Source organism: Pleurodeles waltl, chromosome 1_2 (genome assembly GCF_031143425.1).
Source record: "Pleurodeles waltl isolate 20211129_DDA chromosome 1_2, aPleWal1.hap1.20221129, whole genome shotgun sequence".
Lineage (NCBI taxonomy): Eukaryota > Metazoa > Chordata > Amphibia > Caudata > Salamandridae > Pleurodeles > Pleurodeles waltl.
This window is the reverse complement of record NC_090437.1, coordinates 713,343,976-713,416,064: the sequence shown is the minus strand read 5'-3', so window position 1 is coordinate 713,416,064 and position 72,089 is coordinate 713,343,976. Positions and strand designations below refer to the sequence as shown.

The following is a 72,089-nucleotide window of genomic DNA, read 5'->3' as shown; positions in this document are numbered from 1 at the left end:
ATTGTTACCTGCAAATGATGAAGTGTATTCAAATTGTGGTATGCAAATTATTCATACCCTGGAAGAGCAGAAGGCTCTACAAGACAATGTTTCTAAAGAAGAACACAGGGACTGGATAAAACTTAAATGTGTCCAAAGGGAAGATGATGTATAGGTGACAGCAAAAGGGAAGGTAGTTTTGCAAAACAGTCTACTGACTCAAATGGCAAGATACTATCATGGTCAAGCACATATAGGCTGAGATGCAATGGTTCAGAGTTTTAGGTTACAGTTAGAGGTTTAATCTGAAATTTAGACAGGTTGCCGAAGCAGTTTGTCATAGATGTGTTGTGTGCCAGCAGATGAATGTTGGCAAAGGGACAGTGGTCAATATGGGACACACTGGCATGGCAGGAGTACCATTTAGCAGGATGCAAATGGATTTCATTGAGATGCCTGCATGTACTGGTTTGAAGAATGGGTTGGTGATTGTCTGTATTTTCAGTCACCGGATTGAGGCTTACCCTACAAGGAGAAATGATAGTCTCACAGTAGGTAAATTGTTGCAGAGAGAGTTAATTCCATGTTTCGGTTTCCCTGTCTCTTTGGAATCAGATAGAGGAAGCCCCTTCAACAATGAAGTGATAAAGTTGATAAGGAGCAGCTGCCTCAAACTCAATTCCGACAAGACGCAAGTCCTCACCTTCGGCTCCCCCCCTCCGCATGGGATGACTCCTGGTGGCTTGCCACTCTCTGAGCCACCCCGACTCCCACCAACCATGCACGCAATCTAGGATTCATCTTGGACTCCCCATTATCCATGACCCAGCAAATCAACGCCATCTCCTCCTTCTGCTTCAACACCCTCTGCATGCTCTGAAAGATCTACAAATGGATACCCACCGAAACCAGAAGAACAGTCATCCAAGCCTACATAAGCAGCAAACTGGACTACGGCAATGCCCTCTATGCAGGAACCACTGCCAAACTCCAGAAGAGGCTGCAACACATCCAGAACGCCTCTGCACGCCTCATCCTGGACATCCCCCACCACTGCCACATCACAGACCACCTGAGAAACCTGCACTGGCTCCCAGTCACCAAGAGAATCACCTTCAAACTCCTCACCCACACTCACAAAGCACTGCACAACACCGGACCAGAATACCTCAACAGACGGCTCTCCTTCTACACCCCGACCTGGCATCTCCACTCCACCGACCTCGCGCTCGCAACTGTCTACGTGTCCGCAGAACTACAACCGGTGGTAGATCATTCTCGCACCTTGCCACCAAAACGTGGAACACTCTTCCCACTCACCTGCACCAGACCAAAGACCTCCTTACCTTTAGGAAACTTCTCAAGACCTGGCTGTTCAAGCAGTAGCAGCACCTCCGCCCTTGCCCCCCCCCTCCTCAGTGCATTGAGACCCTCACCAGTGAGTAGTGCGCTTTACAAATTCCTGATTGATTGAAGTTGCTATGTTCAGCTTTAAACATTGGGCAGAAAATCCATTGTAGTTACCACTCAGAAGCTTCAGGATTTGTAGAGCAGATGAATGGAACTCTAAAGTCCAGACTGTCAAAGATGTGTATGTCCACTCATTTGAAATGGCCAAATGCTTTACCATTGGTTCTAATATCAATGAGAAGTACTCTTGAAAAGAAAACAGGATTGTCGTCCCATGAAATCATCATGGGTAGAGCCATGAGACTAACAACAGTACCTGCAAATGCTCTTATAAATATTACAGATGACTATTGCAAAGGCCTGGCTGATGTAGTTTGAACTTTTTCTCATTAGGTAGAAGCAACCACACTTCAACAATCTCAAGGCCAAGGACACTACCTGACAGCTGGTGATTGGGTCATCATTCGTAAGCATGGGAGGAAGTCATGTCTGGAGCCAAGGTGGAAAGGACCCTACCAGGTGATATTCATAACATAACAGCAACAGTTGTGAAGTGTGCAGGTCTTCCGGACTGGGTGCATGCAAGCCACACTCGGAAAGTGAACAATCCAACAGAGCAAGAAGAAGAGCTGTTGAGATTACCTGCAGGTAAGCGTATTTCAGAGCAACAGAGAGAAAGAGAGTTACATGTAGGTTGTACCTTGAAGCGTTCCGATTGACTTACCTAGTCCTGTATCAGACGAAGTGGAGAATATCCAGGAAGAGGAGAGTGAATCATCCTCAAAAAGAGTGGTAAAAGAACCAGTCCAAGGAGAACAAGCAAGAGTACTGGTCGAGAGAAACAATGCTCAGAGGAGGGTGTCCTCAGAAGCAGATGGTCTGACGAACCAGACTGAACAAGTGACTGATCCCAATTGAAAGGGAGTTGAGACAGATCCAAGCCAAGAGTTTTTGACTCTTCCTGAACCAGTTTCGGGAACATCAAAAGAGGAGTTTGAGTTTGATTCTGAAAAGAGTATTAACAAGAAGGCCTTTAAAGAGTGACAACTGGCCAGAGAAGGGCTCAGAAGCAGGGAAGATAAACGTGGTTCTGCCAATTCAAGAAGAAAACTAGGTGAACGAAGGAGAAGATGTCAGTGAACAAGAAGCTGGTACTAGTCAAAGAGTGAAAAGAAAGAGAGTTGCAAATCAGAAATATTCTGGTCCAGAATGGGCATATGTAACTACAAATGAATAGCAAGAAGAATTTTTGAATTTTTGTTTTGATAGAAACATACCGAGTTTATATTTTGGTACATGGAGAGAAAATCGAAAAACTAATGCTGAGTTTTTGAGAAAGTAAATGAAAAGATATTGATGGAGTCGTACCTAGAGAGACTTTGATAACCTGACTTGACAAACTGCTAAACTGATTTGACAGATTTTTTTCCTGAGTTTTGACAAGGAAAATCCTGACAGTTTGAATTAACTTTTAAAAAAAAATAAAACCAAAAAAAAGAGCCAAAAATTAAGAGGGGTTGAATATTGAAGTTGAAAGTTAAAGATTTTTTTGAAGGTTTTTGAAATTTTTGTCTTTTGTTTTTTGTTTTGTTTTGATTTTTGCTGCATAGCCATATATTTTGTTACCTCTACTTTTTGTTTCTTTACAGACCATGAGAAACTCTAGCAACCAACACACTAAAAATAGTTGCTGTAAATGTATAGGTATTGGTTTGGCAATTGTTTGTGTAATAGTATATTTGTTATTGATTGTGAGTGTGATTGTTTTTGAGACGAATGGACCCAACCATACTGTAGAGATACTCACAACAGTTAGTTCTTCAGAGTCAACTACTACTCTTTCAGCAATAGATAGGTTTGAAATAGATGATCAACACTTACACGAAGAAAAGGAACTTTCTTCTAATGTCTTCCATCGTTCGTTGCATGAGTATGTTGATGTGATGGATGCGAAAGATTGTTATGTTTGTACACAAATTTCAGCGTCTGTTGAGGAGGGAATTGCTTTTCATAGCCTACCGCTTACTTATCCTATAAGTTGTAGTCTTTTACGAACACGATTCCATGACCAAGAATATATTTAATATTTCTTTTCAAATTATAATGTAGTGTTTTCCTATGTACCTATAAATAGATATTTATGTAGAATAGCTAAGGAAAATGATATAGTTCTAGTAAGTGGTTTGTTTGAACCTACATTAACCTTTGGCACAGCCTTGGCTCACAGAAACAATCTAACTTGTTTGCTTTCACCAGTAGAAAATAAGTTTTTAGGTAACATACAAGACAGGAGAAGAGCAATCAAAGCTAAAATAGATAAGGGAGGAATTCACCGTAGACCTGAAATTGGTCATGCTTACAAAGGCATCACTAAACAAGGAACGTTAGCATTATATGCACAACATGTAGGGAAGCTTTGTAAATATAGGCTGCAGAGTTACTTTGATAGAACATATGTGGGTACGAGTGAATGTAGACATCTGTTTTTGTTTCAGAGTAGATGGAATTTTATGTTGAATGGTCATGATCCTCCAGTGCCCGAGGTGTACTAAATTTGTGGAAAGAATGCTTATTATCGTCTTCCTAGAGGATGGTATGGCACATATTATTTGGGAATAGTCTTTCTGAAAATGTATCAGCTGGAAGGCTTAAGTAAGTTTCCCAAATTTGATGAAATTCAAACGAGACACAAGTGAGAATACATTTCCGGCACTGTGGGAGACATGTTTGGAGCAATAATTCCTTCAGTGGGAGTTGTTCTGAATTCAATAAAGATACAGAAGTTGTCATAGTTGTGAATAACATGTTAAGGGATTATTCAGGAGCTATTCTCCTCTTAGATATTGAAATGGCTGCTACAAGAGCTATGGTTCTTGAGAACTGCCTTACGTTAGACATTCTTTTAGCAAAAGAGGGCGGAGTTTGCAAGTTACTTGGTCTGCGTCACTGTTGCTCATACATATCGGACAATACTAAATCAGTTAAAGGTTTTGTAGAAATGGGGTCTTTGGTTGCCAGTCAGGTTACCCCCTGTCCAAGCAAGGACCCTCACTCTAGTCAGGGTAAAAGAGAATCACCCTCAGCTAACTCCCGCTCACCCCCTTGGTAGTTTGGCACGAGCAGGCAGGCTTAGCTTCAGAGTGCTAGGTGTAAAGTATTTGTACCAACACACACATTAATTCAATGAAAACACTACAAAATGACACAACAGAGGTTTAGAACAATAGAAAATATATATCTAAACAAAACAAGACCTAAATGACAAAAATCCACCATACACAAGTCAAGTTATTCATTAAAATGAAAGAAATGTTCTTTTAAACACAACGCTAACGCGGATAGCGTGAAAATGTACCTGGGTCATGTCAAAATAACCTGCACGGGCGAGTGTGTGTCGAAAAAAGTAAGTGGTGCGTCGATTTCTCACCCGCAAGCAAGGTTGTGCATTGTTTCTTCTTCTCCGGTCCGATCGGCGTGCATCATTTCTTTCCCCGCTGGAGAGAGATGCGTTGATCCGGACAAAAGATCTCGGGTCCGGGCAGGCTTGCGTTGTTTTTCCGTGCCCAGCGATGTTGCGTCATTGCAGCCTCCGTCAACCATGCCGAGCGTCGTTTCTCTAGCCGCGTGAGGCAATTTCCCAGCCGCCCTGCATCGATTTCAGCCATGGAGCCAGCGGCACGCCGTTTCTTTAGCCACTCTCAGAGGTTGCATCAGAAATTTCCCCGCACTGCCTCTGTGCGTGGATTTCCAAACTTGGTCCACCAGCTTCACCTGTCAAGGCCCCAGGAACTGGATAGGGCACCACTTGGCAGGGCAGCAGTCTCAGAAGAGGGTCCAGGTGCTGGCAGAGAGAAGTCTTTGCTGTCCCTGAAACTTCAACAACAGGAGGCAAGCTCAGTTTCAAGCCCTTGGAGAGTTCTTCACAAGCAGAAAGGCACACAAAGTCCAGTCTTTGTCCTCTTACACAGGCAGAGGCAGCAACTGCAGGATAGCTCCACAAAGCACAGTCACAGGCAGGGCAGCTCTTCTTCCTCAGCTCTTCAGCTCTTCTCCAGGAAGAGGTTCCTATTGGTTCCCAGAAGTTATCTAAAGTCTGTGGTTTTGGGTGCCCTTCTTATACCCATTTTGCCCTTTGAAGTAGGCTTACTTCAAAGAAAAGTCTCTCTTGTTTGTAAAATCCTGCCTTGCCCAGGCCAGGCCCCAGACACACACCAGGGGTTTGGAGACTGCATTGTGTGAGGGCACTCTCCCCGCCCTCCTAGCACAGATGGCTCATCAGGATATGCAGGCTACACCCCAGCTCCCTTTGTATCACTGTCTAGAGAGAGGTGCATACAGCCCAACTGTCAAACTGATCCAGACAGGGTATCCACAAACAGGCAGAGTCACAGAATGGTTTAAGCAAGAAAATGTTCACTTTCTAAAAGTGGCATTTTCAAACACACAATCTAAAAATCTACTTTACTAAAAGATGTATTTTTAAATTGTGAGCTCAGAGACCCCAAACTCCACATGTCTATCCACTCCCAAAGGGAAGCTACACGTTAATCATATTTAAAGGCAGCCACCATGTTAACCTATGAGAGGGATAGTCCTTGCAACAGTGAAAAATGAATTTCAGCAGTATTTTACTGTTAGGACATATAAAACACATTCAAATATGTCCTACCTCAAACATACACTGCACCCTGCCCATCAGGCTACCTAGGACCTACCTTTGGGGTGTCTTATATGTAAAAAAAAAAGGGAAGGTTTAGGCCTGGCAAGTGGGTACACTTGCCAAGTCGAATTGGCAGTTTAAAACTGCACACACAGACACTGCAGTGGCAGGTCTAAGTCATGTTTACAGAGCTACTATTGTGGGTGGCACAACCAGTGCTGCAAGCCCACTAGTAGCATTTGATTTACAGGCCCTGGGTACCACAAGTGCATTGTACTAGGGACTTACCAGTAAATAAGATATCCCAATCATGATTGAACCAATTACATGCACATTTTGTATAGGAGCACTTGCACTTTACCACTGGTTAGCATTGGTAAAGTGCCCAGAGTACCAAAAACAGCAAAAACAGAGCCCAGCACACATCAACAACCAGGAAACAGAGGCAAAAAGTTAAGGGAGGCCACGCCAAGGATGAAAAGTCTAACAGGTTTGATTAACAATTTAACAAAAGATAAAACAGAACTAAAAGAATGAACTGAGACTACTATCTGGGCAAAAACTGGCAAAGGAATTGCTTCAGTGGGAAATTGGCTTGGCAACTTGGGAGAAGGTATTATATTAAAATTAGTTAAATGGATTTTGATTGTTGTGTTTTGTCTAATTGGAATTTGGGGAATATATAAAGTATTTCGAATGATTAGAAGACGAAAATTTTAAAAGAATCAGAGGAGGGCAGATGTTCCAATGGAAAGATTTTATGGGGGAAATTCAAGGAGAAACTTTTTTATAAAAGGGTGAAAGAATCAAGATTCTACATTTTGGAATGAAAATAGTCATCAGAGGAGGGATTGTGGAAGCAGAGAAATTACTGATAAAATGTTGAGTTTTTACGTAATTAGACTTACCAATTAATGTGTGAATTAATTAGATAATAATATTAAGTTTCTGAAAATGTGACTAACTGAATGGCCACCATCTTATGTAAGGCCTATATTTTGTCCATGCTAACTTAAGCTGATGAAATTATTCTGTCTTTACAAGAGAGTGTGTTTCTTAACTAAAACAAATAGTAGGAATAAATGTGTATTTAGTGGCCTCTGCTGGACTGAAGTAAAAGCAGATGCAAGGTGATTGTGTAATGCAAGCTGTATAAAAGGTTTCTAATATGTTCCGTAGCCTGACTGACTTCATTGTTTAGAGATATGTTTCTAACTTGACTGTCTTTCTTCGAGGGTGAAGAGGCAATGAAATAACAATTTTGTAATTGTTCTTCCTGTGACTTCGTATTTTGGTGGAGTGAAAACAAAGAATGAGGCGGAAGAAGAGGAAGTCTAGAATATAAAATGTATTAGTTTAGATTTTGTCAACTTGAATAACAGCAAATAGAAGAGCGTGGAGTAAACTAATTGTATAATTTTTATATCTGTTAATGTTCTGATTGGTCATAACTTTCTCACCTTATGCTTTATTCAATCATTTTCATTTGACAAGTTTAATTTAAGGTTCAGTCACCATTGTTCAGTGTTCATTTCATTTGTTCATTTCCCTGAGTCATTCTTTGGGTGATTCCTCTTTGGGATTCTCATGTATCCTGAGACCTAGAGATTCTATTGCTTATGAAGAAGCTTAATGCTTAGATGGTTTAGTGTATCTTATAGTCCAAAATTCTAAACCATCCCCTGTCCTTATTCCTGTTCCTATCTTGATGTTGGTGCCTGATATTGCTGTCCCTCTGATGAAGTAGACATTGTTGCTGATTACTGTAACATTTTGGCAATGTATAAATGTAAATTGTTATTTGTCTTTTGTTTTTCAGGTACCAGCTGTAATTGCTTATTTACTGCTGCATATTTTTGATAGAACCCTATCTAGATGTTTTCTAAATTTGTGTTACTACATTTTTTACATGAAGCCCAACTTGTTGATGCTAATTAGTGGTTAGTGAGGAGTTACTCACATACTCATGAATTGCCTTTGGTATTTCTTGTCTTATCATCAGTCAGATATATTCAGTTTCTCTTGCTCAGATTCTATTGCTATGGTTTTGTGTTATTACCATTGAGATAATTTGTCTTTTTGCCTTGATTAAATTCAGATATATCCGAATCAGCCTTTGTTGTTTCTCTATATGTATCATTTGTGTTTGAGAACTATTTTCGTGAGCTCAGCGTTGTTAATATAGGGAAATAAATTGTTAACTTCTTAATGAACTGGTGTGGTTATTGAGGTTTGAATTGATTTTCATATGTTATTTGTGATGTTTATGATGTATTCTGAATGACATCCACTCAAAACAAATTTGGTTCGGCTCATCGACCTAGTGTGTGAAATCCACTATTCAGTCTAAAATATAGCTAGGATTTCTCTGCGTTAACAAAAGTAAGACCTCGCAACCATTTGCCACCTCTTGCTAGCAGCTCATTCCCTGAAAAGGGAAAAAACTCATCGAGTTGACCTAGTATTTCCAGATCCACATTTTATTTCCTTTTTTCATGAAACACATTGTAATCACAGGGTTTGTGTGTGTGTGTGTTTTATCATTATTATGTTTGATATGATTGTTGAATGGGAAAAACTCCTATATGTTACCGCACATTTCTTGCTAATTGGCGCTTATGGAAACTAGGCACCGAAAAAGAGAGGAAAGCACTGTCTTAAATTATTTAATAATATCTCTTGAACAATTCTGTATTTTTAACTCCAGACTGTAACATTTAGCAATAAAAACAGGTATTTTATTATAACTCTTTTTTTTCTACCGTTCTTAACAAGTCTATGAATAATAAGGCGATGGGCAGTGGTGGTAGTGAGCTCCAGTGGACTGAAAGAAAGATCTCTGGTAGTAAACAAGCATTTGCAATGCAATAGGTCTAGCGTTTACTCAAGTTAAAGCTATTAGCGTTGTAAACTCCTAACCGGACTTTTTTTGCCACATAAAATGAAAGGTAAAACTGTTTCACATAAGTGAGCCGACGGCCACCATGAGCGCAAAGGAAACACACAAAAGGAAAATCCGATTGCAGTGAAAATTGTCGGCAAAAGTGCAATTATCCATGTAACCGCATGTGGCAGGACACATGAGTCTCGGCTGCTGGAGATGGCCTTAGAGTGCCTTGGGGCAACTCACAGGAGTATCCACCTGCAATGCAGTGACGTCAGGAAGGATCTCGGCTTCCGTACATTAGAGGAAAGGAGTTAGAAACGAGAGAGATGGAAGGAAGAGGAGGAGAGACAGGAAGACTACAGAGAGCGAGAAAGAATCAGATCAGTGGAAGAAGACGGCCAGGAGGAAAGCGAGAGTGACGAGGGAACATAGATGGACGACGAGAAGGAGGACGACAGAATGGGGTAATGGAAGACAACGCAGGAACCCGATTGCCGCAACGAAGGAAGGCGCCACAACCGAAGAGGAGAGAAGGAGGTGGGCGGAGAAGCCAGCCACGTCCCTGGAGGGACGTGGCTTCCACAGGTACAGAATCACGTATGTGGTTTAATGTCAGATTGAAGAGGGAGGCTGGGGAGGAGCATGTTGTGAACCGGGAGTAGGAAGTAATAACATATGGCTTAGTGTAGTGGCACAAATGGCACAGAGAGTGCGTAGGAATATCGGCAACTGAGCTGATGTCCTGTTATGGGTTGTGTGGGTTTTTTCTAGTATCTTAGTGTTTGTCTTTGTTGGTTGCTTTGTTTGGCACTTCACACGACCATAAAGCTGCATGTAATAGAGAAGCACTTCTGGGGACCACTACAGAAAAAGAAAAAAAAACACCTGAAAGAAAAATAAAGAGAGAAAACTAACACCATTAAAATAGATAATTAAGTAAGCAGAGGAAGGATTGACTCACATACTAAAAAAACACTGATAAAAATCAAACGAGGTTCACTAAGGGCACGAGTGATAGAGTGTAACGCACTAACCCTCGGGTAGGTCGCTCCCCTGCTCACGCAGCGCCACCAGTCCCTGACTGCCCTCCTCACCGTTCTCATCCTGTGAGTGTGTGCGAGTGTCCCCCCTCTCTACCCGTGTCCCCCGAGTGCTTGTGCTGACTGACTGACCGGAATCCTCCTTTCTTCCCGTGTATCCCGTGCGTGTCCCCCTGAGTGCCGTGTGCCCCCTCCTGCCGTTCTCCCTCATTTTCAGCTCCTCCCTTTAGAGTTTTACCTGGCCTCTCGCCGTTTTTTTTGCCGCCGTTCTTTTTGCCGCCTTTTTCGCTGCTTTTTCTTTTTCCCGCCTCCAGATTCCCCCGCCCGCCCGCCTCCCGCCTCCCAGCTGACCCCTCCTCCCCGGCTACCCTTAAATGGCGGCCGCTGCGAGGCAGAGGTAGCGACCACTGACCCTCGGGTAGGTCGCTCCCCTGCTCACGCAGCGCCACCAGTCCCTGACTGCCCTCCTCACCGTTCTCATCCTGTGAGTGTGTGCGAGTGTCCCCCCTCTCTACCCGTGTACCCCGAGTGCTTGTGCTGACTGACTGACCGGAATCCTCCTTTCTTCCCGTGTATCCCGTGCGTGTCCCCCTGAGTGCCGTGTGCCCCCTCCTGCCGTTCTCCCTCATTTTCAGCCCCTCCCTTTAGAGTTTTACCTGGCCTCTCGCCGTTTTTTTTGCCGCCGTTCTTTTTGCCGCCTTTTTCGCTGCTTTTTCTTTTTCCCGCCTCCAGATTCCCCCGCCCGCCCGCCTCCCGCCTCCCAGCTGACCCCTCCTCCCCGGCATGACCCACAACTCCGCCTTCCTCACTGCTCTCAACCCCGGCCGCACGCCGGCCTGCTGCCGCGCCACCCCGAAGCGGACCCACGGACCCTTCACCTGCCGCAACTGCCATTTCACCTGCCTACGAACTCACACCACACCCAACAGGAACGACTCGCCCAGAAACAACCTCAACTGCATCCTGGTCAACACCAGATCCGTCCACAGGCACGCCATCGAACTGTGGAACCTCATCGACTCTACAAACCCGGACATCGCCTTCCTCACCGAGACCTGGATGAACCCCTCCTCGGCACCCGACATCGCCATAGCCATCCCCGACGGCTACAAAATCATCAGGAAAGACCGCACCAACCGCACCGGAGGAGGCATCGCCATTGCCCACAAGAGCTCCATCCGCATCTCAACCTACACCGACAACTCACTGCCCGACGCCGAGCACCTCCACTTCTCAATCAACAGCGACCCCAAGACCACCCTCAGAGGCACCCTGATATACAGACCACCAGGACCACGCACAAAGTTCAGCGAAGACATCGCAGACTTCATCAGCCCACACGCACTCCCGTCCACCAACTACATCCTCCTAGGGGACCTCAACTTCCACCTGGAGAATCGCACCGACAACAACACCACCGCCTTATTGGAGAACCTCGCCAACCTGGGACTGAAACAACTAGTCAACACCCCCACCCACTACGCCGGACACACGCTGGACCCCATCTTCTCCTCCAGCAAACACATCTCTTTCAGCCACACCACTGTACTCTCCTGGACAGACCACAGCTGTGTCCACTTCAGCTTCAAGAAAACCAACGTACACCACCACGCCCAACAACCACCAAGAAGACAGTGGAACCGAATCTCCTCGGAACAACTCATATCGACCCTCTCTCAGAACCCACCCACCAGCACTACAGACCCCAACGAAGCCGCCAACAACCTCACGAGCTGGATCTCAGACTGCGCCAACCTCCTGGCCCCCCTGAAGACCCAAGCAAACAGAAACAGCCACAAGAAAAATTCCTGGTTTACCCCCGACCTCAAGGACTCCAAAAAAGAATGCCGCACCCTCGAGAAGACTTGGCGCCTCAACCAGACCGACGAAAACATGTCTGCTCTCAAAAACGCCACCCGCAAACACCACCAACTCCTCCGCGCAGCACGAAAATCAGCCTTCCAGAACAGACTAGACAGCAACGCCCACAACAGCAAGGAACTATTTGGCATCGTCAAAGAGCTCTCCAACTCCGACGCCGAAAACAACTCCATCCCTCCCTCACAGGACCTCTGCGACTCCCTCGCAGCTTTCTTCCACCACAAGATCACCGACATCTACAACAGCTTCACCACAACCAACTCGAACCCTCCACCGGAACCCGCCACCGACAACACCACCATCCACACCTGGAACTCAACCTCCACTGAGGAAACCACCCGCGTCATGAACTCCATCCACTCAGGATCACCATCCGACCCCTGTCCGCACCACATCTTCAACAAAGCCGACAACATCATCGCACCCCACCTCCGAGACGTCATCAACACATCTTTTTCCACCGCCACCTTCCCGGAGAACTGGAAGCACGCTGAACTGAACGCCCTCCTAAAGAAACCAACAGCAGACCCCACCGAACTCAAAAACTTCCGGCCCATCTCGCTCCTACCGTTCCCCGCCAAAGTGATCGAGAAAATCGTCAACGCCCAACTCACCACCGCCCTGGAAACCAACGACTCACTCGACCCCTCACAGTTCGGCTTCAGAGCTAACCACAGCACCGAGACCGCCCTCATCGCAGCCACGGACGACATCAGATCCCTGACCGACAAAGGAGAAACCGTGGCCCTCATACTCCTGGACCTCTCTGCAGCATTCGACACGGTCTTCCACCGCACCCTGATACGTCGCCTAAGCAACGCCGGCATCAGAGGCAAGGCCCTGGAATGGATCACCTCCTTCCTCTCCGGAAGAACTCAGAGAGTCCGCCTCCCCCCCTTCAGATCCACGGCTATGGAGATCATCTGCGGCGTCCCCCAGGGATCCTCCCTCAGCCCCACCCTCTTCAACATCTACATGACCCCCCTGGCGAACATCGCACGCAAACACGGACTCAACCTCATATCCTACGCAGACGACACCCAGCTCATCCTATCCCTCACCAACGACCCCACCTCAGCAAGAACCAGACTACACGAAGGCATGAAGGAAGTAGCGAACTGGATGACAGACAGCCGGCTTAAACTGAATACAAAGAAAACGGAGGTCCTCATTGTAGGAAGTTGGCTCTGTATGTGCTATTTCAAAGTGAGGAATAGCATGCACAGAGTCCAAGGGTTCCCCTTAGAGGTAAAATAGTGGTAAAAATAGATAATACTAATGCTCTATTTTGTGGTAGTGTGGTCGAGCAGTAGGCTTATCCAAGGAGTAGTGTTAAGCATTTGTTGTACATACACAAGACAATAAATGAGGTACACACACTCAGAGACAAATCCAGCCAATAGGTTTTTATATAGAAAAATATCTTTTCTTAGTTTATTTTAAGAACCACAGGTTCAAATTCTACATGTAATATCTCATTCGAAAGGTATTGCAGGTAAGTACTTTAGGAACTTCAAATCATCAAAATTGCATGTATACTTTTCAAGTTATTGACAAATAGCTGTTTTAAAAGTGGACACTTAGTGCAATTTTCACAGTTCCTAGGGGAGGTAAGTATTTGTTAGATTAACCAGGTAAGTAAGACACTTACAGGGCTCAGTTCTTGGTCCAAGGTAGCCCACCGTTGGGGGTTCAGAGCAACCCCAAAGTCACCACACCAGCAGCTCAGGGCCGGTCAGGTGCAGAGTCCAAAGTGGTGCCCAAAACACATAGGCTAGAATGGAGAGGAGGGGGTGCCCCGGTTCCGGTCTGCTTGCAGGTAAGTACCCGCGTCTTCGGAGGGCAGACCAGGGGGGTTTTGTAGGGCACCGGGGGGGACACAAGTCCACACAGAAATTTCACCCTCAGCGGCGCGGGGGCGGCCGGGTGCAGTGTAGAAACAAGCGTCGGGTTTGCAATGTTAGTCTATGAGAGATCTCGGGATCTCTTCAGCGCTGCAGGCAGGCAAGGGGGGGGTTCCTCGGGGAAACCTCCACTTGGGCAAGGGAGAGGGACTCCTGGGGGTCACTTCTCCAGTGAAAGTCCGGTCCTTCAGGTCCTGGGGGCTGCGGGTGCAGGGTCTCTCCCAGGTGTCGGGACTTTAGGTTCGAAAGAGTCGCGGTCAGGGGAAGCCTCGGGATTCCCTCTGCAGGCGGCGCTGTGGGGGCTCAGGGGGGACAGGTTTTGGTACTCACAGTATCAGAGTAGTCCTGGGGTCCCTCCTGAGGTGTTGGATCGCCACCAGTCGAGTCGGGGTCGCCGGGTGCAGTGTTGCAAGTCTCACGCTTCTTGCGGGGAGCTTGCAGGGATCTTTAAAGTGGCTGGAAACAAAGTTGCAGCTTTTCTTGGAGCAGGTCCGCTGTCCTCGGGAGTTTCTTGTCTTTTCGAAGCAGGGGCAGTCCTCAGAGGATGTCGAGGTCGCTGGTCCCTTCGGAAGGCGTCGCTGGAGCAGGATCTTTGGAAGGCAGGAGACAGGCCGGTGAGTTTCTGGAGCCAAGGCAGTTGTCGTCTTCTGGTCTTCCGCTGCAGGGGTTTTCAGCTGGGCAGTCCTTCTTCTTGTTGCAGGAATCTAATTTTCTAGGGTTCAGGGTAGCCCTTAAATACTAAATTTAAGGGCGTGTTTAGGTCTGGGGGGTTAGTAGCCAATGGCTACTAGCCCTGAGGGTGGGTACACCCTCTTTGTGCCTCCTCCCAAGGGGAGGGGGTCACAATCCTAACCCTATTGGGGGAATCCTCCATCTGCAAGATGGAGGATTTCTAAAAGTTAGAGTCACCTCAGCTCAGGACACCTTAGGGGCTGTCCTGACTGGCCAGTGACTCCTCCTTGTTATTCTCATTATTTTCTCCGGCCTTGCCGCCAAAAGTGGGGCCTGGCCGGAGGGGGCGGGCAACTCCACTAGCTGGAGTGTCCTGCTGGGTTGGCACAAAGGAGGTGAGCCTTTGAGGCTCACCGCCAGGTGTGACAATTCCTGCCTGGGAGAGGTGTTAGCATCTCCACCCAGTGCAGGCTTTGTTACTGGCCTCAGAGTGACAAAGGCACTCTCCCCATGGGGCCAGCAACATGTCTCGGTTTGTGGCAGGCTGCTAAAACTAGTCAGCCTACACAGATAGTCGGTTAAGTTTCAGGGGGCACCTCTAAGGTGCCCTCTGTGGTGTATTTTACAATAAAATGTACACTGGCATCAGTGTGCATTTATTGTGCTGAGAAGTTTGATACCAAACTTCCCAGTTTTCAGTGTAGCCATTATGGTGCTGTGGAGTTCGTGTTTGACAGACTCCCAGACCATATACTCTTATGGCTACCCTGCACTTACAATGTCTAAGGTTTTGTTTAGACACTGTAGGGGTACCATGCTCATGCACTGGTACCCTCACCTATGGTATAGTGCACCCTGCCTTAGAGCTGTAAGGCCTGCTAGAGGGGTGTCTTACCTATACTGCATAGGCAGTGAGAGGCTGGCATGGCACCCTGAGGGGAGTGCCATGTCGACTTACTCGTTTTGTCCTCACTAGCACACACAAGCTGGTAAGCAGTGTGTCTGTGCTGAGTGAGAGGTCTCCAGGGTGGCATAAGACATGCTGCAGCCCTTAGAGACCTTCCTTGGCATCAGGGCCCTTGGTACTAGAAGTACCAGTTACAAGGGACTTATCTGGATGCCAGGGTCTGCCAATTGTGGATACAAAAGTACAGGTTAGGGAAAGAACACTGGTGCTGGGGCCTGGTTAGCAGGCCTCAGCACACTTTCAATTGTAAACATAGCATCAGCAAAGGCAAAAAGTCAGGGGGCAACCATGCCAAGGAGGCATTTCCTTACACAACCCCCCCCCAAACGAAAGAGGATGAGACTAACCTTTCCCAAGAGAGTCTTCATTTTCTAAGTGGAAGAACCTGGAAAGGCCATCTGCATTGGCATGGGCAGTCCCAGGTCTGTGTTCCACTATAAAGTCCATTCCCTGTAGGGAGATGGACCACCTCAACAGTTTAGGATTTTCACCTTTCATTTGCATCAGCCATTTGAGAGGTCTGTGGTCAGTTTGAACTAGGAAGTGAGTCCCAAAGAGGTATGGTCTCAGCTTCTTCAGGGACCAGACCACAGCAAAGGCCTCCCTCTCAATGGCACTCCAACGCTGCTCCCTGGGGAGTAACCTCCTGCTAATGAAAAAAACAGGCTGGTCAAGGCCATCATCATTTGTTTGGGACAAAACTGCCCCTATCCCATGTTCAGAGGCATCAGTCTGCACAATGAACTGCTTAGAATAATCTGGAGCTTTGAGAACTGGTGCTGAGCACATTGCCTGCTTCAGGGTGTCAAAGGCCTGTTGGCAGTCCACAGTCCAGTTCACTTTCTTGGGCATTTTCTTGGAGGTGAGCTCAGTGAGGGCTGTCACAATGGATCCATATCCCTTCACAAACCTCCTGTAGTACCCAGTCAAGCCAAGGAATGCCCTGACTTGAGTCTGGGTTTTTGGAGCTACCCAGTCCAGAATAGTCTGGATCTTGGGTTGGAGTGGCTGAACTTGGCCTCCACCTACAAGGTGTCCCAAGTAAACCACAGTTCCCTGCCCTATCTGGCATTTGGATGCCTTGATAGAGAGGCCTGCAGATTGCAGAGCCTTCAAAACCTTCCTCAGGTGGACCAGGTGATCCTGCCAGGTGGAGCTAAAGACAGCAATATCATCAAGATAAGCTGTGCTAAAGGACTCCAAGCCAGCAAGGACTTGATTCACCAACCTTTGGAAGGTGGCAGGGGCATTCTTTAAACCAAAGGGCATAACAGTAAACTGATAATGCCCATCAGGTGTGGAGAATGCTGTCTTTTCTTTTGCTCCAGGTGCCATTTTTATTTGCCAGTACCCTGCTGTCAAGTCAAAGGTACTTAGAAATTTGGCAGCACCTAATTTATCAATGAGCTCATCAGCTCTTGGAATTGGATGAGCATCTGTCTTGGTGACAGAATTGAGCCCTCTGTAGTCCACACAAAACCTCATCTCTTTCTTTCCATCTGTGGTGTGAGGTTTGGGGACTAAGACCACTGGGCTAGCCCAGGGGCTGTCAGAGCGCTCAATGACTCCCAATTCCAGCATCTTGTGGACTTCCACCTTGATGCTTTCCTTAACATGGTCAGACTGTCTAAAGATTTTGTTCTTGACAGGCATGCTGTCTCCTGTGTCCACATCATGGGTACACAGGTGTGTCTGACCAGGGGTTAAGGAGAAGAGTTCAGGAAACTGTTGTAGGACTCTCCTACAATCAGCTTGCTGTTGGCCAGAGAGGGTGTCTGAGTAGATCACTCCATCTACTGTACCATCTTTTGGGTCTGATGACAGAAGATCAGGGAGAGGTTCACTCTCTGCCTCCTGATCCTCATCTGTTACCATCAACAGATTGACATCAGCCCTGTCGTGGAAGAGCTTAAGGCGGTTTACATGGATCACCCTTTTGGGGCTCCTGCTTGTGCCCAGGTCCACCAAGTAGGTGACCTGACTCTTCCTCTCTAGTACTGGGTAAGGGCCACTCCATTTGTCCTGGAGTGCCCTGGGAGCCACAGGCTCCAGAACCCAGACTTTCTGCCCTGGTTGGAACTCAACCAGTGCAGCCTTTTGGTCATACCAAAACTTCTGGAGCTGTTGGCTGGCCTCAAGGTTTTTGGTTGCCTTTTCCATGTACTCTGCCATTCTAGAGCGAAGGCCAAGTACATAGTCCACTATGTCCTGTTTAGGCTCATGGAGAGGTCTCTCCCAGCCTTCTTTAACAAGGGCAAGTGGTCCCCTTACAGGATGACCAAACAGAAGTTCAAAGGGTGAGAACCCTACTCCCTTCTGTGGTACCTCCCTGTAAGCGAAAAGCAGACATGGCAGGAGGACATCCCATCTCCTTTTGAGTTTTTCTGGGAGCCCCATGATCATGCCTTTTAATGTCTTGTTGAATCTCTCAACTAAGCCATTAGTTTGTGGATGGTAAGGTGTAGTGAATTTATAAGTCACTCCACACTCATTCCACATGTGCTTTAGGTATGCTGACATGAAGTTGGTACCTCTGTCAGACACCACCTCCTTAGGGAAACCCACTCTGGTAAAGATACCAATGAGGGCCTTGGCTACTGCAGGGGCAGTAGTCGACCTAAGGGGAATAGCTTCAGGATACCTGGTAGCATGATCCACTACTACCAGGATATACATATTTCCTGAGGCTGTGGGAGGTTCCAGTGGACCAACTATGTCCACACCCACTCTTTCAAAGGGCACCCCCACCACTGGAAGTGGAATGAGGGGGGCCTTTGGGTGCCCACCTGTCTTACCACTGGCTTGACAGGTGGGGCAGGAGAGGCAAAACTCCTTAACCATGTTGGACATATTGGGCCAGTAGAAGTGGTTGACTAACCTCTCCCACGTCTTGGTTTGTCCCAAATGTCCAGCAAGGGGAATGTCATGGGCCAATGTTAGGATGAACTCTCTGAACAGCTGAGGCACTACCACTCTCCTAGTGGTACCAGGTTTGGGGTCTCTGGCCTCAGTGTACAGGAGCCCATCTTCCCAATAGACCCTATGTGTTCCATTTTTCTTGCCTTTGGACTCTTCAGCAGCTTGCTGCCTAAGGCCTTCAAGAGAGGGACAGGTTTCTTGTCCCTTACACAGCTCTTCCCTTGAGGGTCCCCCTGGGCCTAAGAGCTCAACCTGATAAGGTTCAAGTTCCAAAGGCTCAGTTCCCTCAGAGGGCAGAACTTCTTCCTGAGAAGAGAGGTTCCCTTTCTTTTGCTGTGTTGCAGTTGGTTTCCCAACTGACTTTCCTGTTCTCTTGGTAGGCTGGGCCATTTTTCCAGACTCCAGCTCTACTTTTTCACCCTGTGCCTTGCACTGTGCTCTGGTTTTCACACACACCAGTTCAGGGATACCCAGCATTGCTGCATGGGTTTTTAGTTCTACCTCAGCCCATGCTGAGGACTCCAGGTCATTTCCAAGCAGACAGTCCACTGGGATATTTGAGGAGACCACCACCTGTTTCAGGCCATTGACCCCTCCCCATTCTAAAGTAACCATTGCCATGGGATGTACTTTTCTCTGATTGTCCGCGTTGGTGACTGTGTAAGTTTTTCCAGTCAGGTATTGGCCAGGGGAAACCAGTTTCTCTGTCACCATGGTGACACTGGCACCTGTATCCCTCAGGCCCTCTATTCTAGTCCCATTAATTAAGAGTTGCTGTCTGTATTTTTGCATGTTAGGCGGCCAGACAGCTAGTGTGGCTAAATCCACCCCACCCTCAGAAACTAGAGTAGCTTCAGTGTGGACCCTGATTTGCTCTGGGCACACTGTTGATCCCACTTGGAGACTAGCCATACCAGTGTTACCTGGATGGGAGTTTGGAGTGGAACCTTTCTTGGGACAGGCCTTGTCTCCAGTTTGGTGTCCATGCTGTTTACAGCTATGACACCAGGCCTTTTTGGGATCAAAGTTTTTACCCTTGTACCCATTGTTTTGTGAAGAGGCTCTGGGCCCACCCTCCTGTGCAGGTTTTTGGGGGCCTGTAGAAGACTCTTTACTATTTTTAGTTTTGGTTGTCTCATCACCCTTCCCCTGGGGAGTCTTTGTGACCCCTTTCTTTTGGTCACCCCCTGTTGAAGTCTTGGACACCCTTGTCTTGACCCAATGGTCCGCCTTCTTTCCCAATTCTTGGGGAGAAATTGGTCCTAGGTCTACCAGATGCTGATGCAGTTTATCATTGAAACAATTACTTAACAGGTGTTCTTTCACAAATAAATTGTACAGCCCATCATAATTACTTACACCACTGCCTTGAATCCAACCATCTAGTGTTTTCACTGAGTAGTCAACAAAGTCAACCCAGGTCTGGCTCGAGGATTTTTGAGCCCCCCTGAACCTAATCCTGTACTCCTCAGTGGAGAATCCAAAGCCCTCAATCAGGGTACCCTTCATGAGGTCATAAGATTCTGCATCTTGTCCAGAGAGTGTGAGGAGTCTATCCCTACACTTTCCTGTGAACATTTCCCAAAGGAGAGCACCCCAGTGAGATCTGTTCACTTTTCTGGTTACACAAGCCCTCTCAAAAGCTGTGAACCATTTGGTGATGTCATCACCATCTTCATATTTAGTTACAATCCCTTTGGGGATTTTCAACATGTCAGGAGAATCTCTGACCCTATTTATGTTGCTGCCACCATTGATGGGTCCTAGGCCCATCTCTTGTCTTTCCCTCTCTATGGCTAGGATCTGTCTTTCCAAAGCCAATCTTTTGGCCATCCTGGCTAACTGGATGTCCTCTTCACTGGAGTTATCCCCAGTGATTTCAGAGGTGTTGGTCTCTCCTGTGAGGGAACCAGCATCTCTGACTATTATTTTTGGAGTCAGGGTTTGAGGGACCCTGTTCTCCCTAGATAGGACTGGTAGGGGGGAATTGTCCTCCAAGTCACTATCCTCTTCCTCTGAGTTGCCATCCTCAGAGGGGTTGGCCTTTTCAAACTCTGCCAAAAGCTCCTGGAGCTGTACTTTGGTAGGTTTGGGGCCCATTGCTATTTTCTTTAGTTTACAGAGTGACCTTAGCTCTCTCATCTGTAGATGGAGGTAAGGTGTGGTGTCGAGTTCCACCACATTCACATCTGTGCTAGACATTATGCTTCTAAAAGTTGGAATACTTTTTAAGAAACTAAAACTGGTTCTAGAATCTAATTCAAACTTTTACAAACTTTTAAACTCTAAAAGAAATGCTAAACAGGATCTAACACAAGGCCCTAGCAGGTCTTTTAAGAATTTAGAAAACTTTTCAAATTGCAAAAATCAATTTCTAATGACAATTTTGGAATTTGTCGTGTGATCAGGTATTGGCTGAGTAGTCCAGCAAATGCAAAGTCTTGTACCCCACCGCTGATCCACCAATGTAGGAAGTTGGCTCTGTATGTGCTATTTCAAAGTGAGGAATAGCATGCACAGAGTCCAAGGGTTCCCCTTAGAGGTAAAATAGTGGTAAAAATAGATAATACTAATGCTCTATTTTGTGGTAGTGTGGTCGAGCAGTAGGCTTATCCAAGGAGTAGTGTTAAGCATTTGTTGTACATACACAAGACAATAAATGAGGTACACACACTCAGAGACAAATCCAGCCAATAGGTTTTTATATAGAAAAATATCTTTTCTTAGTTTATTTTAAGAACCACAGGTTCAAATTCTACATGTAATATCTCATTCGAAAGGTATTGCAGGTAAGTACTTTAGGAACTTCAAATCATCAAAATTGCATGTATACTTTTCAAGTTATTGACAAATAGCTGTTTTAAAAGTGGACACTTAGTGCAATTTTCACAGTTCCTAGGGGAGGTAAGTATTTGTTAGATTAACCAGGTAAGTAAGACACTTACAGGGCTCAGTTCTTGGTCCAAGGTAGCCCACCGTTGGGGGTTCAGAGCAACCCCAAAGTCACCACACCAGCAGCTCAGGGCCGGTCAGGTGCAGAGTCCAAAGTGGTGCCCAAAACACATAGGCTAGAATGGAGAGGAGGGGGTGCCCCGGTTCCGGTCTGCTTGCAGGTAAGTACCCGCGTCTTCGGAGGGCAGACCAGGGGGGTTTTGTAGGGCACCGGGGGGGACACAAGTCCACACAGAAATTTCACCCTCAGCGGCGCGGGGGCGGCCGGGTGCAGTGTAGAAACAAGCGTCGGGTTTGCAATGTTAGTCTATGAGAGATCTCGGGATCTCTTCAGCGCTGCAGGCAGGCAAGGGGGGGGTTCCTCGGGGAAACCTCCACTTGGGCAAGGGAGAGGGACTCCTGGGGGTCACTTCTCCAGTGAAAGTCCGGTCCTTCAGGTCCTGGGGGCTGCGGGTGCAGGGTCTCTCCCAGGTGTCGGGACTTTAGGTTCGAAAGAGTCGCGGTCAGGGGAAGCCTCGGGATTCCCTCTGCAGGCGGCGCTGTGGGGGCTCAGGGGGGACAGGTTTTGGTACTCACAGTATCAGAGTAGTCCTGGGGTCCCTCCTGAGGTGTTGGATCGCCACCAGTCGAGTCGGGGTCGCCGGGTGCAGTGTTGCAAGTCTCACGCTTCTTGCGGGGAGCTTGCAGGGATCTTTAAAGTGGCTGGAAACAAAGTTGCAGCTTTTCTTGGAGCAGGTCCGCTGTCCTCGGGAGTTTCTTGTCTTTTCGAAGCAGGGGCAGTCCTCAGAGGATGTCGAGGTCGCTGGTCCCTTCGGAAGGCGTCGCTGGAGCAGGATCTTTGGAAGGCAGGAGACAGGCCGGTGAGTTTCTGGAGCCAAGGCAGTTGTCGTCTTCTGGTCTTCCGCTGCAGGGGTTTTCAGCTGGGCAGTCCATCTTCTTGTTGCAGGAATCTAATTTTCTAGGGTTCAGGGTAGCCCTTAAATACTAAATTTAAGGGCGTGTTTAGGTCTGGGGGGTTAGTAGCCAATGGCTACTAGCCCTGAGGGTGGGTACACCCTCTTTGTGCCTCCTCCCAAGGGGAGGGGGTCACAATCCTAACCCTATTGGGGGAATCCTCCATCTGCAAGATGGAGGATTTCTAAAAGTTAGAGTCACCTCAGCTCAGGACACCTTAGGGGCTGTCCTGACTGGCCAGTGACTCCTCCTTGTTATTCTCATTATTTTCTCCGGCCTTGCCGCCAAAAGTGGGGCCTGGCCGGAGGGGGCGGGCAACTCCACTAGCTGGAGTGTCCTGCTGGGTTGGCACAAAGGAGGTGAGCCTTTGAGGCTCACCGCCAGGTGTGACAATTCCTGCCTGGGAGAGGTGTTAGCATCTCCACCCAGTGCAGGCTTTGTTACTGGCCTCAGAGTGACAAAGGCACTCTCCCCATGGGGCCAGCAACATGTCTCGGTTTGTGGCAGGCTGCTAAAACTAGTCAGCCTACACAGATAGTCGGTTAAGTTTCAGGGGGCACCTCTAAGGTGCCCTCTGTGGTGTATTTTACAATAAAATGTACACTGGCATCAGTGTGCATTTATTGTGCTGAGAAGTTTGATACCAAACTTCCCAGTTTTCAGTGTAGCCATTATGGTGCTGTGGAGTTCGTGTTTGACAGACTCCCAGACCATATACTCTTATGGCTACCCTGCACTTACAATGTCTAAGGTTTTGTTTAGACACTGTAGGGGTACCATGCTCATGCACTGGTACCCTCACCTATGGTATAGTGCACCCTGCCTTAGAGCTGTAAGGCCTGCTAGAGGGGTGTCTTACCTATACTGCATAGGCAGTGAGAGGCTGGCATGGCACCCTGAGGGGAGTGCCATGTCGACTTACTCGTTTTGTCCTCACTAGCACACACAAGCTGGTAAGCAGTGTGTCTGTGCTGAGTGAGAGGTCTCCAGGGTGGCATAAGACATGCTGCAGCCCTTAGAGACCTTCCTTGGCATCAGGGCCCTTGGTACTAGAAGTACCAGTTACAAGGGACTTATCTGGATGCCAGGGTCTGCCAATTGTGGATACAAAAGTACAGGTTAGGGAAAGAACACTGGTGCTGGGGCCTGGTTAGCAGGCCTCAGCACACTTTCAATTGTAAACATAGCATCAGCAAAGGCAAAAAGTCAGGGGGCAACCATGCCAAGGAGGCATTTCCTTACACTCATCCTCGGCCCTACACCTACCGCCTGGGACGACTCCTGGTGGCCTCCTGCCCTAGGCAGCACTCCCCAACCCACCGACCACGCACGCAACCTCGGTTTCATCCTGGACTCTTCCCTCTCCATGACCAGACAGGTCAACTCGGTGACCTCAGCATGCTTCAACACCCTCCGCATGCTCCGCAAGATCTTCCGCTGGATCCCCACCGACACCAGGAAGACCGTCACCCACGCCCTCGTCACCAGTCGCTTGGACTATGGGAACGCTCTGTACGCCGGCATCACCATCAAGCTACAGAGGAAACTACAACGAATCCAGAACGCTGCTGCACGACTTATCCTGAACATACCCCGCCACAACCACATCTCCGGACACCTGAGGAAACTCCACTGGCTCCCAGTCAACAAGAGGATAACCTTCAGACTCCTCACCCACGCACACAAAGCCCTGCACAACCGCGGACCAGAACTCATCAACCACCGCATCTCCTTCTACACTCCTCCTCGCACCCTACGCTCGACCGGACAAGCCCTGGCAGCCGTACCACGCATTCGCAAAGCCACTGCCGGAGGCAGGTCCTTCTCTTACCTAGCAGCGAAGACCTGGAACTCCCTTCCCAGCCACCTTCGCGCCATACAAGACCACCTTCACTTCAGACGGCAGCTCAAGACCTGGCTCTTCGAGCATTGAACCCCCCCCCCCACAGCGCCTTGAGACCCTTACGGGTGAGTAGCGCGCTTTATAAATGCGACTGATTGATTGATTGATTGACTAAAGAAAAAAAAAGAAAAAAGAAGAAAAAGTGGAGCGGAAACTAGAAGAGAAAATAACATAGAACAAACCAGCCACTTACCTTTTAGAGGCTTGGTATTTTTCTCCTTTTCTCTCGCCATCTGGCTTTGTGGGACGATTCTGTGGTGCCACTGCAGCTCCCCTGTGAAAAGAAGAAGAGAAGAAAACATTAAAGGGGACAAATGAACAAGAAGAGGGGTCATACAAAAAACCCACAGGAATCTTGCCTCTGAACAGACTTACTGAATCCCTTACAGTCTCCTATACAAAAAAAAATAAAACAAACAATTAGCTATCTTTTCACCATAAACAGTGTAGTGTTCTGTTTTGAGTAGCCTTACAAGAACCTAGAGCAATCTGCATATTACCTACCTGTCACACCGCAAAAGTGCAAATATCCATGTAACAGGGTCGATGTCATGGGAACACATTTTTTGTGTTCTACCTAAATAAAAAGCAAAGAGTGAAACAAAGCATCATCTACTAAAATATCAAAGTGACTGGTCCACCTAAAACTGATCGCATGCCTGTGTACATGGACAAAGAACAGGGAAATACTCAATAAAAATCCTGAAATGCTGGACTTGTTACAGGGTACAAAATATTATTTTATGAAAATGAAAGTGTGTCTTTGCCTGGGCATAGAATGGTTTAACATAAGAATGGATGTAGGAAAATGAAGCGCTTGGTGTCCCTGCCACTTGAGAATGCTACAGTCATGTCTATGCCTGGGACCAATGGCCAGGGCAGGCCCATGGATTGTAAAGACCAATAGGACCATCATGGGACAGAGTTGAAGAGTCATGGTCCTCCAAAATATGTACTGGTGGGCCCAGTGGCAGCACACGGCACAATATAACCACTGGGTTAAGGAGAAGGTACTGTATGGCCATAAAGATAGTGTGGTGGGAGTTATAAAGTAAGGTTTCATTTTAAGGTGTAGGTTAGCATAGGATCAGTACACTTACTCCTGAATCTATTTTCCTCAATGTAGTGGTAATCTCAGAATTGGTAATCTCAACAGTGGTAATCCCTGCAGTGGTAATCTCAGAGGTAGTAATCACAGTAGTGGTAAATCACAGTAGTGGTAATCACAGTAGTTGTAATCCTTGCAGTAGTAATCTCAGAGGTGGTAATCACAGTAGTGGTAATATCAGGAGTGATAATCTCAGAGTTAGTAATCACAGTAGTGCTAATCTCAGCAGTGGTAATCCCTGCAGTGATACTCTCAGAGGTAATAATCACAGTAGTGGTAATTCAGCAGTGGTACTCCCTGCAGTGGTAATCTCAGTGGTAGTAATCACAGTAGTGGGAATCACAGTAGTGGTAATATCAGTAGTGGTAACCCCTGGGAAAATTGGCACAAGAGCAAACTGTAATTACTCACATGTGAGCTTGTCTGCAATCAGCGTTTTCTGCCTCGACGGGAGGCCTTCCCAAAAGCACATTAACCTTGTGAGTTTTTGAAGTTCTTGTCGGTTATTGCTTTGAACCCTCGTTACAACCTCGTGTTTATTATACAGTCGCAGCAATCACAACCACAGTACTTACTTGGTGGTATTTGTCCTGATGAACCATGAGGTGCTTGATCCCAAAATCCACTCAGTTTCATTTAAAACTTGTGTTTTTCCTGTTGAGCGTGGACATGCCTGCTATTGCATAAACTGTAGTTTAGTTCTTAAAATTGTTTTACGTGATCTGGTAATGCCGGTGCTATGAACTTAAAGTAGATACGGTAAACGGCACTCATTGCCCAATACCTAAATGGACGTAAAGATCCTGGATTACTCAGTCACTCGGACTCCCTCTATTTGTTGGTCAGTAGTCAAGAGATCACGAGTTCTGACCTGTTCAACTAACTGCTGCTGTGAGCCATTCGACGGAAAGGTGCCCTGCAATGGGCCCACCTCTGCTAGTATGAACCGCCAGTGAGGTGATGGGATAAGATGGCAACACAGCTGCCGTACCCCTTCCACTGCCAAAAGTGCGGTGGTAAAATCATGGCTGCTGCTGCAATAGCACCGGTAAAGCAGTAGCGGACTTGCTACTGCTGATAGGGCATTACCTCGGCAGTAATGGAATACTTTTTGCGGTAACACTATCAACAAGGCTAAACTGTTTTACAAAAAAAGCAACACAAAAAAAACAACTCCACGGCTCTGCCTTTTTATCTTCCCCCATTAAGTCAAAGAAAAAATACATTTGCATCCTCTGTTCTTTTAACTATTGTAGCACAAATATTGTCCCCGCTATAGTGTGCTTCAAAGTGCAACCAAGTAATCTATCACATCGATTACACTTAACTATCGCTGCACAGCGTTTAGTGGCAGTTAAATAAACATACGTTCGAACATAAGAAAACAGAGCGTTTAACCAACTCTGCTGCCAACAAATGTTGCTACGATAGAAGCGTGTTACTTCTCAGGACAAAAGGCTTCTTTAGCAAAAGTGTCTTCTTCCCTTAAAGAGTTTTTTCCCTGCATGCCATCTCACAAACACACAGCCCTAAGCCGATAAAGTCTGGCACCGGGAAAGCAACAACGTCTCGCATTTCATCGAGTTATGGAGAGGGGGCCGTTTCAAGGGCCCCCTTAAAGAGGCAATGCCAGTTATAGTCTTGTGTGGGCTCAGAGCTGCCCTCTCAGTGTTATGTGTTTGTTTTTCTGCCTGTTTCTTATTGTTTCCAATGTATTCAGTTTGTCTTAATAAACTCTTAAGTTGCATATTTGCTTTATTTAAATGCAGGCTCATGGGATCATGCTCATACCAACATCATGCCTGCAGTCACTAATCAGCAGAGCACTCCCTTTTAAGCAGCTCCAGAGCACCACCAGAGCTGGTCTTCTCCAGCTAAGGCCCCAAACCAAGGAAATTAAAGCTCTCATTCCAAGCCAAGCATGGGAGCTAAGATAAAGGAGGGTTAGCTGGCCCTGGAAAAGCCCCCCTTTGCGGTTGGTTTTATGTTCCAGAGGAAATTGGAGGATAGGAGGGACTTGCCCGAGGTGGATGCTCTGGAACACTCCCCCACAGTGTAAGATTAACAGCCAAAAAGTAAAAGAAAAACGTCACAGTCACAGATCTGGGTTTAATCCATTGTTATTTGTACCCCAGTTCGGACCTAGCCATATGCAAATGAGTCTTGACCCTGCTGCCAATGGGAGAAGTCCAGCCCCCATGATTTGCATATGGCTGGGTCCAAACTGGGGTGGCATGGTGAGCAAAAGAATGATGGATTAAACCCAGATCTGTGACTGGGGGCGAGTGTTTGAAATGTTTCAACACTCCGTACATCATCCTTTTGTGTTGCTAAAGTTGCCCTAAGTGGGAAGTGTATGCCCAGACGTGGGCCCCTTGCTCTCTGTGCCACTGGATTCAAGCTAGCCTGGCTGATACCCTGAAACTGGTCCCAGGATGGTCATCTTCCGTTCCAAGGTGGAGAACCTGGAAAAGGAGGTGAAATGCATGCAACTCCTTCTTCTTTAAGAAAATCCACTCCACGCACACCCCTCTGGTTCAACTGCGCACCAGGGAGGGAACTTTGTGTGACACCAAGGAAGACATTAGGAAGGCTGCAATAGACTTCTAATGGGACCTCTACTTAGAGAAGAGGTCAGATGGGTATCAGGCAGGAATGTTTTTGTCAGGTATCCCAAGAAAGGTTTCCGCACCAGCAAGGGAAGTCCTGAACGCACCCCTCACTCTGGAGGAGCTGCACCTTGCAGTTAAATCCTTCAAGTCAGGAAAGACACCAGGTAGTGACGGTCTACCAATTGAATTCTACACTTCACTGTGGGACCTAGTGGGACCAGACCTTCTGGAGCTGTATGAGGAGATGGAACATGAGGGAGTCATGCCCCACACATCAAGGGAAGGAATAATCGCGCTAATCGCGCTCCTGTATAAACATAATAATGGGGAGAGATGTGACCTCAAAACTGGCGTCCCATCTCTCTCCTTAATGTGGACTTCAAGATCCTGGCAAAGACAATGGTGAGTAGACTCAAGGGTGCTATGGGAGAGATAGTTCGATGATCGATGGATTAAAACCCGAATCTGTGACTGGGGGTGAGTATTTGAAAAGTTTCAACACTCCGTCCATCATCCTTTTGTGGTGCTAAAAGCAGGCAGCCAGCGGGCTGAAATATGGATTATTGTTATTGTACACGTTGATAATTGTTAGGTTGTGTACCATTTTACTCTGAGCAGAAATGTGGCTCGAGCATTTTGGACTATGATGTAACATTGGAATGTTGATGGTGCTGGATTCTAGGTTGAGGCAGTTATGAGGGTGGAAGCAGACCTAGCGAGTCGTGAGCGTGTGAAGTGCTGCTGTTGTTTAATAAATCTCACATCAACTTACCGAGGTGTGACTTCTTAATAGTGGCAACGAGGGAGGCAGCAGGACATCATCCATGTGTGTTCCTGGAACTGACTAGTTGCATGGTATTCCGATCGGCATCTCTAGTGCTGCACTGCAGTTCTGCAGACGGCATTTTATTTCCTGGTATTTGCAGAGCAACATTTGGATTTGATCCGTTCAATTTCCTTAAGGTACAGTGGGGGGGCAGATTTTTCACACGCTCTGCACGCGCACCATCAAAACTTCTGACACACTGTGCGCGCGCCCCTCCAAAGCAACTGACATTGTCCTGAATGCTCATGACTCTGAGTCACTACGACGCACAGCGCCATCTTTGATTGGGAAGTCATTGGCGTGTTACGGTGCGCTCATGCATGACGCACGGCCAACAGCGCCATCTTTAATTGAGAAATAACCAATGATTATGGTGCGTTCATGGTGATACACACACCAACAATCTTAACATTTTGGGGACACAAGTTACGTTTACAAACTGTATTTCCAGGAGTACGTCATCGGTAATACGCACACCTTTTAAGCTGGAAGTGTGCGTTCATGGTGATATGCACACCAACGACCTTAATGTTTTGGTAATGTAAACAGCATCTTCAGGAGTGCGTCATCGGTGAAACGCACATCGTGTAAGCTGAATCATCACAGTGCAAGTGCATTTATGGTGTAAATAACACCCATGGTTTGCATATATATGAACATACTACAATAAATTGTCAACTCACATACAATCTTTTTGAATATATATATATATATATTCACATTTGACTAGTAAGAAGGAATTGTTAATTTACTACACCTACCAAGTTATCAATTTTTAGCTCTTATTATATTCCTTATATTCTTACAATGCAACAATCTATAGCACTACCATCTGTATTTGTCCCTAATCAATCTTCTCCAGACTCTGACTGGGAACAATGGAAGGAAGCATTTGAAGCTTATTAAGATGCACTAGAAGGGGACAATTTCACACATAAAAGGACATTTGCTTTTCTTAGACACTGTTTAGGCATTGAAGGACGCAAAATGCTAAAATATATACCCAAAGAACTAGTGTTAGTAATAGAAGGTGAAGGTGATGGAAGTGAAGATGAGTACGAGACTGCAATGAAATCCTTAGATATTTGATTTAAAAAATGTAAAAATTTCACTTTAGAAAGACACAAGTTTTACAGAAGAGTGCAAATTGATGGTGAATTTGCATCAAGTTATGTAGGTGCTTTAAGAATGCTAGCGGTATCCTGTGAATACAAAGATTTTGAAGAAGAAATGATAAGAGATCAATTGGTAGAAAAGACCAACAATAAGAAAGTTCAAGAAGCATTATTATCTGCACACAATTTAACTTTACAAAAGGCCTTAGAGATTGCCACGAGAATAGAAAGTACCATGTCCTACATGGAACAAATTGCTCTGACAGAGAACACAATACAATCTCAACTTCAGGGTGTATTAACTGTTAAGAATAAAAATTAAAAGTTTCTGAAGAGTAAATTTCAACAGAAGCGGAATGCTATCAGTAAACCGGACAGAGAGTGTTCTAGTAAATCGTTGGAATGCTACAGGTGTGCTAGCACATCACATTTAGGCAATGCCAAGATATGTCCAGCCATTGACAAAACATGTGCTAAATGTTTTTAAAAAGGACACTTCGCTAGAGTTTGTAGATTATCAGGTAAATTAAATTTGAGCAAAGTAAATAGTATTGACCAGCATGGTGAACCATCATCTAGTGAGGGGGAAGATGTACTAGTCATCAGAGAATCAAAGTTTCCAGTATACGAGATGGTTGTACAAGGAGCTAAAAGACCATTCTGTCAAATTGCCATAAATGGAGTTGAAGTAAGGGTCATGGCAGATTCAGGATCGCCATTCACTTTCTTAAGTGAAACAAAATGGAATGAGTTATTCATGAACTGCAGAACATCATTGAGTCATTCCAAATTACACCCTGTGGGATATGGATGAAAACCTATTGAAGTTTTAGGAGAATTTGACGCTGTACTGAAATTCAAAAGTACGGTTATACGGGGAACTGTGTATGTAGCCAAAGATGAAGCATGTCTTTTAGGTTGGCATGACCAAGGAACTTTAGATTTGTTATTGGATCCAAATAATCCAGATCAAGTCATTTTAAAACAGGAATATGTTCAAGTGTCCACCATAAAATCTAATAAGTGGGAAGAGCTATACCCAGAAGTGTTCAATTATAATTTAGGTTTATTCAAGGCATTCGCACATGAGATAAAAGTAAGAGAAAACACTCAACCTAAGATACACAAAGTACGAAGGGTGCTGTTAACCTTGAGAGAAGATCTCAAAAAAGAATTAGATAATTTGTGCAAGTGTGATGTGACTGAGCCTATTGAGTCTTCTGATTGGGTTAAACCAATAGTATTGGCTCGGAAAGCCAATGGGTCCTTACGCATGTGTGTGGACTTATGAGACTTCAATGAGCAGATATGGGTGGATCAACACCCTTTACCCAATACATCAGAAATGTTAACGTCCATCAAAGGTAGCAAAGTCTTTAGTTTACTTTATATGACGTCAGCGTATCACCAAATCAATTTACACCCCAGTTCAAGACATTACACAGCATTCATCACTCCTGAAGGCTTATTCCAATTTAAGCACATGCCTTTTGGGCTGGCATCTGCCTCAGCGGTATTTCAAAGAACCGTCGACAAAATGTTCAAAGGCATTCAAGGGGTGAAAACGTTTCAGTATGACATTTTGATCTATGGAAAGGATTTGATTCAGCATGCTGAAAAATTAAGCGCAGTTTTGGATTTGTTAAAAAAAAGTCCAAAAAAATATCAGATTGGTGTAACATCCATAGACTATTTAGGTTTCAAAATATCCAAAGAGGTTATTAAACCGAATACCTATCTGGTCAAAGCTATAAAAGAGTTTGCTTGTCCTGGAGATAAAGATCAGTTACGATCCTTTATGGATTTAATTGAGTTCTACACACAATTTGTACCGAATTGTTCAGAAAAATCTTTTAACATGAGAAATCGATTGAAAAAAATTCTAGATTTATGTGGAATGAACTATGTGAACAGGAATTTGTTGGTATAAAAAAATAGCTCAATCCATTCCCTTGATACCTTTTAACACCAAAGATTATACTATTATCATGACTGATGCTAGTCAGAAAGGATTAGGTGTGGTATTAATGCAGAAAAGGGATGGGAAAGCTGAAGTTGTGGCAATTACTTCGAGGAGTTTAAGAGGGGCAGAATCTACCCATTTGGTAATTGAACGGGAAGCCTTAGCCTGTTGGTGGGGTATAACACATTTCAAGGAATATATATGGGGCACACGATTTACTGTGAGAACAGATCATAAACCCCTAGTACATTTGTTTACAACAAAAGGTGCTGAGAAAGCAACTCCTAGAAATGCTAAGTGGCAATACAGGCTTTGTGAACATATTTTCAAGGTTGAATATGTTCCAGGAAAGAAAAATGTACTAGCAGACTGTTTATCAAGGCTGTTGAGTAATGATTCCAGTGAAGGTGATGAAGACAAGAATGAATTAAGTGATGTAGTTGTGTGTTCTATAGTGTATCATTTAGAGGGTTCTATCTCAGAGCGAGAGTGGAGAGAAGCATGTGAAGCGGATCAACAGTATAAAATACATATGCAAGGTGTATCACTAGGTTGGTACAAATGGGATTTTAGGGATGATCAGGGTAAAAGGTATAAGCATACTTTTGATGAACTGTCTACATTGAATGATTTGTTATACCGTTCAAAATTCTTAGTGGTGCCTCAGGCTATGAGAAATAAAGTATTGAACTTGGCCCATGAAGGTCATGTAGGGATGCATGCCATGAAGAGAAGGATAAGAGATAGTTTCTGGTGGCCTGGTCTAGACAAAAGTGTAGAACATTATGTTAGGGAATGTATGAATTGTGCCATAAGTGACAAGTCTCAAGTAACTGTTCTGAGTCCTATTAAAGCTGTCAAAGTTCCCGAGAAAGCCTGAGATAAAGTAGCAGTTGATGTTATTGGACCCATGAATATTGCGGGAGGGACTCCAGAATATGGCGTAGTTCTTATAGATTATTACAGTCGTTGGCCAGAGCTTAAGTTTGTGAAGGTGCCAAATTCCACTAATATAATAAAATGGTTAGACCATGTTTTTGAAAGAGAAGGTATCCCTGGTGAAATTCTTACGGACAAGGGTAGTCAATTCACATCAGAACAATTTGGGAAGATCTTAGCTTTCAAGGGCATCAAACATACTAAAACATCTTTGTATCATCCAAGAAGTAATGGTCTTGTGGAGAGGTTTAATAGGGTTTTAAAAAATAACATACAATTGTCCAAGGCAAGCGGAGTAAATTGTAAGTCCGAATTAGGAAAACTGTTCCCTACTTCTAAATTGATAAGAGAATAAATGGGATAATTTGAAATTTCTAGGAAGAAAAATTGAAGATGTAATAAGGAGGAGAGAATATGCTCAAAATGGTGAGAAACCAGCGATTCAAAGTTGATGAAAGGGTCAAATGTCAAAGAATGGTATCCAAAGAACAATCCAGATTTTCAGAAAGGAGAAAAATAGTGCAAGTAAAAAATAGTGTTGTAAAACTGGAAGATGGAAAATGGTGGTATAAGGATAAGATTATTACATCCAAATCTCTTGGACATGGAAAAAATGGAAATGCTAATAACACAGAGAACAATGAGCCCAAATGTAGTCGTCTACATGATCTATCAGTAGGGCCAAGGAAGTTTGAGGATTATTTTATTAATTGATGTAATTTGATAATAATGCAGAATTAATGGTCATGTTGAATTAATGTAGTGCTTATATAAGTATAAAGGCTTTTAGTGTGTTTTAGTCTCGTCATTATAACTATGTATACCTTTAGTTAACTCTTGTTAGTTATGTTGTTTTCAAATATATGGGGAGGAAGATAAGTTAGATTGTGTACCATCTTACTCTGAGCAGAAATGTGGCTCGAGCATTCTGGACTATGATGTAACATTGGAATGTTGATAGTGCTGGATTCTAGGTTGAGGCAGTTACGAGGGTGGAAGCAGACCTAACGAGTTGTGAGCGTGAAGTCCTGCTGTTGTTTAAAAAATCTCACATCAACTTACAGAGGTGTGACTTCTTAATAATAATGTTCTTGGTTGTGCATTATAAGGAAGGTTATTCATTTGTTTTTGTTTCCAAAGGTAACAAACTTTCAATGAAAAATAAAATGACATCATGGAGTGGCCAGAACACGTCTTTGTAGACGTCAGAGGTTAGCCTTTGCTCTTGACTAATGAATTCCAGGGTGTGTTAGTTCAAGTGCAAGTGTGATGCTTGGAGAAAATACATGTTTTGGTAGCCAGGGGCTACATAAAGTTTAAAGTTACTAAGAACTATCATCACAGTGAATGTTAAAATTGGAGTAATGTCAGGTTTTCCAGATAGGACACAAATGGCCAAGAGGGTTTGTACCTCACAAGAAAGGACATTTATGCAGTTCATTGATACCAAATTTCACTGAAGGAGAGTTTCTTGCACACCCACAGCTAAGGATTTCTTTACCCGGTGACATATTGTGAACCATAAAGAAATGAAAAACTGAAGAGACTTTGACTATTCATTCTTTAAGTCAGATTTTGAACAATCATGCAGGCCAATTATAAAGACAACCTCCTAGAACAAAATTCAAATTGTAAACGATTTGATTGATCACAGTTTAAATCATGTTGTTTTTATTCAAGATCTCTTCATCTTGTCAACCCACGCAGGAAAAACCATTGCGGGGGTGGTTTCTTATACTGTTTCCAGACAGTCTCACTTTAGAAGAGTTTACAGTTCTAAGACCGAAGGTCACTTTTCTTGCAATAGATCATGGCATTGACGATCTGTGAGTGAGTTGCAACTTGGCATGGAAGAGATTTTGTTGAGATGCAACTGCTGGCATGAGCGTGAAGTTTTTGTGTGTGCTGATCTGTTTTTATGTGGAACGTTCATATTATTACTGGAAGAATGGCCGTATCTTCATGCTCATCTTCTTCATGGAGTACCACGACCCTTTCCAGTTCATCCAGACAACACCGTCATCAGTGCCGTGCTTCGTCATGTCGTAGCTGTACGGGCCACCCCAGTAATACCTGCCATTTGGATTGACTGCGTGACATCTATTGTACCACCAGCCACCACCATCTTCCCGAGAACACTGTTTGTTGGGATCTGCGTGTTGCCTGAAAATGAAAACATTGAAATTTAGGAATCATATTGTGTTCACCTTCCTGCCACTGCATTTGCAAGTCTCCATTATATGTATATGCACGTGTGTATGCATATGTGTTCATGCACTGCATAACAAAGCATAACATAGCATAGCTTTTAATATTGGTTCCTGTTATACCGTACCGAGAGAGAGAAGAGAGAGAAAGTGTGTGTGTGTGTGTGTGGGTGTGTGTGTGTGTATATATATATATATAATAGTAAAGCCTCGTACCACGGCCAAATAGTTCAGCGTGCATTCTTTATTTCACCAAATGGCAGAAACACAGCCACACTCCTACCTGGCTGCTTAATGAGCACTGGCTGCTCCTTGTATTAAATCGATTAATTGGTTAAGGTTAGAGCACTACATACCATCCATCGTTGTCTCTGTCTGACGTGCTGAAGAACATGCCGTTGTGTATGGTCATGGTTCGGTTCTCGCCTTGTAGCTGTTGCGCGCCTTCCAGGAGAGCGTTGCCGGCCGTACCTTTGAAGCCACTCACAGAGAGTTGGTACTTGTTAGCCTCGTTCTGTACGGTGAATCCTGTGTAACGAGAATAGGCGCCATTGCCGTCCCAATCCTCCATTTCAAACATGATTTCTGTTGGCCCAAGTTTGGAGAGCTGGCTGATTTTTTCATTGCCAAGCCAGAATTCACCTGTGAATGAACACACATTCATTAGGCAACGGATTGGGATGGTGCTTCCCTTGATTATAACTCTGGTTTTCTCTGATCTATTATTCTCTAAATTGCTTCGGATGATTTAATTTCAATGCATTTCAAACATATAAATGTCGCCGAAATAATGTAATTTGCACATCGAGTATTATGTAGGCTTCAACGCAAGATTCACTCCATATCATGAACCAAGCAAAATAAAAAACAGTCCTTATAACTGTAGATATTTAATTTCATATCAGTATTCACATGACACTATTTTGGAAGCTTCAGAGTGGTTAACTTCATCAAGAACCAACCCTGGGAGAGTCCCAAAAAATTACTACAAGAAGGCCTCTTGGAGGAGGCAGGACCTTAAGGAGGTGGCTGAAAAACACAAACCTAAGCCTCAATAAATGCAGTCCGGAAGCTTATTTTATTTTGGTGCAGCAAACAATACTACAGGTAATATATGTAAATAGCTACGCCAATCCGCCTGTCTCCTAGAATCAAACCTGCATACCAAAATGGTTATGTTTCAGTCAGTTCCCTTCTCAAATATGACCTTCATAGAGGATTTTTTTGAATACTAACAGGTTTCACACAACTTCAATGTGGCACTTTTTGTAGTTAGACACATTAAATACAAAGTAGTTAGACAAAACAGTAGTTAGAAAATTAAATAGGAAGACACAGCTGCCCTGCCAAAATCCATGACTGCTGAGCATGAATACTGCTTAGAGTTTACTCACCCTCATGCCTCTTTCTCCACCACCCCATACTTCCTGTCTTTTTATCTTACTCTCGCAGGCTCTGTTTCATCTCTGGTTTTCCCCCTTGCACTTATCCCTTTTGTTTTAATTTCTCCCTTGTTTGTCCTTCTCTCTTTTGCGCTGGGTCAAAGTTTCACAATGAAAAATAGACCTGTTCCAAAAACATGAGTGACAGCCCCCACCACCTGCAACATTTAAGCACTGCGAATCGTTCTCCTAAAGGTCATAAATAGGAAAACTTAAATCTGTACATTGAGATAAAACTGCACAGTACACACAATGGTATTTATTATCACAGTACACCACACAGTGTGCACTGAAATCCCCGTATGTGGAATAAAGCTTCAAATTCAGTGTTTGTGTGCAGGAGCAGCCAAAACACACATACACATAATGGCTACGTGCAGTGCTTTAAATGGAAAAATAGAAGTGCAGGTACTCTGTAATAGAGTACCTGCTTGTTTCCGAGAAGTGCCGGTACTCTCCAATTAAAAGTATTACGTTTTTCTTGAGATAAGCCGGTACTCTCCCTCTCAAAATAAAAAAGTGCCGGTACTCAGTACCGGAGAGTACCGGCCCATTTAAAGCACTGGCTACGTGTATATAATGTGTCCAGTTCCAAAGTGAAGTCTGTGGTCGCTCTTGCTATTCCATCACATCCTCTTTCAAAGTTAGCTTACCTGTCTTCCATAGATGGATATTTTTTTAATTAAATAATGACTGATGAGGGTTATTGAGAAGAAGCAGGGCTCGGAAACTCTTCTATCGAGTCACGCCCTATAATGTGACTAAAAGATAGAATATAGTAGCACTTGCAAGTCACCTCAGGATCCGCATGTTACCTGGCATGTCACAGAAGCCTTTGCCTCCATCCGCAGCGATGTTGCCAAACCCACTCTTGTAAAGATCCCACCGCCTTCCAAAATCTACGCTGCCGTCCTGGCGATTCTGGATCACGGTCCAGCCTGGAATGAAAGTACAACAAACAGTAAGAAAGATCTCAACCTGCACATCCCTCAGAAAACTGCTCTTTATACAGCTTAAAGGCCCACTCAGGCTTATCCAAATATCATGCTTCGTAGACTCAAGTCATCCATTCATTCATGAAACAGGTGTAAAACTAGCGGCAAAAAACTTAAAAATACAGTTTTACTTCAACAAGAATGCAGTAAGAGAAAGAAAACTAACAGACATTCAAAATGGACTAGAGAACTTCAAAGTTGACAGTAAATAACTCTCATCAGTTTATCCACCAAAATCCTAAAAATATACATCTACATCACCCTCATACTCCCAGTAATATGAAAATCCTTAGACAGACCTCTTAATTACATGAATCCGTAGATCTCGATATTATTTCAATTAGCAACAATGGTCCTTAGGTATCATTTATCATGGTGTTTCCCCGTAGACCGAGAATGGGTACAAACGTTAGACATATCAGGCGCAATGTTTTTTTATTAAGTGATACATATGTTATCATATGCAGGAAAGAACAATCCCAAACCATGAAGTACTTTTAACTATCCCTGTTACCTTGCCAAGGACAAAATGCTTCCTCAGGATAACCATCATTTTAGGTGCCTTCCCCTACAGTTAATCAGTTGCCAGAGCCAGTCAGGGAAGCATAGCAGGATCCCACTGGCTGCTCTTTTACCCACCTCCATTGTGTGAGGTCATGTCGCAGTAGACTCTGTAGGGCTTGAAGAAGTCATCAGGCTGGATAATGTACATCTCAGAGGTGTCACCTCCTTTCCTGAAGATCTCTTCACATTCTGCAGAAAAGAGGAGTATAGCACATTGGGTTAAAGTGAGCTGTTGCACAATTTTAGGGTGGGGTTGTAGGTTCTGCCTAATGCATGAGTAAAATATTAGGCGTACCCAAAGGGGATTCAAGTAAAAACAAAATAGACATTATGGTGCAAGAGGTTTGTTCACATGTCCAGATGCTCTGTGTTGACTTTGTGGTGCTGGCCTTAGGTATGCAACACAGTACTGGATGAACCAATAGTAGCACCACATAGAACCTGCAAATAGTCTTTTTATTCTCTCTGTAAAATGACCATAGGTTAAGAAAAAGGGATTGGGAATAATAAACATGGAAGATGCGGCATATGAGTCTCTGTTCATGCAGCCAGTACGCTTGCATGCTCATTTGGTTTACCAGGGATCAGAAGTTCCAAAGTCAGGATTTTTTTTTTTTAAGTCAAGAGAAATAGGTCTTTTTTTGTGTCCATTGGTCTTATTTTTAGTTGGATACCGTTGCATTTACACAACTGAATGAATTAATGAATACTGCAACTGTTCACCTTAGAAGGACATCTTGGTGTTAGCACAACTCTTAAACAGAAATCGAATAAAGGCCACAGCATGTTTAGCAGAATGTTTTTAAAATCTTTCCAAACCTTTCCCAAAGCAGAGATGTGGCATTATGGACTTAAGAAAGATTGACAGAGCATTCCACAATTTAGGTCCACATGCAGCCAAGCATCTCCCACCCATCCTTGACTTACCTACCATTGGGACACAGAAAAGGTGGTGTGACCAGATGAAAAATTCCTCTTAGGAGAATAAACCTGGAAACGTTAAGCCAGAGGTGGGGGGGGGGGGGGGGGTGTAGTCCATACATTTTTTTAATGCATCAGGCAGAGAGGTTTAAAGGAGATTCTCAGTTTCCACTGGCAGCCAGTGAGGACTGATTCGAGCACTTGTTTAATGTTTTTTTCTTTCCAGCTTACAAGCAACTCTGATTGCAGTTTTGAACTTGTTGCATGGCCAATATGGGAAATATTGCAATACTCTAATATAGCCAAGACACATGAGGCAAATACTTGGTAAGCTTTATCAGATAAACACTTATGAGCTTTTTTTCAAAGGTGAGAATTGATAGAAGCTGTTGGTTCCAGCTGATGTTATGTGTGTTGCCATAGATAACTGTGAGTCGACAGTAACATCAAGGCCCTCATTCTGACCCTGGCGGTCTTTGACCGCCAGGGCGGAGGACCGCGGGAGCACCGCCGACAAGCCGGCGGTGCTCCAATGGGGATTCCGACCGCGGCGGTAAAGCCGCGGTCGGACCGGCACCACTGGCGGGGTCCCGCCAGTGTACCGCGGCCCCATTGAATCCTCCGCGGCGGCGCAGCTTGCTGCACCGCCGCGGGGATTCCGACCCCCCCTACCGCCATCCAGATCCCGGCGGTCGGACCGCCGAGATCCGGATGGCGGTAGGGGGGGTCGCGGGGCCCCTGGGGGCCCCTGCAGTGCCCATGCCACTGGCATGGGCATTGCAGGGGCCCCCGTAAGAGGGCCCCTACAAGTATTTCACTGTCTGCTGCGCAGACAGTGAAATACGCGACGGGTGCAACTGCACCCGTCGCACAGCTTCCACTCCGCCGGCTCGATTCCGAGCCGGCTTCATCGTGGAAGCCTCTTTCCCGCTGGGCTGGCTGGCGGTCTGAAGGAGACCGCCAGCCAGCCCAGCGGGAAAGTCAGAATTACCGCCGCGGTCTTTCGACCGCGGAACGGTAACTTGACGGCGGGACTTTGGCGGTCGGCCTCCGCCGCCCGCCAAGGTCAGAATGAGGGCCCAAGTGTTTTAACCACCTCAAGTGTTTGATCACCTCAGCTTGGGTGACCGGAGGGCCCAGATGTGAAGACGAAACTATGATGGACCATCTCACTGGATTTTTTCCAATCAACAGCAGTCCTGCTTTGTTGGTATTTAACTGAAGGAAATGAAGAGACATTCAGGCCCATATTTATACTTTTTGACGCATAACTGCGCCAACGCAGTTGTGCATCAAAATTTTTACCGCCGGCTAACGCCATTCCAAAGCGCCATGTGGGCGCCTTATTTATTGAATGACGTTAGCCGGCGCTGCGGACTGGTGTGCGTAAAAAAAAATGACTCACAGCAGGCAGCACCGGCGTAGGGGAAAATGGAGGTTGGGCGTCAAAAAATGGGGCAAGTCAGGTCTGAGGCAAAATTCAGGCCTCAACCCGATTTGCGCCATTTTTTTTTTACGCCCAACCTCCATTGACATGACTCCTGTCTTAGCAAAGACAGGAGTCATGCCCCCTTGCCCAATGGCCATGCCCAGGGGACTTATGTCCCCTGGGCATGGTCATTGGGCATAGTGGCATGTAGGGGGGCCCAAATCAGGCCCCCCTATGCCACCCAAAAAAACGAAAAAAAATACTTACCCCAACTTACCTCAACTTCCCTGGGATGGGTCCCTCCATCCTTGGGTGACCTCCTGGGGTGGGCAAGGGTGGCAGGGGGTGTCCCTGGGGGCGTGGGAGGGCACCTCTGGGCTCCTTCAGAGCCCACAGGTCCCTTAACGCCTGCCCTGACCCAGGCGTTAAAAAACGTCGCCCATCAGGCTGGGCGCCGTTTTTTAAGGCCTGCCCCCTCCTGTACGTCAAAATGACGTCAGAGTATAAATATGGGGCACAGGCCTGAAAGTCATTTTTTGGAAGGGAACGCCTACCTTGCATATAATTAACGCAAGGCTGGTTCCCCCTTCCAAAAAATGACGCACATGGTGGAACTTTGACGCCCGCGGGGTCGGACGTCAAAGTATAAATATGGGGCAGGGTTTGCGCCGATTGCATTCGGCGCAAACAGAGTATAAATATGCCCCTCAGTCCAGCACAGCTAAATGATATTGAGGTAAATGTCTGCTAGATTTGTATAATTTTGATTAAGGTGAAAAATAAGCTTACGTAATAATTGAGCAGCCATAACATTTTATAAGAGGTCGGAAGTGGAACATAGATGTTAAGTAATAGGGGAGAAAATGAGGAGCCCTATAAGCCCCACATGAGATCTGATGGAAAAAAGGGTAATATTGGTGCTTGAGAACGATTTTAGGAAGCGAGATAAACCAGGACTACACTGGACCCTGAATTACGATGCGTTGTAAATGTGATAGCAAGATACCATGATCAATCATACTGAAGGCAGTGTACAGGTCAAGTAATAAACAGGATGCTGAATCTCCATGGTCGGTGGTTGCTCAGACCTCCTCTACTGCTAGCGTAAGTGCAGTTCCTATCCCTCTACTTGCTTTGAATCCATTTGCCATTTGAAGAATATTTTATACTTTTCAAAAGAACCTCAAGGGACCCCTTCCCCTTTGAGAATGCAAACAATGAAACTACAAAGTTTCATTTTTTCTTTTTAAATGCAGCCCGTTTTTCTTAAAGGAAAGCTGGCTGCATTAAAAAAAAAATGCTTTATTAAAAAGCAATCACAGACATGCTGGTCCACTGAGCCCAGCAGCCCACCATCCTTGTGATGGCTGTAAAACTTAATGGGTTGCAAATTGCGACTTACCTCTTTAATACACATGAGGTAAGTCAATTTGCGAGATAATGTCATTCAACATTGGTACATTTGCATCCCGAAGGCTTTAAAAAAACTAACTGTACAGGGATCATCAGAGGAGCCTGATTTAGCTATTTCCATTGTATGCCCAGAAAATATGGCAATACTACCTTAAGCCTACCATTTAGTAACCCAATGACAGCCAATGGCTCGATGATACCCAACAGCTCAAGAAGCATCAGTAAAATATGGTTTGAGATAAATTAAGTAATACAGGGACAAGCACCATGTATCAGAGAAATAGGGTGAGCATCTCCTGGGTTCTCTAAGGGGTTGGGCTCACCTAGAGATATTTTATGAACGATTTTCCCAAGTTATTTACTCTCGACCAGTTATTGTATGTTTCTTCATTCAACACTAGAGCATTCATCCTTTTTGTGGACGGATAGACTGATCCCTGTTGGTCCTATGAACTCATCAGATCTTTTCTCTAAGGAGAGATGGTAAGACGTTGGTGGCTGGGGTCATTCATTATTACACATATGATTTGTGGTTTTCTGATGTTCACATATATATGGTGGTTTCTCCTTACAGTATTACCTTGATTTTGATAACCAGACAAGAGGGACTGTCCAGAGTATCCTGAACAATTTGAAGCTCACCTATATCTCAGACACTGTTCACTTCTACCTTTCCTATGTTTTTCTCTTATGCAATGCCAAGTTAATGTTGGATCACTGACAGCATTTTCCTCCCTGCGAGATCTAGAAGTAACATCTGGAATTCATGTTGAGTATTATTTTATGAGTGCTAACATAAATTGAGCTAGATTGAAATGGGGGTCCTACAAGGTCAAGGGCATTGGCAAATGTTGACTAGATTGGTGAGCTGCAAAGTGATGACACAGGGATCTTTGCAAACATTAATTATTCAGTGGAACCAATCAGAACTGAAATGTCAGGAAATCAAGGAAGCAATGACTTTGTATAAAATTATGAATCACTAAACGTTCCATGCTGTTGAGTAGAGTTATCTTTTGATAAATTAATCTGGTATCAGCTCTGTTGACACTCGATATTAAATATGAATATTATGTGTTCACGCACCTGACTTAGGGTGATTCTTGTCAAACTGCGTAACATGCACTCTGGAATCTTTTGGTGGAAGATTCACTTCAACCTTTGAAACAACTTACTGTTTTAATGCACCTTCTGAAGCAATTTTAGCGCACCCTCAAGATCCAAAGTTCAAATCCCATCAGGGCTGCTATTGTCAATCTTCGGAACATGATAACTTGTGTAACAAAAGAATATGTATTCGTAGTGCATGTGCACACTGGAGGCCTTTAAGCGTTACCTCCCATGGGTCACTTTGTTGAGAAATGTCATTATCAAAGATTAACTTGTTCCAATTTTCCAAGCTAAAACTGTAAAATACATATGCACCTTAATGTGAGATTGCACAGCTAGACTATAGAGGCACCACTCCGGTGTGATTTTTGAGAAAACATTTTGTATAAAGCACAGAATGCAGAAAGATGTACCTCTGCCGGACACTACTGGGATGAAACAAGAGGAAGTGCATGGGGTGTGGCAGTATTCCGACTGAGTCGATATTGCGCTCTCAAGTTTCTGGATCTTGGCGCGCAGGTTTTCCAGGATGGAACGCAGAACTCTGATACTGGACGGGATGTTGGTGTCCACATTTTTTTGGATGAAGGCATACTGCTGATCCAGTTCTGACGTATATTCTGAAGCAACGTTGGCATTTTCTACAAGAACAGAAATAAGTATTACTGTAAACCATGTTGGAGGTACTGAACACGTAATTAGAGTGACATTCTCAGTGCAGTTGGCCCTCATCTAGTGGTTCTAAGTCAAATCAGGTTGAAGGGATGTGGTATTGATGGTGCCTGTTCTTGAGAGCACAAAGCACTGAATCTAGAAGATTAGAAGACAATGTGGATGTATGTTCTACTACAGTGCCTGGATGCTATCTGTGGTAAGGGGTTGCAATTGGTGATGATCAGCTGGGAATTAACTACACTAGGTTTACAGATTTTTACACATTAGACAGTGTGGCCTTAATCTGTCCTACTAAGGCCAGTGAATAATGTCACAACATGCCTCAAACCCAAGCAGACATAATTAAAAAAAATATACAATCTTGGGATGCCTATGTTGGTGATTTTAAGTTAGACATGAGTGGGTAAACAGAAATGTTTTTTCAATATACTTGATGGTGGCTGCTTTAAGGCTTCATTTGTGTTCACCTGTGTCATGGCAAACTATGATTGGGCCCCTCAAGAATGTAAATGAACACCATACTACATTCAGGAGCCGTCAGAGTTGATTAGAGCGATACAGTGTGCTGGGAAATTATGTGAGGTCAGTCACTTATTCGGACTGATTCACTCTCATAGTATCAGTTCCTTATAGTCAGTGCCTCTGGAATTACACACTTTTGGTGCTGCGGAGTTTTCCACATAATTACAGATTTGCTGCATTTGCCACATAATCTATTGTATGGTGCATAATTTGCAGATTTTAATAAAAACATTATTTTCTACCTCAAACAAGTAGCAACATGTGTTGCTGTGTAGTTGAAGCCCTCCGCCAAGGTTCACTGGTCATCTTTTTGTTGCTTATTGCTGCCTTTGAGTGTCAGAGTGGTACTAATGAGGGGAGATATTTGCCTAAACAGTCCTAAAATGTATAAAAATGTCAAAATAATGAGGTTATACTATTAGAAAATGTGCCACTTTGTGTCACATAATTTAGTAAACCCTGCTGCATAATCCCAGTGGCCTTCCTTATAGTTACTTTCATCTTGTTCCTTGTCAGAGAGTCATATTGGACTGACATAGTATCTGGCTGCAAAGGATTTCTATTCATCTATTTACATGGTTTTCTATAGTGCAGATCAGTTCTCGTGGGCTAGGAGAGCTTTTCGAAATGCCATTTCCAAAATTCTGTTAGCTGAGAGATAGTTGCAAGCGTGTCAGAGCACATTGTTTCCTAATATCTTGCAGCAGATGGTGGATTATGTGGCAAATGCAGCAAACCCATAATTATGTGGAAAATGCTGCAGTCACAAAACTGCATAGTTCCAGTGCCCCTGAGTATAAGATAGGCTACCACAAAACGATTTAGCATTTAAGATAAAAATAAGTGCTTTCAAAGAATATCTTTAAGAAATAGAGAATTATACTATACCTAGTGCAAACATTTTTAAAGGTCAATTAAGATGAAGCTTTCCAAAACTTAACACCCTTAGATCACCTCTCAAAAAGAATAGTGACTTTATCAATTAAAGCCTGTACTCTGTTCTAAAGAGTCTTTACATTTGGTGATTAGACAATGGCAAACATTTACATTTCTTTCAGATTGCAATTACCCTGGTGAGGAGGTCTGTTTCTTCTTTAGTTCTCTGTCCATGGATAGCCTTAAGGAGATGGCCCAGAGGAAAGGGTGCTATGTGTGGACTAATTTTTTCCTTTATAAATGGACAGACACAGCTCTCTCAGGGAGATCCCCCGAGGAAGGTGGCAATTTTGCTAAAATTGTCATCACTACCATTAGTGCACCAGGTGCAGTGGAACTGTGGCAGTGTACCCCAATTTTGGCTGTGTTACTAGCAAAATGGTGGGTGAGAACCCTTTTTTTCCTTGTTAGCATTAGGGCCCAGGTTACCATTGCTGCACAGGGAACATGTCCAAAGCAACAGGCGGCGAGATGTGGGATTTGCTCCCTTTTTTAACACAAAGAGGCAAACAACCTGCTTTGGGCCTCATTTCTAGGACTGATAGGCCAGTGGAAAGAGTGGGCAGAGAAGTAGGTATCATTTGTGCCACAGATGGAGTGTCAAGGGGCCAAAGGGTGTGAGGCTTCAACTAAACTGCAATTAGTATTGTTTTGTTATCTTCTTCTGCTTATGTTAGGGCACAGTGCACCATTGTTGTGCCAGTGTTGCTTTGGGCCTCTGACTAAAGGCCCAAGAGAGGGGAATATTGAAGCAGGAGAGACACTTTAGCTTAAGCCTCAGAGAGATGACAGGCTGGGGAGTAGGGCAAGATGAAGACCCATTTTTTCAATAAGGGGCAGAGAAGACCACCACTTCCCAAGCCAATCAATCTCATTACTGAAACAGGTGCAATGGCAATGGGACTCACGAGTGAGCGACCCACTGCATAACAATTATGACTGCTTTCATTTATAAAAGAGGATTGGGGGCTCACTTTTCTTCCTAGCATTAGAGTTGAGGGTACCCTTGCTACAAAGTGGTGGGTAACATGCCAGTGCTCATTTTAATGTAAAAGGGACCAATAATCTGCTCCAAAACTGGAATGATGGCCATGCGTGGTGGGGAAGGGGAGAAATAGGCAGAGGGACACAGTCTGCTACTCAGGGCTGTAGGTATCAATAGTGCAACAGGTGCAGTTGCATTGAATCCCAGGAGTGTAAGGGGCTCACAGCACCTGAATATTCAGGAGTTGTGTTTTTACTTGACGTATTTGCTTTTTTATAATTCTCACATTTAGTGAAGATTATCAGGTACAGAAAAAGTACTCCTGATATGGTAATCCCGACTTCTGCACTCCGTACTGACCCTTCTGCTCCCCCCAAGTACTGCTATAAAGTTTTGGAGGGGGGCCGACTTGGAAACGTTTGCTCACAGCAAAAAAAGTCTGACATAAAAGATGTGACAATGTACGTGAGGGTGCGAAAGGGAAGGGGAGGCTCATAATTGGGGCCATCCGAAGAAAGTCCTTAGATCCTAGTTCACTGTGGCTATATGGAGGGCTCAGGGGCTAGATCTAATGCGTGCACTTAATAGTTTTCCCTTGCTTACACAACTCAAAGTTTTAACTGGCTGTGTGTCCATACTTTGTCTCATTTTGGAGATTTGGGAATGAAGAATTCAGAAAATGTGTTGCATTTGTCAATTGAAGATATGGGATTTTCAGGGACTGTGGCCTCTTTCAGCAATTAGAACATTTTTCAGTACATTTTTGGCCTGGCTGCTTTGGGTCCTGGAAAGAATTTTCTTTGTAGATGTTGTTTTTATGCTATCTCCTTCCTTACACAAGAAGGCGAGGGGTGTGTAAGAAGGGATTTCCTTCCATCTGCTTTCCAGGTGTCTTGGATGAAACAACTGGGCAACTTATATCACCTCAGGTCCAATAAAGCTAGCTACTCCAACTGCAGTAGAGATCTGCCATTTAATGTTTATTCCAGCTGTGCCTACCTTGTATTTGCCTCTGTCTGTCAGTCACTGTCTTTTGTAGCACAGTCACGTAGTTGTAAATTGTGTTGGATGAATGGGAAAGTTTCCCCACGTTGCCTTTGAGATCTCTGATGGAGTTCCTCACATTAGTCTCCTGCTTCAGCACCTGAGTTCGTAGCTGGCAGCCAGTAGGACAGAGTACACCCTGAGAAAAAAATATATATGTAGCCAAGATTGGAAAATAAAACAGCATATTAGGACTTTGACATCACACATGGAGGAAGGTGTCACCTCACCCAGATGCACATTAAAGCATTGGACAATGGAGCTTCAACTTGAAGGTTCCCATAGATTTTAGGCCCTACAGTAAAACGGTATGGCAGACAATTTAATTTAACTCAGTTGAATTGTATCATATGCAAGCCCATGTGATTAAGAACCAGGAAAAAAAAGATTGGACCTCAGAGGTAACTTTCCTGCTTTGGAGGCAGGAGACATGAGTTCTAAACCTAGCATTTCCAGTTGGTTTAATTGTATGATACAGGATAAATGGCCCTACCTGCATGTGCCAGCACCCCTTACTTAAAAAAAACTAAAAATGCTTAGGAGCAGCTGAACCCCTATGTCAAAAACACTATAAAGAAATATCAAACAGAATTTGAAATAACATTCAGGGTGATCTAACATCCACAAGTCGTGCATTGAGTAGACAGAAACAGCAAGAGAGTCGGTCAGCTACCTTTTAGCAATTCTTGTGTGCTGGATTCTTCATGGACCAAGGTTAAGGTAAGTTTTGAGACAACGAAATAATGGGGGATGGAGAATAAATATTCTGGTGGGTATTTTTTCTTTATGCCTTTAATGTGAATTCCTGTCACTGTCAAATGGGGCTTAGTTGGCAGGGCTGTAAACTAGATTCTCCCCTATTGATAGAGTCGGTATTATGTTGCTGGGTCAGAATACCCAGTACTTTAAAGACCCCCAAAGGCGAGCACCTTCTCCTGCGAGGGTGACATCTGACACAAGAAGTAGCAATTTCTATACTGTTTTCTGGATTTGGAAATGTAGACTGTACCCTGGAGAGTGAGCCAAGTATCCGTCCTACGTTATGATAGCCAGAGTCGTAGATAGATGAGAGTGGGGGTGGGAGGCTTATTTAGTTAGAGCTTACGGTTTGTGAGTTTGAGGCCAACCCACCTGGGACTTTTAGGTATGACCTCAGGAGAGCAACTCCTTGTTTGTCTTAGGCAAAGAACTGTGCCATCAAAGGGATCATAGGTAGCAGAACACTATATCCACTCGATGTGATTGACTATTACTGATTCTTCTTCTCTGTTGAATGTAAGGGGCCCACCAGGAACGTCTTTCCAAGCTTGCTCAGACCACTCAGCTACTGGATACCTCCTCACTTCAGCTTCAGGTTCCCTCCCTTCTTCATCTAAAATTACAAATTAAAGGGATTCTTTCTTTATCTCTGGGACCTTGGATTGAACTTACTTTCTGGCTTCCATTTCCTGTTTATAAAAAATAGACATCCATTTCCTTAACACCCTGGCCGCCCTGCTGCTAACTATAAAGCAATGGGAGCTTTTACGTACAGGGGCTGGCAAGGCATCAAACACAGAAGCCCAACGTGAATGAACCTCAGTAAGGTCTCCTCTGCTTCGGATACTCAGAGGCATGCCATCCTACCGTGAATGGCTGGTGACAGTACCTATGTAGTACCCGGTTCTTAAGACCACCCTGCGCAAGCGGACACCCGCCGAGTAGTGAAGCAGCACAGGAGGAAGATGGATGCCTGCACGGCAGGGTCACATCCTAACAGAGTCACCAGACAACAGAAATGAAGAGGGGGTATTTTCAGGGCACCCCAAAGCATGGGCGGGGCCGCATGATAAGCGTCAAACAGCTAACCGAGCAGTACGAACGCTAGAGGGTACAGCACTTACCAACTGCTCGTCGGCGTGCTTGCAGCCTCCCTCATCGGGATACTCGATGGGTCCCTTCTGCAGCTGACTCCTCGATGTAGTGGCAGAAGTTGGGCGGCTCCGGTACCCTCCGCCGCTTATCACAGGAGGCGCTGGCCTGACCGTTGGACGCGGCTCATTTTTGCGAGAGATTGGCCTGTGACCACGAGCACCTGGTCCCTCTTCCTGCAGGAAGACAACAAAACCCAACAATATGTAAACTTTACTCACAAAAAAAGGCATTTCCTTATTCATGCAGTTTATTTGTCTTTTACTACAGCAAAAGGATACGCAGCTCAGAATGGGAATGTTCTATTCCTACAAAACAGTAATTGCATTTGCATGTATCCAGACACATAAATATATAAAGAGATAATTAAATATGTAGAGAGATTTGCAGATACTGAAGGAGAGAGAGAGAAATCAAGGGAGACCGATGGTGAAAAAAGTGAAGGGAATGCAGAGCAAGAAAAAGACAAATAAATATAGAAATTGAAAGAGAGTACAAGAGAGAAGAATATGAAGCGGGGGAGTTGCACAAAGAGAAGATGGATGGGGAGAGAAAAACGAGGAGAAGAGATGAGAGTGCTAAGAGAGAAAAGTTTATCGAGTCAGAGCAAGAGAATTGGCAAAGGATTGAACGGGAGAAAGTGTGAGGCAGAGAGACAGAGAGAGTGTGAGAGAAAGAGAAACAGATGAAGAGAGCTATGTAACACTTATACACTATCACGTATGCCAATGAAACCTCGTCGTACTGCGCTGTAACATTTCATGATTTTACCATCTGCCTAGGATTACAATTTAATTTTAATATGGAATTAAATTATCTTAAAGCAGCACGAGCATGTACACCTCTCTCCTCTCGTAGGCACTGTGAGCAAATTGGAAACATCCTTACCTCGCCTCCAACGTCTTATGGGAAAAAGAAAAGACGCAAGTCACAAAAGAGAACGTCCACCTCTAGCAGCGCAATGTCAAGGGTTAAGCCCGTATACACTACAATTTCATACGGGGTTCACTCAGCGCTTCCTTAACCCGTCTCGGATTCGAATCATTTCAGTTAGAAAACCACCGGCATCCCTGTACCACAACCTCGGGCACTGACTTCCTGTGCGCCAAGAGCGGGTGGGGAGGGGTACAGAAATGTCGGCGAAGTGAAACATTTAAGCAAGAAAGCAATGGGGAAATACATGTGCAGAGGGGCTAACCTTCGGAAATGAACAAGAACTCCAGCAAGATTGAGGTGACAACAGAGGAAAAGGGGGTGGGCGACAGGTAGCGACAGCGTGACATTAAAAAAGAAATGGAGAGCATGAACATGAGGTCAAAGGGAGAGACAGATAGAGAAGACAGGTAGAGGAAGGAAGATAAAGAATGAAAGAGAGTTTGGATCGAGTGCACATTTTTCTTCTTTAATTTTGAGATAAGAAGTACTTTACCAACGGAGCTTCGTCTTCCTCCTGTGGGGAAAAGAAAGGGACAGTGAGAAGTGGCAGAGATTTCCTCGAAAGACTCTTGACATTGAGCAGATAGCCCCCAAACATGCTGCCAGAGGTCACTCCCGGTGGACCCTCTCCTCCACAAGGTGGCGCAGTGTGGCATAAACAGGAGTCTGCACAACTTTGGAGTTACCAATGCTGCTGCTCCGGCCTCCTCACCTCACTAGAAAGAGTACTGTGCTGCAGAGGCCGTAGGCCCCCGCCGCAGTAATATCAGGACAGTGGTGGTGAGCTATTTACCTCATCGAAGGAAGTGTCAGCGCAGTAACTGTGGTGTGCGACCACAAACAGCACTAGCAGAAGAGGCAGCTTCATGGCGCCAGACCTCAGTGTGACCGTGCTCTCCTCAACTCAGTGACCAGGTAGAGCTTATCTGCTTTTTTATTTGTGGAGAGGAGGCAGGAAGATTTGGCAAAGCACAAATAAGCTAAGCATTACCCAAGACCACATCCCTCGGTTAATAAGTAACTTTCTCTGTCGAATACTTGCACTCAGTCATTTTCCGTAAAGAAAAGCATAAGGGCCTCAATCCAATGACTCCACAAACGTGCAATATCTGGTGCTCGGGGTCAATGACGTCATCGATTTCACTATAGAATTAACATCAGGAAGCTCTGCTAATACCTTCTCCTTCTACAGCCCACCCACTCTGTCCCCACCAAGCGAAAATAATTTTCTTCCTAACACTTATTTACTCTAGGTCAAGATAATCCAGTCGATTACTCCTACAGAACACGAGTTGGAAGTTTATTACAACACTGTGTTCTACATGATTGACAAAAAAACTTTAATTAGGTTATTTAAATTAATTTATTTGAGTGTTTAGTATGTCACAGAAAACCATCCTGCTGCTTTTCGGGGAGTTGTACAGCGCATCATAAAACACAAAGTCAGAAACAGATTGCGTTAAAATGGTGTGGTGAAATATGAATTCTTTCAAAGTAATGCAGCCATAATCCAGCCGAGGCAGATCAATAGCTTGTACCAAATCAAGAAAGGAAGCATACTAGGCATATTTAACAGTGAATTACGAAAGTTCAAGACCTAAACGTGAAGCTGGCGTTGGAGATACGGATCACAGAAGCTGGGCTTGTGCAACAATGTGTATGTTTAGGCAAACGACTTTTTACCACCCCCTCTCCAACACAGACCAAATTGTACCATAGGCAGGGGAAATCTGGTACTCACCTGATGAAGGGGCTCACGGCAACTATCTATAATTGCCTTGCCTCTATAGAAGAGTTTAAATGAAGGAGTATATATCAACAAAAGGCAGCTGCAGATTGCTCAACCCATTTCCGGTGTCAGAAACCAGCCACATAAGTGAGGTGACAGTTCTGATCCACTGCTCCTTACTGATGCGGAGAATAGAATAACGAAGGCTGCTACGAAGCTGTAATAGTTTGAAATAGCATGAATGCAAGCACAGTCACATTTGAGCTTTCATTTTGCCGAGAAGCTAGTACGTTTTCTATTGTTTAGTAGGTTCACTTTTGCCCCCGAGAGGGTTACTTTTTGCTATTGACTGCAGGCAAAGGTTAGAACTTGAGCAGCTCGGTGGTTGGTCGGAAGGCATGGAGAACAGCCGAATTGTGATGGTTTACCTATATCTTAAGTGGTTCCTTTCAAAGCAAATAGTCCCTCGTAAGATTGTTCAGGAGCTCGGAAGCCAGTATGGAAATGGCCATTCCACTAAATCTGGTTTTCTTATCCAATGCATCATTAAAATATCACTATATGTAGATAATGACCCTGGTACTCCGAAGACCGCCAGAGCCGTGGTGGCCATCTCACCGCCGACAGTCCAGCAGTGAAGACGCCACATCCCTGCTGGTACCACCAAGGCAGTTGGACAGCCGGGCAGGAGATCAGCATCTCCGACCCGGCGGTCCACTGAAGACCGCTGGCAGTATCAGTAGTCTCCTTTCAGCCACAGTTTCTGCGGCGGTAGCACCGCCACGAAAACCCTGGTGGAAAGGCTACTGGTGACAGAAAATGTATTTCCTGTCACCGGCAGATGACTACCTCAACTGCCCCTGCAATTTCAATACCCCCCTTTCCATAACAGCACCCCCTCCCCCTACCTCACCTTCCATAACAGCCCCCTCCTGCCTCCTGCCATAACAGCAGCACCACCCCACCCTCCCTGCATACACCCACACACACACACCCACACCCACAGGCACCCTGCAAACGGTAATTCACCAACACTTACACACACACATTCACTCACACACATACATACACTCATTCAGTCACTCACACGCATACATACACTCATTCACTCACACGCATACATACATGCATTCACACATTCAAACACACTCACTTCAACAATCATACACACATTCAAACACCCATACACACACGCATGCACACTTACATTCACACACACACACATACACACACACACACACAACCAAACAACCATACTCACACTGTTAGACTTGGCATCCTTGGCGTGGTCTCCCCTAACTTTTTCCCTCTGTTTCCCAGGTTGTTGATGTGTGCTGGACTCTGTTTTTGCTGTTTTTGTTACTCTGGGCACTTTACCACTACTATCCAGTGCTAAAGTGCAAGTGCTCCTATGTAAAATGTATGTGTAATTGGCTTTTCATGATTGAAATATTTGATTTACTGGTAAGTCCCTAGTACAGTGCACTAGAGGTGCCCAGGCACTGTAAATCAAATGCTACTAGTGGGCGTGCAGCACTGGTTGTGCCACCCACATTAGTAGTCCTGTAAACATGGCTCAGACCTGCCACTGTAGTGTCTGTGTGTGTAGTGTTAAACTGCCAATTCAGCTTGGCAAGTGTACCCACTTCCCTTCTCTTACATGTAAGACACCCAAAAGGTAGGTCCTAGGTAGCCACATGGGCAGGGTGTAGTGTATGTTTAAGGTGGGACATATACTAATGTTTTTTATATGTCCTGACAGTGAGATACTGCCAAATTCGTTTTTCATTGTAGGAAGGCCTATTTCTCTCATAGGTGAACATGGGGACTACCTTTAAATATTATTAAAGCACAGATTCCCTTTGGGAGTAGCTGGACATGTGGAGTTTGGGGTCTCTGTACTCACAATTTTAAAATAAATCTTAGAGGGGAGTTGGTTTTGAGATTGTGTGTTTGAAAATGCCTCTTTTAGAAAATAGGCATTTTCTTGCTTAAACCATTCTGTGACTCTGCCTGTTTGTGGATTCCCTGTCTGGGTTAGTTTGACAGTTCGCCTGTTTGCACCTCTCTCTAGACAGTGACACAAAGGGAGCTGGGGTGTAGCCTGCATATCCTGACGAGCCATCTGTGCTAGGAGGGAGGGGAGGGGTGGTCACTCACACCTGAAAGGGCTGTGTCTGCCCTCATGCAATGTGGTCTCCAACCCCTTGGTGTGTGTCTGGGGCCTGGCCTGGGCAAGGCAGGATCTTACAAACAAGAGAGACTTTCTTTTGAAGTAGGACTACTTCAAAGGCAGAAAGGAGTATAAGAAGAGGACCCAGAACCCCTGAAAATTAGATCACTTCTGGATTCATGAGGAACCTCTGCCAAGGAGAAGAGCTGAAGAGCTGAGGAGAAGTGCTGCCCTGCCTGTGACTGTGCTTTGTGGAGCTATCCTGCAGTTGCTGCTTCTGCCTGTGAAAAGGGAACAAAGACTGGACTTTGTTGTGCATTTCTACTTGTAAAGAATCTCCAAGGGCTTGAACTGAGCTTGCCTCCTTTTGTTGAAGTCTCAGGCCATCAAAGACTTCCTCTGCCAGCACCTGGATTCTTTGCTGAGACTCCTGCCCTGCCAAGTGGTGCCCCATCCAGTTCCTGGGCCCTTGAAAGGTGAAGCTGGCAGGCAAAGACTGAGAATCCACACAGAGACCGCCGTGCGGGTACATTTTTGACACACATTTTGTGACGTGGCTGATAAACGACACGCCGCCAGCTTTGTGATACCATGCGACTGGATTTTCAACGCAACATCGCTCAGCGCGGAAAAACAACTCAAAGCCTGCTCAGATCCGAGATGCCTGTCCGGATGGACGCATTGCTCTCTTGTGGGAGAGATGAAACGGCGCTCGCTGACTCGACCGGAGGAGGAACGATGCACGGTCTCGCTTGCGAATGAGAAATCGATGCATCACTGGCCTTTTTTGCAGCACACTCGCCCTTGCGGCTTTATTTTGACATTTCCCAGGTTCTTTTGTGAAATAACAGTATTGTTACCGTTTTCTAAAGATTAAGGGCCAGATGTAGCAAGCTTTTTGCATGGCGCAAACATCGAATTTCGCTGTTTGCGCCATGCAATAAGCACATCGCGATGCTCCTTCCCATTTTGCGAGTCAGTAACCTGGTTACCGACTCGCAAAATGGGAATGTGATTCGCAAATAGGAAGGGGTGTTCCCCTTCCTTTTTGCGATTCGCATCGCGATGTAGAATTGCTTTGTGACTGCAAACGCGGTTGCAAAGCAATTCGCAGTTACCACCAGTGTCACACTGGTGGTAACCCATTCCCAAAAGGGAAGGGGTCCCCATGGGACCCGTTCCCTTTTGTGAATGGCCCTGAAAACATTTTTTCAGAGCAGGCAGTGGTCCAATGGACCACTGCCAGCTCTAAAAAATGAAACAAAAACGTTTCATTTTTTCGTTTGTATTGCAACTCATTTTCCTTTAAGGAAAACAGGCTGCAACACCAAAAAAAAAAACTGTTTTATTTAAAAGCAATCACAGGCATGGTGGTCTGCTGTCTCCAGCAGGCCACCATCCCTGTGAGTGCTGCGAATCGGAAGGGTGTCGCAAATTGCGACCCATCTCATTAATATTAATGAGGTGGGTCTTTGCGACCCCCTTGCGATTCGCAGATGGTGTCAGGGACACCATCCTGCATCCGGGTTTGCGACTCGCAATATTTTTGGTCTCGTTTTGTTTAGATAAATATTCCCTATTTTTCTAAACCTGTGTTGTGTCATTTTGTATTATTTTCACTGAATTACTGTGTGTGATGGTACAAATACTTTACACATTGCTTCTGAAGTTAAGCCTGCCTGCTCATGCGAATCTACCAAGGGGGTGAGCGGGAGTTAACTGAGGGTGATTCTCCTTTACCCTGACTAGAGTTGGGGTCCTTGCTTGGACAGGGGGTAATCTGACTGCCAACCAAAGACCCCATTTCCAACACACACGCATACACACTTCAATTCACACAGGAATACACACATGCATTCAAACACCCATACCCACAGGCATACACAGATTCACACATGCAGGCAACACCCACTCACACACAACACCCCCTACCCTCCCACCCCTCCTCTTTCAGACTATCGAACTACTATCGACTTACCTTGTCTGGCAAGGAGGTCATTGTGGCAGTGGGCGTAGCAATAAGAAGCACTATGGTACTCAATTGAAGGGGTGAGTAATTGTGTTTTATTTATATACATTTTGAACTTGTAAGTGTCCAAGTTTAGTGGCCTGCTGGGTAGTGATCCTCCGTTGTCTCCTTCTTCCCCAGGGTTCCCAATGGCTGGAGATGGTTTTCCCCTGATGGTGTTTCCAGGTGGACCGGGAAAACAAGGAAAATGGAAACACCGGTAAGTCTAGGGACTTTTATCCTGTCATGTATTTTGTGTCAGAGAAAAGAGAGGGAGAGAGAGAGAGAGAGAGCGAGAGACAGAGAGAGAGAGAGAGAGAGAGAGAGAGAGAGAGAAAGAGAGAGAGAGAGAGAGAGAGATAGAGAGATGTGAGCTCCCCACAGAGAGAGAGAAAATTGCAGTGTCCGGAAGTTTGAGGATCCAGTGAAGTCACCTTGGTGAATGGTAGGTAGATTTCTTTTTATTTTTGTGCACTTTATGATAGCTTAAGTGCCCCTCTTAAGGTCTTTCCCTCCCGTCTTCTTGTCCCCCCTCCCTCGTCCCTCTCCTCCCCCTTCCGCACCTCCCACAACCTCCTCCCTCCCTCTCGGCAAACAAAAATTGTCCTTTAAGTAGGACCGTACCTGGCTGAGCCACGTCCCTCCTGCGACATGGCGGCGTTCAGGTTCCTCGGGACCTTCCCATCCCTTGGGTTTATCCTCTGAACTGGCCTCCTTCTGTTTTTCCTCCTGTTTGTGGTCGGGTCCTTCCTGTGTGCCACCTCCGTGTTCCGCTCCTTTCTCCTTGGCGTCTCCTTCTCCTGCCGCGCGCTCGTAGTCCGTCTTTTCTTTCAATCCCATCGGAAACCCGGATATCCGGATTCCCAGGGATGGGGATCACGTCCTCTTCCGTCGGCCGTAAAGGTAGGGATACGGGAATCCAGTCATCCGGGTTCCCGATTTTTACAGTGCCATTTTCCCTGGGGTCGTTGGCGCGGCCTTCCGCTCCCGGTATCATGCCTGACGTAGCCGAGGAGTACGACTCCCGGCTACAGTCATCTACCAGGGAACGGGAACAGGCGCTTCCATCGCCGACAGCACCCCACCATCAGGACATGCCACACCATATTACTGCTCATAATACGAGCATGGCTTGGCGGTGACGGCAATAGAACCAACTCTGTGCCTCTGACCTCCAGCATGACTACTGGAGGATTTTGGCCCAAATTGTGGCAGAAATCCTTCAGTACTCGTAATATGGCAGTAGGAAAAGACTGCCGAAGTCATAATGAGGACCTTTGTGTTTCCATTCTCCCTCCCAGCAAACCCTTGTTAAGTTGCTGTCATAAAAGCTAGTGTTATTGTGTTTCTATGATCAGATTTGGAAGTGAGTCTCCATATTACATGTAGTGTAGCAGAAGTAGGAGTTCCACAGAGAAAATATTTTTCATGATGAGAATTACAGGAAAAAGAGAAGAAATTACTCACATATGTCTGTACCATATTTTCAGATAGTTCACCACGTGGATAAAACAATTTGCCTGATTCAGCAGAAAGAAGGCGGAACAGGAGTATATTTCCAAGAGTTCTCACGCATTTCTCTAAAACCCAAAGAAGTCATAAATCTACTCCAACATGAGAGGAAACGTCAGGGTTTAGCTTTTCAAAAAGGGTTTGTCAATCAGGTCCATTAAAGGTATGCCTTGTAGTGACTTGAATCCTTTTTATTTCCCAAATGTAGGCCCTCTTCCATTTACAATACTTGAATGGCCTCTTCTTACACAACACCATCTATAAATTTAAACTGAATGTATATTTTTATATATGTCTGTCAAAATACATATTTTTCCGAGATGTTGGAGGTTGTGCTGGTTCGAAGATTTGTCTTTAAACAAGAACACAATACATGCTTAATAAAATATATATATAAATGTCTTTCCTTGATATGATGTCTCTCTCTACATATCTGGAGGGGCAGCAGAAATGGCCACTAGACACCAGGGAGTTTTTGTTGTTGTTATTGAATACGGAGAGTGGCCTCTTGGGCAAGGGTGCTCCCCAGGGGGGTAATTTATTTTTAGGCCATTTCTGCCCCCTTTAGGGCAGATCAGCCCATTTTAATAAGGGCAATCTGCCCCCAGGGGGGGGTAGAAACCACTAGACACCAGTTTTTTAATTTATATTTATACATAATGGGAGCTGCCCCTTAGGCAAGGGCCGCTCCCCAGGAGGACAAAATATTTGTAGGCCTTTTCTGCCCCCCTTGGCGCAGATCGGCCTATTATAATTAAGCCAATCTGTCCTCAGGGGGCCATAAACCCCTAGACACCAGTGATATATATTTGCTTGTTTACTTTATTTTTTTATATATGGGAACCAACCCCTCAGGCAATGGTCACTCCCCTGGGGGCAAATTGTATTTAGGCCATTTCTGCCCCCCTGGGGGGCATATCGGCCTATTTTTATTAGGCCAATCTGCCTCCAAGGGGGACAGAAACCACTAGACACCAGGGATTGTTTTTGTCAGTTTCACGTGAGGGGAGTTACCCCTTAGGCAAGGGTCACTCCCCTGGAGGGGCAAATTTGTTGTAGGCCATTTCTGCCCCCTCTTGGAGGCAGATCGGCCTATTGTAATTAGGCCGATCTGCCCCCGGGGGGGCAGAAAACCCTCAACACCAGGGATTTCTTTTTTTTTATTTTATTTTTTTATATGTGGGGAGTGACCCCTTAGGCAAGGGTCGCTCCACTTGGGGCAAATTGTTTTTAGGCCATTTCTAACGCCCCTGGGGGCAGATTGGCCTATTTTTATGAGGCCAATCTGCCCCCAAGGGGGGCAGAAACCACTAGTCACCAGGGATTTTTATTTGTTTTGCGTCAATTTCACGCAAAGGGAGCGACCCCTTAGGCAAGGGTTGTTTCCCAATTTATTTTAGGCCATTTCTGACCCTCTTGGGGGCAGATCAGCCTATTTTTATTAGGCCGATCTGCCCCCTCGGGGGCAGAAACCACTAGGCCTCGGGGATTTTTTTTTGCGCAAATTTCATGCAAGGGGGCAACACCTTAGGCCATTTCTGCTCCCTTGGGGGAGGCAAAAACCACTTGGGCACCAGGGATTGGTGTGTGTGTGTGTGTTTTGTTTGGAGTTGCAGCCCGTTGAGCAAGGGTTGCTCCCCATGGGGGCACATTACTGTTGGCCATACATGCCCCCCTTGGGGGCAGATCGGCCTATACCAGGGAAGATTTTTTTTCAAAATCAGAGGGTGGGGTTATGGCCATACCCCCAAGCCACATAAATGGGGCCAAAGTTGTTCTGTCCACCAGTGGGCAGATGGGGCAATTACCCCTGATCCACACCCGGGGGGGAAGAAAGTTTACTAGATGCTAGTGAATTAAAAAAAAAAAATAGTGGGGTTGTGGCTACTTACCTGTATGGCCTGGTTATGCCCCTACACCAACTGAAGGGGGTAACAGTCTTTCAGCTCTCCCCCTGCACACTAAAACATCTTATCCCACAGCAAGCAAGAGGACATTTGATTATTTTGGGTTTTTGTTTTACATTTAGGCCATGAGAGCTTAGTTAACTCTCAAATTCGTCCCACTTGGAATGGTGAGGACTGCACTTTTTGGACTTTGGGACGCTACCATGTAGAAAAATCCACAAGACCTAGACACATCTGAAAAGTGAACATCTGGGTGATTCCACTGTGCTGTGCACCACATGGGCCCGCACCATTTGTTTACCCACAATACCATGCAAACCTCCGACTTTGCTGGAAATCACACATTTTCCCCACATTTTTGTGATGGAACCTTCAGGAATCTGCAGGAATCCCAAAAATTCCTACCACCCAGCATTGTCTTATCTATACCAATAAAAAATTCTGCCGCACTTGTCAACCTAAAAATGTTTTTTGCAAACTGACCTTTTGGTCCCGCTTTGGTTCCCCCTCAATTTCAAAATGTTTTTGGCTCTTTCATGTCACAGGCACTTGGCCCACCTACACAAGTCAGGTATCATTTTTACTGGGAGACTGAGGGGAACATTGGGCGGTAGGAAATTCGTCCCGGTGCACTGATCCCACACAGAAATGTGGGGAAAATGTGATTATTTTAGCTAAATTTGAGGTTTGCTGAGGATTCTGAGTAAGAAAACATTGGGGGATCCACAGAAGTCATACCTCCCTGGATTCCCTCAGGTGTCTAGTTTTCAGAAATGTTTGGGTTTGTTAGGTTTCCCTATATGGCTGCTGAGCCCAGGACAAAAAACGCAGGTCCCCACAGCCCGCAAAAACAGGTAGTTTAGTATTTGATAATTTTGATGTGTCCACATAGTGTTTTGGGGCATTTCCTTTTGCGGGCACTACACCTACCCTCATAAGTGAGGTACCATTTTTATCGGGCGATTTAGCGGAAAGCTGGATGGAAGGAAATTTGTGGCTCCTCTCAGATTCCAGAACTTTTTGCCACCGAAATTAGAGGAAAAAGTGTTTTTTTGGCCCAATTTTGAGGTTTGCAAAGGATTCTGGGTAACAGAACCTGGTGAGAGCCCCACATGTCCCCCCATCTTGGATTCCCCTAGTTGTCTAGTTTTCAAAAATGTGCAGGTTTGGTAGGTTTCCCTAAGTGCCGGCTGAGCTAGAGGCCAAAATCCACAGCTAGGCACTTTGCAAAAAACAGCTCTGTTTTCTTTGGGAAAATGTGATGTGTCCACATTGTGTTTTAGGGCATTTCCTGTCGCGGGTGCTAGTTCTACCCACACCAGTGAGGTACCATTTTTATCGGGAGAGTTGGGGGAAAAGTGGGTGGAAGGAAATTTGTGGCTCCTCTCAGATTCCAAAACTTTCTGTCACCGAAATGAGAGGAAAAAGTGTTTTTTTGGTCAAATTTTGAGATTTGCAAAGGATTCTGGGTAACAGAACCTGGTGAGAGCACCACAAGCCACCCCATCTTGGATTCCTCTCGGTGTATAGTTTTCAAAAATGCGTAGGTTTGGTAGGTTTCCCTAGCTGCCGGTTGAGCTAAAGGGCAAAATCTACAGCTAAGCACTTTGCAAAAAACATCAGATTTCAATGTAAAAATGTGATGTGTCCATATTGCGTTTCCTGTCACGAGCATTAGGCTCCCCAAACAAATGAGGTACCATTTTCATCTGGAGACTTGGGGAAACACAGAATAGCAAAACAAGTGTTATTGCCCCTTGTCTTTCTGTACTTTGTTTCCTTCCAAATGTAGGAAAGTGTGTAAAAAAGACGTCTATTTGAGAAATGCCCTGTAATTCACATGCTAGTATGGGGACCTCGGAATTCAGAGATGTGCAAATAAACACCGCTTCTCAATACCTTATCTTGTGTCCACTTTGGAAATACAAAGGTTTTCTTCATACCTATTTTTCACTCTTTATATTTCAGTAAATGAATTGCTGTATACCCGGGACAGAATGAAAACCCATTGCAAGGTGCAGCTCCTTTATTGTCTCTGGGGAAAAAGTTACAGAGCAAAGCGTGGAGAAAATGGCTGTTTTTTACACCTCAATTTCAATATTTCTTTATTTCATCTGTTATTTTCTGTAGGAAACCTTGTAGGATCTACACAAATCACCCCTTGCTGAATTCAAAATGTTGTCTACTTTTTAGAAATGTTTAGCTTTCTGGGATCCAGCATTGGTTTCACACCCATTTCTGTCACTAACTGGAAGAAGGCTGAAAGCACAAAACAATAGTGAGAATGGGGTATGTCCCAGTAAAATGCCAAACTTGTGTTGAAAAATGTTTTTTTTTATTCAAGTCAGCCTGTTCGTAAAAGCTGGGAAGATCGTGATTTTAGCACTACAAACCTTTTGTTGATGCCATTTTCAGGGGAAAAACCACAAGCCTTCTTCTGCAGCCCTTTTCCCCTTTAAAAAAAAATAAAAACGAAAATGTTGTATTTTGACTACTTTCTTGGTCTCCTTCAGGAAAAATCAGAAAGTCTGGGTATCTCTAGAATCCATAGGATGTTGGAAAAAAAGGATGCAAATTTGGCATCTGTAGCTTATGTGGACAAAAAGTTATGAGGGCCTATGCGCAAACTTCCCAAAACAGCCTAAAAAAGGCTTGGCACCTGAGGGGGAAAAGGCCTGCCAACAAAGGGATAAATAAACTATTAATAAGCATACTTGTGAACATTGGCACCCACTCATCCTGATCATATATTCAAATGCATACATTATTTTTCTACGTTATTACGTTTTCTACGCAAATCCATTGCTCATAATACACAAACACTCATTAATATTTTTATTAAAGCATCTGCGCTAGCAATAGCAGCACCCCTGTGCACTGCCCAAAAACAGGGGAAACAACTTACTTATGAAGGGGAGCTTAATGACAAATCTGACACTACTGGGAAAGCGTTATGTCTGGAAAAGGCATAGTTGAAAACGACGGCAATCATTGTAGGAGGTTTACACCTCTGGGGCAGAGAAGAGGAAAAAGGCAGAAATGGGAAGGACAAAAGGAACACTATTTCAAAAGTACACAGGATCACCACCACAACTCAGCGGAGAAACATAGTTGAAGAATTAGAACATGGAACTGTGATTTGTGAAAATCATGAACTATAGTTATATACTGTTGGTGTCAATAATCGTGCGAATTCGCCGCCTTTTTCATTTGACATAAAACAATCAATTATATTTTTTACATCAGTGGTCACTGCATCGGCTACAGCCACCATCTTGCACTTTATATTTAATTGCCATTGCTTTGTCTTAATTCTGTCGCTCTTGATGAAACTTGTATTTCCAACTGCAGTAGAAAAGAATAAAACAGGAATTATTCCAGCTACACATTGGCCTCTTTGGAATTAATTGCACTCACTGTTCTTATTCACAAACAACAAACAGTTATCCTAGGTTAAAGTAAATATTCCTTCAAATAGTTTCCGCGTGGAATAATGTCTTTTTTTAAACATAGTGAAGTGAGATGCAGAAAGGGTCTTTGTTTCCCCTGATAAGCTGCTGAGTTTGGAGGCTGTTAAGAGCTGGGCTGTTCTGGCATGAGGCACTGGGAGCCCTGAAAGCTGGCAAGGAAAAAAAGATACTCCATGCGAGATGCAGCAAGAGAACATACTGAATTTGCACAGGTGCCACAGCAATGCTTTTTGCTATGTGTCAGTGCTCACAAATGAATGTATCAGAGCACAGCGATAAGGACTCAAGGGATCCCATCTAGAATTGGGTTTTGGCCTAAGGATATTTTTCCAACCCAGAATCAGAAAATCCCCTTCTCTGTGTATTAAGAAAGAGAACCATTTGGGCAAGAGTGCAAGAGAGGGCATGAGAAGCTGCCTAATGGGCTGAAGGCCAATGGATGGGGAAAGAGGTTTCGGTGGTGAATAAGAAAAGGAACGACAGGAGTGTGGAATGAGTCACAGCTGAGGAGACAAAGGCTAAGATCTAGCAGAATGAAACAGACAAGTGGAAAATGAAAGGGACAAAAGCATCGGCAAGCTCTATTACTTGGCCCCAACTTCAAAACCCTGATTCAACAGCTTCTGCTCAAACTCACACTGTATTCAAGACACTGGGAGCCGACAGTGCATACTGCAGAATGGGAGAAAGAGGGTGTTAAGAGACCACATAAGAATGTGGTTGAGGGTGGCGAGACCAGGGTTTTGATGGAGGGGAGAAAGAGTTTTATTATGTCTGGCGTTAACCAAGACCATTTTAATTTTACTAAAATTATATTCATAATATTCTTACTTCAGAGGCTTTTTTCAGCCAGTCCTTTTCATCCAATAGTCATTTATTGTGTCAGTGCATGTGTTACAAAGTGCACTGAAGACATAGTTAGTCCGCAGTTAAACGAAGAGGGCCAATGCTCCTCCACTGCACTGAATGGATCATTTGCCATACAGTGTAACACGAGCACCCCTTGTCTTTTGCAACGTATGGATATTTAATTAAATGTTTAGAAATTGTGATACCTCAACCTTTCTGCTCACGAGTTAATTTCATCAGAGATTCAGAAATATCTTTACTTTCCACTAGACCAACACTTTTAAAGTGCTCGCTGTGCAACCTTGGCCTTTGTTCGCTTTCCTCCAACTATCCCTCTCATCAAGAAATAATGGTCCTTGTGTAGTGCTGGACCTATCTCTTAGATCCGACCAAAAATAAGAATCCCTTCGCAGCCCTTGCCCTCCTCTTAAACACCTCTTCAAGAAAAAAGACCGCTTGGAGCCCCAGCCAACTTCACGCCAAAAACAAGAGACCACTTGCATCTCTGCCCCCATTTTAGCCAACCAAGAAAAAATGCAAGCTTTGGAGCCCCAGCCATAGGTTTTTTGCAATGGTTTTACAATATGTTTCCTCTTGTTTTGCCATGGTGAAAATCTCTTACTGAGCACAGGACATGAGCAGCTTCAGGTTTTCCCCATTAACTATTAAACAAACCACAAAAATAGTGTGCACAACCGTTTTCTTTTTATATTAGAGCACAGTTTAGAAAAGAACAGAAAAAGGCCAAAGAGAATCCTGACAAATCATAAAAGTACAAAGAAGCCCCACCTTTTTTTATGGTTAAGTAAATCTTTGTGCAAATTAAATTGGCAGGGAATATTTTTATTTTTTTCATTCACGGTGCATATATCGCATGATCTTCTTGAGATTTTCAAGAGCAATTCTTGATTGTGACACCTGGAAAACTTAATTGGATGAAAACAAACCATGTTTCTCACAGCTAAAGCTCATTCTGCTGTGTTTGCACTATTTCTTCAGTTGGATTTACCTGATCTGCTCTATGGTGCAATGCCCCCTCGCCGGCCCACACAGTTTAATATGTCAAGGGCAGAGGACAAGTGTCAGCACACAGATAAATCTGCAGACGGGCAGCGGCTGTTTCTCAGAGGGCCAACCTTTCCACGGGGAGGCAGAGATAAGCTCTGTTTGTTAGATTAAACCAGATTTAGAAATACCTTTTTTTAGGGAGAAAAAATGGTAAGCATGTTGCAAGTCTCTATTGACCAATGGACATTTGTGTAAACATTTTGACAATCTCTGTGCGGCCCATTTACTTTGTTATTGTTTGCCGCAAATATTTGTTCTCCTGTACCTTGTGGAGGAAGCCAAGGGTCGGATGGAGGCTGTGATACGCCAGTGGGCAAGTGAGACACAGGAAGTTAAGGTAACCACCCACACGCGTGCAAACTATTGATCCAGTGCCTGGAATTGGCCACCCACACTTTGACGTTTGTGTCACTGCTGAGAGGAAGGCAAGATGTCCTTTGGAACTGTGTGTCTGGACAGTTAAAGTGCGCCTCTCCCTCCGGATCTTAGGCCTCTCAATTTCGCTCTGTTGCCTTCTGGGTAATGCTAGGGGCCACATCCTCCTGGCGCTTCTTCTACAGTACACTTTAGTTTAGGTTCAGTTTTTGTAAGCGGAGGGCCCAAGATTCCCGCTAGGCTTATTGCCCAACAGCTGCTGACTGTGAGTAATGGTTGGCACGTTCAGCTGCCGCTCCTTCATGTTTCTTTATGCTGGGAGCAGACAGTACATACTGCAGAATGGGAGATAGGTGATGTTGAGAGAGCTCATCAGTAGGTGGCTGACGTGAGGAGATCAGAGTTTTTATGTAGGGGAGATCGAGCTTTATTATGTCTGGTGTTAGCCAAGACCTTTAGAGTTTCCTAAAATTATATTTATAATATACTTATTATAGAGGCTTTCAGACAGCCCTCTTCATCCAGTGATCAGTTATTATGCTGTTCACATTATTTCTGCCCACTACAGCATGGGGCAATAAATCAGCCCACTTCAACCCTTGACTAATTTCACTGTGAATGATGCAATGCTGCTCCTTCAAGAGGAGCACATCCACACACAAAGTAGTGTATGGGGCTACTATGGGAATGTATGTTTTCTGAGATCAAACCAATTCTTGCTTTTGGCTAATGAGGGTCCGGCAGCCTTCCCAGCACTAAAGATTCAGAAAACCATGACAAAACAAAACAAACATTAACAAAGCCAAAAGGCTGGCAGACAATTACAGACCTATAGGCTTTATCAGTGCATGTTATATTGTGGACTAGGGGTAGGAGAGTGGAGTGGGGAAAGTGACAAGCAATGCTTTGGTTAAAGCAATTTAAATGTTTTCAGTTCCCAAATAACACACTACTCTTACAAATCTAAATGACCTAAGAGAGCTTCATGAATGTAATTATTTTTAGAATACCACAAAGAGCCGAGAGGTTGTATGAGTATTTGTAAACTGACTGATAGTTTCAGTTCAACATCTCTCTGAGCTCCTCTCTCACTCCTGTTTCCAGGCTGTGACTCTTTTTAACACAGTTGATGACTACATTCTGTTTTATTTTGACATTTGGAAACAGACGTGGTCAGGGAAATTCTTCATGGCACCTCAGCTAAGTAATGACTTCCATTTTCTTTGTAGCAAAGTTGATGAACTTCTTCAGGGATGCAAGGGCAAACTAAGATAGGTTGACCATGAGTTTATCACCATAATGAATGTTATTATTTACTAGAGTTTGATAATGGCCTTGGCTACATAGAGGTGTAGGTGAGAGGGATTCAGATGACTTTGAATATATTCAAGCTAAGGGCATGCGAATGTCGGGTGAAACCAGTACAGGGTTGAAGAGTTGAAGAGAGACTGTAGTACTGGGGGGGAAGGGTGTTAAGTAGCTTGGGTTTGATGCATTCTACATGAATCAAAATAAAGACTTCCTGTGCTGTATAGTCACTAGGTAGACTGAGATAGGGTGTGGAGATGGGGAGAAAAAGTTGTCATAGAAAGAAATATTTTAATGTTGTCACAGTAGAGGTAATAAGAAAAGCCAAATGTGAAGACAATGTTTCCTAGAACTGTAGTTTGCAGAGTAAAAGGAAAGGGGCATCAAAACTCAGTGTTCAAGATACTAATAAATATGGGAGTTGGTTGTGACCTAGAGGTATACCCAAAAACAGACAAGGAATAAACCCCTATCTTCTGAGAGGGACCCTGCCCACCCTTGGAGTGGTCTCCCCCATACCTCTTCTGGACCCTGGTGCTCTCCCAGCGGTCCGCTTCCTGCGCAAGCTTCCTGGGGTCAGTCAGCTTGCTGTCAATCAGGTGCTGGCGCAGCTCTGGAAAACATAAACTGTACAAGTGCTCCCAAGCAATCAGATTGTAAAGCCCCTCATGCGTAATTACCCTACTGCCCTTCACCTAACCATCCAGTGACCTGCAATAAGAATCAACACATTCCAACCATCTTTTGGATTCCTTCTTCTTGTAGGATCTAAATTTATCCTTGTACTGCTCAGGGGTGAGACCATACCTTGTGAGTAGGACATCCTTGATGCTAGAGTAGGTGAGATTCTGAGCATCCCCTAGGGCTGTCAGTGTATCCCTCCTCTCTACCTCAAAGTGCTTCCACAGACCTGCTCCCCAATGAGCTTCAGGGACCAATTTCAGGTGGAGAGCAGACTCATACCCCTTGAACCACAAGTATATGTCATCCTCCCTCTTGTAATCCTTCATAAGGTCTTTAGGAATGTGCACCCTCCTCTCAGGCTGCACTGTGGGATTGCTGCCACCATCTCTACTGGACTGGCTTCTATGATCCATCTCTCTCAAGCTAAGCACATGAGCCATTGCTAACTTCCTCTCCTCAATGGCCAGCCTTCTCTGCTCCAATTGTTACTCCCTTTCTGCCTGTCTGTCCGGTAACTCCTCAGGTGTCAGCCCCTCAGATGAGACATTTCTACTTGCCCTGGAAACCTTCTCCCTGGACATAACAGGCCCACCCACAATACCATTTTGTATGGAACACTCTTCCTCCCCCTCCTCATCTCCCTCATCCTCTGTGTGCCCTTCAGTGCTCTTGGCTGTCACCCAGGCCCTCCGTACCCTCTGCAGCTCCTCCTTCCTGGATGAGCTCTTAATGGGACAGTCAAAACCCTTACAGAACTGCTTCAACTGAGCCTTGGTATAACTCTCCAATTTATCAAGGTCAAAGTCAGCTCCAACTGATGCATCTCCAGTTTGGGACACGATGAAGGTTAAAAAACAAGTGCAAAGTTCCAAAGGCAGAAAAACAAGTTCCCAAATTAAGTTTCAAAGAAAGTCAATCAAGGAATCAGTGAATAAAAATGGAAGTAGAACAAAAACAGTCCCACAGAGAAAAACAAAGAATCACAAGACAAGTAGTAAGTGGTCACGTAGTGGTCTGAAATCAAAACAGTAGTGTACACTTAATCACTGTATGTCAAGTACAAATACAAGTCCAAATCCCAACCGCTGAACACCAATGTTAGAAATGGGGTCTTTGGTTGACAGTCAGGTTACCCCCTGTTCAAGCAACGACCCTCACTCTAGTCAGGGTAAAAGAGAATCACCCTCAGCTAACCCCTGCTTACCTCCTTGGTAGCTTGGCAGAGCAGTAGGCTTAACTTCAGAGTACTAGGTGTAAAGTATTTGTACCAACACACACAGTAACTTAATGAAAACACTACAAAATGACACAACACAGGCTTAGAAAAATAGTACATATTTATCTAAACAAAACAAGACAAAAACGACAAAAATCCACAATACACAGCTCAAGTTATCAATTAAAAAGCAAAAAGAGTCTTTATGTAGTTTAAAACACACACTAACACTGTTAGCGTGAAAATGTACCTTGGGTGCGTCAAAAATAACCCCGCATGTTCAAGTGTGCGCCAAAAAGGGCTTGCGATGCGTCGATTTCACTCATGTGCGAGACCTTGCGTTGTTTCTCCTTTTGTCGGGTGGGGACATGTTGTTTTTTCTCTCTGCAAGAGAGCGATGCATTGACCCAATCAGCACGCTCGGGTCTGGGCAGGCCTTGTGTTGTTTTTACACACCCAGCGGTGTTTGCGTCGGAAATCCAGCCGCACAATGATCCAAAAACCACGTAGCGCAGGTTGCGATCTCCCAGCCTCCGTCAGCGATGCTGCGCGCCGTTTCTCCTGCTCCGTGCAGCGATTCTTTGGTCGCATTTCTGGTGAGCTTCTATTTTGAGCCACGGAGCCAGCGGCGCATCGTTTCTTCAGCCGCAGATCGGAGTTGCGTTGATCTTTTCCCCGCACAACACTCTGTGCATGGAATTCCTCCTGTTAGGCTGTCAACTTCTCCTTTCAGGGTCCCAGGAACTGGATGGGCACCACAGGGCAAAGTAGGAGTCTCTCCAGAGACTCCAGGTGCTGGCAGAGAGAAGTCTTGCAGTCCCTGAGACGTCAAACAACAGGAGGCAAGCCCTTGGAGATTTCTTCTCAATATGGAAGGCACACACAGTCCAGTCTTTGCCCTCTTACTCTGGCAGAAGCAGCAACTGCAGGATAGCTCCACAAAGCACACTCACAGACAGGGCAGTTCTTCTTCCTCAGCTCTTCAGCTCTTCTCCAGGCAAAGGTTCCTCTTGGTTTCTAGAAGTGTTCTAAAGTCTGTGGTTTTGGGTGGCCTTCTTGGACCCAATTTCTCCTTTGAAGTAGGCCTACTTCAAAGTAAAGTCTCTTTTGAATGTGAAATCCTGCCTTGCCCAGGCCATGCCCCAGACACTCACCAAGGGGTTGGAGACTGCATTGTGTGAGGGCAGGCACAGCCCTTTCAGGTGTGAGTGACCACCCCTCCCCTCCCTCCTAGCACAGATGGCTCATCAGGAAATGCAGACCACATCCCAGCTCCCTTTGTGTCACTGTCTAGTGTGAGGTGCAACCAGCCCAACTGTCAAACTGACCCTGACAGGGAATCCACAAACAGACAGAGTCACATGCTCACTTTCTAAAAGTGGCATTTTCAGACACACAATCTTAAAATCAACTTTACTAAATGATGTATTTTCAAATTGTGAGCTCAGAGACCCCAAACTCCACATGTCCATCCGCTCACAAAGGGAATCTAAACTTTAATCAGATTTAAAGGTAGCCGCCAGGATAACCTATGAGAGGGACAGGCCTTGCAACAGTGAAAAACAAATTTAGCAATATTCACTGTCAGGACATATAAAACACATTACTATGGCCCTCATTACAACCCTGGCGGTCTTTGTTTTGAAATTTTGCACCGCCAACAGGCTGGCGGTGCAAACTCGCGTATTACGACTGTGGCAGAAGCAGCGCGGTTGCACCGCCGGGACCAACGGTTTACCGCCATGTTGGTACCGGCGGATTTAATCCTCCAAGGCAGCGCTGCTTGCAGCGCTGCCCAGGGGATTACGAGTCCCCCTCCCGCCAGACTTTTCATGGCGGTTTTATGTTATATGCTATATGATAACCAAATCACTAATCGTTTGATTGTAGAAGATGCACTGAGAAGTCATTTTAAATGTGCATTTGATTGAATTGTAGAGTTCAACACAGGTGGTATTTGTATTAAACTAAAGTTTTGAAGGAATAAACTCACAATATGATGTCATTCAGACCCAGACTGATAGAATGTATTAAAATGATATTGAATTTCTAATGATTTAAATGTGTGCAACAATAGAGAAATGCAGTTCTGTGTTATACTGATTGAAATATATTAACATATTTTTTTTAGTTTAAAGTAACTGTAACATGATTATTAATGAAAAATTAATAATGTTGAATTTATAAATTGACATATTAAATTGTGTTTATTAGAACATATTAATCAAATGTATTGGTCTAATTCACTTGCATTAGCCTAAGTGAGGCCTGCTAGGCCTAAATTTAGTGACTGTGCAGAGAATGCTGATTTTTTTTCATAATTTGAACTTATGGTTTAAACTCTGTTCCCATGAGGCTAGCTTTGGTAATAGACCCGTACAGTTTTAGACATAGAGAGAAGTGAAATATGTCCTTGAAAGTAGAACATCCTGAAATATGGACTGGCATTATATACAAGTATTTCAAACGCGTGTGGAGCTACATGGATCAATGAGGTACCCATTACAGACCTGGGAATTAAGGTGCCTGTTTCAACTTGGATTTGTGTGATTGATTCTATTGGGTGATGCCCCTTCAACATAATATGGACTGTCTCTCAGAGCGAATCAATTTGCCATATGAACTTTGATATGGTGCTGACCAGTTGGACTTTGGTCAGATTTTCCCCTGGAGACAGATCTTCCAGAACCCTAGCAGATGAAGAACCCTGCAAGCTGTGCCCCTTTTTGAGGTATCTTCCTTTCTGCTTTGCCCCTTGAGGTGCCCCATTGAGACTTAGAGATGCTCTTCCTAACCCCTGAAGAAGACTCTTGGTGGAGTTTCTGACATGCTGACACTTTCCCTTTTTACCTATCTTTTGTCCACTTTAGTTAATAGCATGTTGCCTGAGATTATCTTTTTCACAATTATTTTGCCCATTTGTGTTCCTTTTGTCTTTTGCCTGCATGTTTTATGTCCAATACATATATTTCCCTGATCTTCAAATTTTAGGGGCTCTAGGTGCCCAGCAAAAAATTTAATTCTGCTGTTTTGAAATTGACTTGATGATTGTTAAATATGAGCAACGTTTAATTTCTGTATCAGATAATTTTTCTAATGTTTTGTATTCTCTTTATTGAATGCTTAGTTTTACTAATGTTAGTTTACTTGAATTTATTTTGTCACTGTTAAACTTTTCATCCTTGGTGTGGTCTCCCTTAACTTTTTGCCTTTGTTCCCCAGGTTGTTGATGTGTGCTGGTCTCTATTCTTGCTGTTTTTGGTACTCTGGGCACTTCACCACTGCTGACCAGTGCTAAAGTGCAAGTGTTTCTGTGTAAATTGCATGGGTAATTGGCTTTTCCATGATTGGCATGTTTGATTTACTAGTAAGTCCCTAGTAAAGTGCACTAGAGGCACCCAGGGCCCGTAAATCAAATGCACTGATTGTGCCGCCCACATGAGTAGCCCTGTAGACATGAGTCTAACCTGCCACTGCAGTGTCTGTGTGTGCAGTTTTACCATGCCAATTCGATCTGCCACATGTACCCAATTGCCATGCCCAAACATTCCCTTTTTATACATGTAAGGCACCCCTAAGGTAGGCTCTAGGTAGCACCATGGGCAGGGTGCAGTGTATGTAAAAGGTGGGACACATACTGATGTGTTTTACATGTTGTAACAGTGAAACACTGCCAAATTCAGTTTTCACTGTTGCAAGGCCTAACTCTCTCATAGGTTAACATGGGCCTGCCTTTAAAAGTCCTTAAAGTGTAGTATCCCCTTGAGAGCAGATGGAGATGTGGAGTTTGGGGTCTCTGAACTCAAAATTTAAAAATACATCTTTTAGTGAAGTTGTTTTTTAGATTGTTAGTTTGAAAATGCCACTTTAAAAAAAGTAGGCATTTTCTTGCTTAAACCACTCTGTGACTCTGCCTGTTTGTGGATTCCTTGTCTGGGTCAGACTGACAGTTGGGCTGTTTGTGAATCTCCTCTAGACAGTGGCACAAAGGAAGCTGGGGTGTAACCTA

At 44.7% G+C, this 72,089-nt stretch overlaps 1 protein-coding gene across 1 annotated transcript; it reads right to left on the bottom strand.

Moving 5' to 3' along the window:
* Positions 1-34,330: 34,330 nt before the first annotated feature.
* FGB (fibrinogen beta chain) lies at positions 34,331-50,709 on the bottom strand. Its single transcript, XM_069242918.1, has 9 exons — positions 50,575-50,709; positions 50,275-50,295; positions 48,818-49,021; positions 46,890-47,073; positions 43,186-43,413; positions 37,975-38,088; positions 37,156-37,278; positions 35,255-35,540; positions 34,331-34,854 (listed from the first exon to the last, which is right to left on the bottom strand). Exons 1-9 carry the CDS (start codon positions 50,647-50,649, stop codon positions 34,629-34,631), a joined length of 1,461 nt encoding a protein of 486 aa, XP_069099019.1. The 5' UTR covers positions 50,650-50,709; the 3' UTR covers positions 34,331-34,628.
* Between the last annotated feature and the right edge of the window lie 21,380 nt (positions 50,710-72,089).

Coding starts and splice junctions, on each gene's coding strand:
- FGB (XM_069242918.1), bottom strand. CDS start 50,649: ATGAAGCTGCCTCTTCTGCTAGTGCTGTTTGTGGTCGCACACCACAGT. Junction 47,074..48,817: donor AGCACGCCGACGAGCAGTTG/GTAAGTGCTGTA, acceptor TTTTTTTCTCAG/GGTGTACTCTGTCCTACTGG. Junction 35,541..37,155: donor AGGCTTCTGTGACATGCCAG/GTAACATGCGGA, acceptor GTTCATTCACAG/GTGAATTCTGGCTTGGCAAT.